At 43.2% G+C, this 72,089-nt stretch overlaps 4 protein-coding genes across 9 annotated transcripts in view; 1 reads left to right on the forward strand and 3 right to left on the reverse strand.

Moving 5' to 3' along the window:
* LOC115171829 (ena/VASP-like protein) overlaps positions 1–1,676 on the reverse strand; it is a 134,037-nt gene extending 132,361 nt beyond the window's left edge. For all 3 annotated transcript variants that reach the window (XM_029729195.1, XM_029729105.1, XM_029729034.1), the window contains exon 1: positions 1,295–1,676. In XM_029729195.1, coding sequence (XP_029585055.1) covers positions 1,295–1,299 — 5 coding nt within the window. In that variant the 5' untranslated portion in view covers positions 1,300–1,676. The remainder of the gene's footprint in view (positions 1–1,294) is intronic.
* A 1,527-nt stretch (positions 1,677–3,203) lies between these two features.
* On the reverse strand, positions 3,204–15,164 carry LOC115172082 (echinoderm microtubule-associated protein-like 1). Of its 2 annotated transcripts, none has more exons than XM_029729297.1 (7): positions 14,921–15,164; positions 11,702–11,887; positions 7,368–7,509; positions 7,060–7,176; positions 6,490–6,518; positions 5,578–5,604; positions 3,204–4,296 (listed from the first exon to the last, which is right to left on the reverse strand). In XM_029729297.1, the coding sequence occupies exons 1-7, from the start codon at positions 15,069–15,071 to the stop codon at positions 4,004–4,006; spliced, it is 945 nt and encodes a 314-aa protein (XP_029585157.1). In that variant the 5' UTR covers positions 15,072–15,164; the 3' UTR covers positions 3,204–4,003. The 2 variants fall into 2 exon arrangements, with proteins under 2 accessions (XP_029585157.1, XP_029585206.1); XM_029729346.1 differs by lacking the exon at positions 14,921–15,164 and adding an exon at positions 12,766–13,252.
* A 3,678-nt stretch (positions 15,165–18,842) lies between these two features.
* LOC115172226 (bromo adjacent homology domain-containing 1 protein) lies at positions 18,843–60,399 on the reverse strand. Of its 3 annotated transcripts, none has more exons than XM_029729661.1 (7): positions 59,961–60,399; positions 31,582–33,372; positions 30,761–31,050; positions 30,398–30,557; positions 28,893–28,972; positions 28,374–28,465; positions 18,843–24,825 (listed from the first exon to the last, which is right to left on the reverse strand). In XM_029729661.1, exons 2-7 carry the CDS (start codon positions 33,350–33,352, stop codon positions 24,636–24,638), a joined length of 2,583 nt encoding a protein of 860 aa, XP_029585521.1. In that variant the 5' UTR covers positions 33,353–33,372; positions 59,961–60,399; the 3' UTR covers positions 18,843–24,635. The 3 variants fall into 3 exon arrangements, with proteins under 3 accessions (XP_029585521.1, XP_029585339.1, XP_029585431.1); XM_029729479.1 differs by having other exon boundaries at positions 30,761–31,119; XM_029729571.1 differs by lacking the exon at positions 59,961–60,399 and adding an exon at positions 49,001–49,459 and having other exon boundaries at positions 30,761–31,119.
* Positions 60,400–69,377: 8,978 nt separating this feature from the next.
* Positions 69,378–71,096, forward strand: LOC115197289 (uncharacterized). The gene is given in 7 exon segments (XM_075074268.1): positions 69,378–69,412; positions 69,735–69,791; positions 69,793–69,844; positions 70,172–70,534; positions 70,809–70,850; positions 70,885–70,964; positions 70,966–71,096. Coding segments are annotated over 7 exon segments (759 nt in total). The 3' UTR covers position 71,096.
* Positions 71,097–72,089: the final 993 nt, after the last annotated feature.

The raw sequence follows: 72,089 nt of genomic DNA on the forward strand, positions 1-72,089 counted from the left end.
TACTGGAACTGGCTCAGTGAGATAATACTGGAACTGGCTCAGTGAGATAATACTGGAACTACACCTGCATTGCTTCTACACCTGCATGGCTTGCTGTTTGGGGTTTTAGGCTGGGTTTCTGTACAGCACTTTGAGATATCAGCTGATGTAAGAAGGGCTATATAAATACATTTGATTTGATTTGAACTGGCTCAGTGAGAAAGTACTGGAACTGGCTCAGTGAGATAATACTGGAACTGGCTCAGTGAGAAAGTACTGGAACTAGCTCAGTGAGAAAGTACTGGAACTAGCTCAGTGAGAAAGTACTGGAACTAGCTCAGTGAGAAAGTACTGGAACTAGCTCAGTGAGAAAGTACTGGAACATGGTAAATGCTTTTGAACCAGTAGGAGCTGCTGGTCACAAAACAGAGACCACAATCAGCACAAGACACAGAGGGGAAAGCATTCCCTCTATTGGAGGTAAACACTGATCACAGACCAGTTGACCTGGGTCTGTGTGTCTTGTGTGTGTGTTCACCTGAGCATGTTGCAGGATCTGATGGCCTGATAAAATTACATTTGTTGGTTGTTTTTGGTGATGAGAAATCCTATGAGTTAATGTTGTGATCAGACAACTGTGTACCCTACAATCCAAAAAGGCCCATAGAATCAAAATCATAGAATCAAAATTCCAATTCCATGGCATTCTGGAACCATTTATAACACAGAATAGAATTAGAATGGATTCAATTATATTTCTATGTTAGAGCCACCACTTATAACCATGTTACACATGACGCACGTGTAGTCTGGTTTCTATGACAACAGATCCATCTGCAGACTACTCCCTCGGTGTTGGTGACACATCAGAGATTGTATGGGAGCACGAGCAAGAGCTGGGTTGAGACGTTTGCTGCTTTTGTGTTTTATCAACGCTTTCTCTCCTGTGTCTATGGCCATGCTCGTTGCTTTTTGACACTGAAGCGGATTCCTTTTCCCCTATTCACATGGAGAATTCACAGCCCCACCTCATAGGCTCAAATAAAGGTAGAGTCGCCGGTCATCCTAAAAAACAAAATTTGACTATAATAAAAGCCTGGCTTTAAGAGCGGCATATTTGCTAAGTGCGTCCTCGACAGCACGAATAAAATGTTATACTATGAATTTGATATTTTCGGTTTATCCGACTCTATCCCTTACAATCCCATCAAATCCGTCCTCGGATCTGATCCAGCCTTGCAGTAGCAGCAGCGGCAGTCTGTGTGTGGTTCATTGTGCATTAATAACGCGGACGGCCAGAGCATGCTTTGCTTACCTCATCTTCTTCTCTCCACCGTAATGATAAATGACGAATGACCTGTATTCAATATGTCACCCTTTCTGGACGATTCTCTCAGTCCAGAATATAGTCGATGTAAATATTATAATATGTATTATGTAGCTATAGCCTAGGCTACGCCAATGCTACGAATCCTGCCGGCGATATGCAGAGCAAGGCAGGTGCTAGAAAGGCGACAGGGTGGGGTAAATGCCACAAAACGATGCCACAGTTTTAGTCTCTTTTAAAGTGAATCTCTAACCGGTCCCTCTCGAGGTCCTGCCGGTGTTTTCGGTGCCATTTCAGAACGCTACGGAGAACTGTCCTGGCGAGACACCGGTCTGTGCAGCTGACAGCGGCTTCTGGGGTGCCATCTTCCCTTCGTCCAGCACACGGAGAGTGGACGCGCGGGGGGGAGGGAGGGATATAGAGAGGGGGGGGGGGCAGTCACCGTGGCTTAGTTCGCTGAAGGTCTACAGCTGCTGTAGCTACTGTACGCTAAGTCTATACCACCCTTCTGTTTCCTCTCCAAACCAATGATATTCAATGGTCGTCGGGTTCTAACTCAGGTTTCTTTTTTGAAGTGTGACCACTAAGCCTGTGACCCTGACAACACCACCAGGTAATAATGTAACATGTCTAGCACTTAATGTAGGCATGGTTTTGGGTTAGGACACCTGAAACCTATTTTTATTTTATTTATTAATTTAACCTTTATTTTACACGACTAAGATCTTCTGACCTGCATGCAGACAAAGTACAGGGCCAAGGACATAACATCAAGGAATCACCGACGGAATCATTGAACATAGCCTGCAAGATGGCAGGTGTGAATGATCTGTACCCAACTAAGATCTTAGTGTGGTCACAGACTTTCACTTCCACTGTCTAGCCTTGATTTTCAAGCCACATATTCTTCAGATACCATTAAAGCAGAAATATCCTTGAAGTTGAGCCAACTTAAAGGGGCATTCCAGTTAAATTGTGATTTTACAGTTTTTTCTTAAATTATATTTCCACACTATGAGGTTGAAATAACACTGAAATTGTGAAAATTATGATAATGGCTATTTTGTTTAAGAGCCGAGATTTTCAGACTGCTCAGGTGGAATGGAACTTTTGGCCCACATCACGACATTCACAATGTGATCTGTTTATCTGGGAAAGGGGGTGGGCTCTAGACCATCCTATCAGCCAATCAGGTCTGTGTATGTAAATATTTTCTATTTTGTTTCCTAATGCCTACACCATCAGACCGAGCATTTCAAGGGCCAAGGAGGCTCAGGGAAATTAAGTCGTTTTATTAGACATACAGTGATGATTTAAAAATATAATTACAAAGATTGCATGGGGGCTTTAAAGTCTCTGGGAAAGGAAACAGAGGGGGGTGCATACACAGTAAACTAGCCTACCCAATGTCATGTTGTCACCGAGTTGGATAGCATACATCTAGCCTTCTGACCCTCACGTACGCTGAGGCCTACAGTTTCTGTGAGCCGACGGCAGAGATTTCTGCCCCACTATGCATCTCCATAGGAGGTTTCTAACAGAACTTATCCAAGATACTATGTACAAAACACACACACATTCACTCACTCACACACACAGAGTAGAACTCCAAACACCATGGACATATCTTGTAATAATTTGTTATTACATTGTTATTATTACAGCAGGCTGTAGGGGGCGCCAGGTAGCCTAACGGTTAAGAGTGTTGGGCCAGTAACTGAAAGGTCACTGGTTTGAATCCCTGAGCCGACTAGGTGAAAAATCTGACAACGTGCCCTTGAGCAAGGCACTTAAACCTAATTTCTCCTGTAAGTCGCTCTGGATAAGAGCGTCTGCTAAATTACTTTTAACATTTGTGTTGTAAGAGAAAGGAGAAAGAAAAAGTAGTCGAAGCAGGTGAGCACTGAAATGTTTATTAATGTCTGTCAACAGAGACAGAGATACACACTGAAATGTTTATTAATGTCTGTCAACAGAGACAGAGATACACACTGAAATGTTTATTAATGTCTGTCAACAGAGACAGAGATGCACACTGAAATGTTTATTAATGTCTGTCAACAGAGACAGAGATGCACACAGAAATCAAATAAGAGAATTCACTCATACTGTACATCCCCCCCAAAGTCAGGGAGATTTCAATGAAAACGCATACATCCATATTTTACTGACATAAAGCTACAAAACAAACAAAACTGGATATGAGTGTCTGCTAAATTACACAAATGTAAAACGTAAATGACATTAAGACAAAGAAACAGCAGAAAAAAATAGAGGCTTCCAGTTGACAGAGACAGAAATATGTAAGAAATTACAGAGAACAAAGTGAAGAGGACTATGGTCACTGATGGTGCTAGGAAATTCAACAAAAACAATCAAATAAACTCACTATTCTCTTTTCTGGTCAAACGAAAACCTCAAAGCCAAACTTCGTAACTATCAGTCCATCTCAAACATTACTAAAGACAACCTCCACTTCTACAGTAAATACCTCACATTGCTATACATTTTACAACATCTGGAAAACCGATTTCTCTTACAGGCCTACACTTGTAATAGCCCAAATATACGTTGCCCTTAACCACAGATCTAGGATCAGATTACCCAACCTCCAACCATAATGAGGATTAGAACAATATCTGACCCTAGACCTGTGTTTAGGAGCACCTTCTACATCCTCATAGCCTACTCTATTGCCTAGTAACAGATCTGGAAGTAATGGCTTGGTGATTTGAAGGGGCTTTTGTAATTGAACGTGTCCAGAGGAGAATACGTATTTTGATTGGTGCTTTTCTGCAGGGGGAGGGTGAAGGCAGGGGGTGTTTTGCGTGTCTTGGGCTTGGTCCGGTCGGAGGTCAGGGGGACTCCTTTGGTCTGAGAGGGGGTGCTGGTTCTGGTTGGTCTGGAGTTGGGGACCGTGGGGGCTGATTTGGCCACTTCAGAAGACCCAGTCCTTTTTGTTTGGGGGCTCAGATAGATCTGCATAGTCACTAAGTGAAGAGGTGAAATGAGGGGTTGAGGGTGAAAGTAGGGAATGAAGTGAGGTATGTTAGTGTGAGCAGATGGTGAGGGGTTGAGGGTGAAAGTAGGGAATGAAGTGAGGTATGTTAGTGTGAGCAGATGGTGAGGGGTTGAGGGTGAAAGTAGGGAATGAAGTGAGGTATGTTAGTGTGAGCAGATGGTGAGGGGTTGAAGTGTTGGGGTGTGAGGGAGCAGGTGGTGAGGGGTTGAAGTGTTGGGGTGTGAGGGAGCAGGTGGTGAGGGTTGAAGTGTTGGGGTGTGAGGAGGTGGACAGGGGTTGTAGTGTTGGGGTGTGAGGAGGTTGTGAGGGGTGGAAGCGTTGAGGTGGTGAGGGGTTGAAGTGTTGAGGTGCGAGGAGATGGTGGGGGGTTAAAGTGTTGAGGTGGTGAGGAGTTGAAGTGTTGAGGTGGTGAGGGGTTGAAGTGTTGAGGTGGTGAGGGGTTGAAGTGTTGAGGTGGTGAGGGATTGAAGTGTTGGGGTGCGAGGAGGTGGTGAGGGGTTGAAGTGTTGAGGTGGTGAAGTGTTGAAGTGGTGAGGGGTTGAGGTGTGAGGAGGTGGTGAGGGGTTGAGGTGGTGAGGAGGTGGTGAGGGGTTGAGGTGTGAGGAGGTGGTGAGGGGTTGAGGTGGTGAGGGGTTGAGGTGGTGAGGGGATGAGGGGTTGAGGTGGTGAGGGGTTGAGGTGTGAGGAGGTGAAGTGGTGAGGGGTTGAAGTGTTGAGGTGGTGAGGGGTTGAAGTGGTGAGGGGTTGAAGTGTTGAGGTGAGAGGGAAAGGTGTGGATGTGTCGTGGAGAGGGAATGGGAAGGGAAGAGAAGTCATGATGATACATGGTGAGAAAATGAGAGACAAGGATAAAACAAGTGTTCAAATACAGTGCTTACTTGTACTTTAGAAACCAGAAGATGTATATGCCACAGATTAGATTTGAGCTTTTAGTAGATATTATTCCATAAACTTGACAAACTTGACAGACGTTGTCTCTTCTGAGATAGATAATGCATGGGATCAGTAACAGGCGGTGGAGAATACAGTCATAGTATGTAGAACTCAGTGGAGGCTGCTGAGGGAGGACGGCTCAAAGTAATGGCTGGAATGAAGTCAATGGAACGGTATCAACAACATGGAAACCATGGAAACCAGATGTTTGATACCATTTCATTGGCTCCATTCCAGCCATTACTAGGAGAGCTAGACTAAGACATATCCAGTTGAGGTTAAGAATGTTATTCCAGAAGGTTGGACTGAGGTCTACCTTTACAGTGTGTCACACGCCTCGACCCTGTAGACAACAAACACAGAACAGAGAGAGCAGGTCACTATGTGGGAGTTATAGTAGCCACTCTAACCATTTGTCAGTGGTGTAAATTACTTAAGTAAAAATACTTTAAAGTACTACTTAAGTCGTTTTTGGGGGTATCTGTACTTTACTATTTATATATTTTTGTCAACTTTTACTTTTACTTCACTACATTCCTAAAGAAAATAATGTAGTTTTTCTCCATACATTTTCCCTGACACACAAAAGTACTCATTACATTTTCAATGCTTAGCAGGGCAGGAAAATGGTCCAATTCACACACTTATCAAGAGAACATCCCTGGTCATTCCTATTGCCTCTGATCTGGCAGACTCACTAAACACAAATGCTTCATTTGTAAATTATGTCTGACTGTTGGAGTGTGCCCCTGGCTATCCGTAAATAAAAAAACAAGAAAATTGTGCTGTCTGGTTTTCTTAGTATAAGGAATTTGAAATTATTTTTACTTTTAATACTTAAGTATATATTAGCATACATTTAGTATATGTATATATTTACATTTGATACTTAAGTATATTTAAAACCAAATACTTTTACTCAAGTACTATTTTACTGGGTGACTTTCACTTTTACTTAGTAATTACTTAGTCATTTTCTATGAAGTTATCTTTACCTTTACTCAAGTATGTACTTTTTACACCACTGCCATTTATCAATGGTATGTTACAGTAGGATCAATCTAACCAACAGCTTGTTTTCCATTTCATTAACCTTAAATAAAGGTTCAATCAAATTTTTTTAAATTCAACCTGGCCATTACTCTACCCAAGACCTGTTGTCCATCTTAGTGCTGCTCCCTGCTAGTGGGAAGAGCATACTACAGTAGACATTAAATAATTGTCTTACCTACACTGGCTGTAGGCTCCTTGGTTTTGCTGCAAGAAGAGAGTGAGAAAGGAGAAGTTAGGCCCCATCCCACAAGCATGGAAATTATTCTCAATCTCACGTCTATTCTCAATCTCCCGCTCGTCTATAACAAGGATGGACAACTCCAGTCCACGAGGGCCACAGTCCTGATGCTTTTAGTTTTTACACCAGGTTACCCAGACACAGATATAAACCAGTGTCTGATTGACGAACAAGGATGGAAACCAGCAGACCTTCAAGGACCAGAGTTGTGACTCCTGCTGTAGGGATGTATTTGAAACTACGTAAGAGCCTTATCGACAGAACAGTTCTAGCCACGGGAAGATGTTTGGGCATGGGGCTGCTGCTAATGCAGGACTTATAAAGGCCCAGTGCACTACTGTTGTGAGAAATCCCAACAAAAATGTCTTGTGATTTGTTTCAGGGCATGCTAGAGCCCTCTCATCACCCTTACTTTCCGTGGCTATGTTCAGAACACATTTAAACACCCCTTCTCTCTTACTGACACTGACGTCTAGGTTCCTGTGCAGTATCTGCCTACTAACCTACCTATCGGCTTTCTTACTGCCGGGGGCCGCTGTAGAGCCTGAGGGGCCAGGTCGGGGGCCAGGCCGAGCTGTCTTAGAGGTACAGTCCTTCAAACTGCCTGCTGAACTCTTCACACCACTGAGGGAGAAAGGGGGAGGGGGGGAGAAAAAAGAGAGAGGTGGGGGAGAGAGATGTTAGAGAGAGTGAAACAAAAGCAAGTGTATGATTCATTTGTTGAAATGTATCTAGCTAGAGTTACTGTAGAGGTTTAGTAATCATACTGTACCTCTCTGTGTTTGCAGGTGACTGTTAGTGATTGTGTACTGTACCTCTTGGCTGATGCTCCTGGTAAGGGGCTGTAGTTCCGTGCGGTGGAGGTAGAGGGCATTGTAGAGCTTGTGGAGCTTTTCTTCAGAGAGGCAAGGTTGTTCATTGATGGTCTGGACGGCAGGGCCAGAGACACAGGCCTAGCTGCTGGTGCATAGGGGAAATGTGGGTGAGGAGGGTGTGTGTGTGTATGTAGCATTGCCTCAGAGCCATAGAAAACATACTATACACATTTCTGAGCACCTCCAAGACATAGGATACTGATGTACTAATGATTTTGTTACTTTAGACAGAAACAAAAGTAGGGTGGTTGGTTGTGAAGGATGGGTGGGTGTAATCAACGACTGTCTATCAATCCAAAGGTTGTGTGTTCGAGTCGTGTTGGGGACAACTGTAGCATTTTAGCTAACCCCAATTCACTTAACCTTTCACGTAAATTCACCTAACCTTTGTCTTATTTTTTTAAATGAACCGTTATTTAACTAGGCCAGTCAGTTAAGAACAAATTCTTATTTTCAATGACGGCCTAGGAACAGTGGGTTAACTGCCTTGTTCAGGGGCAGAACGACAGATTTTTACCTTGTCAGCTCGGGGGTTTGATCTAATTCTCCCCATAATTCTCCTTTGTTGTCATGACGCAACAAGCAACTTGGTCTCAGAGAAAGACGCATAATACTATACATCCTCCAAGATCTATGTAAGTTACATCATCCAATTTGTGCTATTGTACGACTGGGTAAGAAGCATGATACTGTACTTCCTCTAATTCATATGATATTGTGTGACCCCTATTCCATTCATAATGTAACCTAACAATGTAACATACAGTATCATACTATTTATTTATTTATTTCACCTTTATTTAACCAGGTAGGCTAGTTGAGAACAAGTTCTCATTTACAACTGCGACCTGGCCAAGATAAAGCAAAGCAGTGCGACACATACAACAGAGTTACACATGGAGTAAACAAACATACAGTCAATAATACAGTATAAAAAAAATCTATATACAGTGTGCGCAAATGAGGTAAGATAAGGTAGGTAAGGCAATAAATAGGCCATGGTGGCAAAGTAATTACAATATAGCAATTAAACACTGGAATGGTAGATGTGCAGAAGATGAATGTGCAAGTAGAGATACTGGGGTGCAAAGGAGCAAGATAAATAAATACAGTATGGGGATGAGGTAGTTGGATGGGTTATTTACAGATGGGCTATGTACAGGTGCAGTGATCTGTGAGCTGCTCTGACAGCTGGTGCTTAAAGCTAGTGAGGGAGATTTGAGTCTCCAGCTTCAGTGATTTTTGCAGTTCATTCCAGTCATTGGCAGCAGAGAACTGGAAGGAAAGGCGGCCAAAGGAGGAATTGGCTTTGGGGGTGACCAGTGAGATATACCTGCTGGAGCGCGTGCTACGGGTGGGTGCTGCTATGGTGACCAGTGAGCTGAGATAAGGCGGGGCTTTACCTAGCAGAGACTTGTAGATGACCTGGAGCTAGTGGGTTTGACGACGAGTATGAAGCGAGGGCCAGCTAACGAGAGCGTACAGGTCGCAGTGGTGGGTAGTATATGGGGCTTTGGTGACAAAATGGATGGCACTGTGATAGACTGCATCCAGTTTGTTGAGTAGAGTGTTGGAGGCTGTTTTGTAAATGACAACGCCGAAGTCGAGGATCGGTAGGATGGTCAGTTTAAAGAGGGTATGTTTGGCAGCATGAGTGAAGGATGCTTTGTTGCGAAATAGAAAGCCGATTCTAGGTTTAATTTTGGATTGGAGATGCTTAATGTGAGTCTGGAAGGAGAGTTTACAGTCTAACCAGACACCTAGGTATTTGTAGTTGTCCACATATTCTAAGTCAGAACCGTCCAGAGTAGTGATGCTGGACGGGCAGGCAGGTGCGGGCAGCGATCGGTTGAAGAGTATGCATTTAGTTTTACTTGCATTTAAGAGCAGTTGGAGGCCACGGAAGGAGAGTTGTATGGCATTGAAGCTCGTCTGGAGGTTAGTTAACACAGTGTCCAAAGAAGGGCCAGAAGTATACAGAATGTTGTACAGAGAAGAGAGTCGGCCCGAGAATTGAACCCAGTGGCACCCCCATTGAGACTATATGGAGTGTCACAGAGTTACGTACAGAATAATAAAGATTCTCTGGTCTGATGAAACCAAGATTGAACTCTTTGGCGTGAATGCCAAGCGTCACGTCTGGAGGAAAACTGGCACCATCCCTACGGTGAAGCATAGTGGCAGATGTTGAAGTGTGGGAATGTTTTTCAGTGGCAGGGACTGGGAGACTAGTCAGGATCGAGGGAAAGATGAACTGAGCAAAGTACAGAGAGATCCCTGATGAAAACCTGCTCTAGAGCACTCGGGACCTCAGACTGGGACGAAGGACAACAACCCTAAGCACACAGCCAAAACAACACAGGATTGGCTTCGGGACAAGTCTCTGAATGTCCTTGAGTGGCCCAGCCAGAGCCCGGACTTGAACCCGATAAAACATCTCTGGGGAGACCTGAAAATAGCTGTGCAGAGACGCTCCTCATCTAGCCTGACAGAGCTTGAGAGGATCTGCAGAGAAGAATGGGAGAAACTCCCCAAATACAGGCTTGTCAAGCTTGTAGTGTCATACCCAAGAAGACTCAAGGCTGTAATCGCTGCCAAAGGCGGTTCAACAAAGTACTGAGTAAAGGGTCTGAATACTTATGTAAATGTGATATGTTTTTTATTTTAAATAAATGAGCAAAAATGTCTAAAAACCTGTTTTTGCTTTGTCATAATGGGGTATTGTGTGTAGATTGTTGAGGAAAAAAACAATTTGATACATTTTAGAATAAGGCTGTGGCCTAACAAAATGTGGAAAAAGTCAAGGGGTCTGAATAATTTCCGAAGGCACTGTATATACTGAACAAAAATATAAACGCAACATGTAAAGTGTTGGTCCCATGTTTCATGAGCTGAAAAAAAAGATCCCAGAAATGTTCCATATGCACAAAAAGCTTATTTCCCCAAATTTGGTGCAGAAATTTGGTTACATCCCTGTTAGTGAGCATTTCTCCTGTGCCAAGATAATCCACACCTAACAGGTGTGGCATATCAAGAAGCTGATTAAACAGCATGATCATTACACTGATGCACCTTGTGCTGTGGACAATAAAAGGCCACTCTAAAATGTGCAGTTTTATCACACAACACAATGCCACAGATGTCTCAAGTTTTGAGGGAGCGTGCAACTGGCATGCTGACTGCAGGAAGGTCCACCAGAGCTGTTTCCAGATAATTTTATGTTAATTTCTCTACTATAAGCCACCTCCAACGTTGTTTTAAAGAATTTGGCAGTATGCTCAACCATGTAGCATTTACAAAAATATAAACAAAACATTCAACAATTCAAATGATTTTACTGAGTTACAGTTCATATAAGGAAATCAGTAAATTGAAATAAATTCATTAGGCCCTAGTCTATGGATTTCACATGACCGGGCAGGGGCCATCCATTGGGGAGCCAGGCCCAACCAATCAGAATTTGTTTTTCCCCACAATATGGCTTTATTACAGACAGAAATACTCCTCCGTTTCATCAGCTGTCTGGGTGGCTGGTCTCAGACGATTGTAAATAAGAATAGAATATCTTTCTAAACACTTCTACATTAATGTGGATGCTAACATGATTATGGCTAATCATGAATTAATCAGAAATAATGATAAGTGAGAAAGTTACAGAGCGTCAAAGATCATACTCCCAGGACATGCTAACCTCTGTTATTGGTAATGGTGAAATGTTAACATGTCTTGGGGGTATGATCTTTGACCCTCTAACTTTCTCACTCATCCTTATTCCCGATTCATTAAGGATGACCTGTAATCATGGTAGCATCTACATTAATTTAGATGTCTTCAGAAACATATTCTATTCTTATTTATAGTAAAAGTGACTCCAAAATGACACAATACATGATTTAATAATTGGGCACAAAATAATCTGAAACACAACCAAAACAAACTGCAAATACATTCAACAAGTTTGTAGAGTCACAAGCTTGATGTAGTCATTGCTTGCTAGGAATATGGGACCAAATACAAACGTTTGACTACTTTATTTATAAAGAATCCTTAGGGGTGTCAATCATTTTGACTCCTACCATTTTGAGAAAAAAAAGATTACTAGTTAAACATAATCTCTTTCTCTGAGCAATTGTATTAGTATAAAATAATATATTTTCCCAAATTCTTTTTGCATACAATATAGCTCATTATTTCAATTGTTTATTTTATACAGTCATTATTGCTCATCTTTATCAAGGATGTCAATCATTTCGGACCCCACTATGTGTGTGTACCTTTCTCAGCAGGTCCTTTCTTGGCGTTGGTGGCCTGGTGTTCCTCTGAGATGTTGAGTCTCTTGAGGATGTCTGCCAGGGCCATCTTCAGAAGCTGGATCTCATCATCCTGCATCTGCATCCGCTGCTCCAGGTATGTCAGGCGGTCTGCTACATCTATCCCGCTCGCTGCAGAGCTGCGGTCATCTGGGGAGCACAACCACACACAGAGTTAGCCCACTGAGCTAAAGCCACTGCTTCAGGTACGTCAGATGGTCCACTATATCCATCCCGCATGCCACCAAGCTACGGTAACATAGACAGCTAAAGCCATTTGTACCCAACCAGCGCCACTAACACTGTCTTAGCCCAGTGAGCTAAAGCCACTGCCCATTGAGCAATTCAAGACCATGTTAGCACACACACACACACACACACACACACACACACACACACACACACACACACACACACACACACACACACACACACACACACACACTTCCAGGTGATTGATATAGACTCATCAAACAGACTCTGAATAGAGTCACAGATTCATTAAAACAGACTGAACAGAGTCACAGACTCATACAGACTGAATATTCACACAGATTCATCAAACAGACTGACCAGTCCCAGACTCATCAAACAGAATTCTTCACATATCACACAGACACCTTACACAGTAACATAAATACTGTAGACATAAAAGCTGAAACAAACAATAGCACGTGCACTATAATTCACACATAACAAACACCACACACACATGCCACAGACAACAGACACACATCATTCGGATAAAAACCAAGAGACAATATTCTATAAATTACATCAATAGGAAGAACACTCCTAATAAATTGCATAATTTTGTATATATATATATATATATATATATATAAAAAATGTTTACTAAACCATATGAAAGTACGACCACAGAGATCAAATGAAATACATCTGCTACCACAAAGACCAAGACAATAGGTGCCATCTGTGTCCTATTAGTAGACTGTAATCCCTATGAGAGTGGTGCTAGGAAGTGACTGGTGGAATGGTAAACAAAAAGAACCGAAGCTGTCGTATACCTTTAGAAACCCTGTGCAGTGAGGAGTTGTCATAAAGATTCCTCATACTGGGTAACCCTTCCTCCACTCCAGAACTCCTCCTCCTCCTCTCTTCCACTGTCTGACAGACAATATCTTCCTCCATCCTAGTGATTGCCAGTTCTCTCTCTCTCTTTGTGTTCCACTGGCTGGTGTTCTCATCTCCACTGTTCCATCCTCTGTTCCAGTTCTGTCACACAGTAGAACGTGCACGGAGCTCTTCTCCCTTCCTCTCCGCTCTAACCAGCCTCACACCAAGATCACTAAATGTATATCACAACAACTGTTCTCTCCTCTCTTCCTGTCCTGTTTTCCTCTGTAACAGCATCAAATCCAGGTCACAAAGACTGAGTCCATGGTGAGATTATGAAACATTATTAAGGGTTTTTTCTCTCGGTCTCTCCTTTATCACGTTCCCTCTCTCTCTGGGTGGTGTCTGCTGTTGTGGGGCATGCTGATGTTTACAACATTGCTTCAAGCCTTGATCTGAGATTGCGTGTGCATGTGTGTGTGTGTAGGGGTGTGTGCATGTGTGTGTGTGTGTAGGGGTGTGTGCGTGTGTAGGGGTGTGTGTGCGTGTGTGTGTGTGAGTGTGTGTGTGTGTGTGTTAGATCATGCCTATCCTCTCCAATTCGGCCTAAAGCGAGGGGTTTGGTGTGTGTGTGTGTGTGTGTTATACAATAGCACAATGATAATCCCTCAGACTGAGCCTCTCTGGCACGAGCAACCCCACCCCCACCCTGATTAACCTTCTGTCAGACTGACAGACAGAAAGAGGAAGAGATAGAGGGAGAGGTGGACAGAAAGATAGAGAGCTGATAAAGAGGGAAATAGAAAGGGAGGGAGAGAAGTGGAGAGAAAGAGAGAGAGAGAGATAGAAAGGAAGAGAGGAAGAGGCGGACAGAAAGAGAGAGAGAAGGAGAGGAAGAGAGAGGGAGAGGGGGACAGAAAGAGAGAGGAGGAGAGGAAGAGAGAGAGAGGCAGAAAAAAAGAGGAGGAGAGGAAGAGAGGGAGAGGCGGACAGAAAGAGAGAGAGAAAATAATACAGATGGAGAGAGAAAGATGACAGAGAGAGAGAGAGTTAGACACAAATAGAGATGTAAAGTAAGAACACACAGAGAGAGAGAGACAGGTTGCATGGCCTTGTATTGTTCTCCTGTAAGAAGCTTGTCCAGCTCATTGATCATCCGCTCTTCAGTCTTTTATTTACAATAGTACAGGCCACTCTGACTGATGGAGGCTGAACGTGACACACAACACATGCTAATACACCAGCAGTGACTGACAAACCATGCCAAGTGTCAACACATGTCATTTATTTAGGAGAGTGAATATGTGAGGATATACCATAGCACTAAGCGAATACAGGTTATTTTAGGCATAGTCTAGCCATATATGCAGATAAGTGTAGTCTTCTATATTTGGCATTGTGACCCGGTGTACTCTCTGACTTAGTGTTTCTCTTCCTGTTTTTGGCTGTGACATCAGGCCTGTGCCACCTCCAGAAACCTAATGTGGTATTGGGATTAGAATAGCCTGTAATCCCAGCCCTGGAAAAGGGAATTAGTAGCACCCAGCTCAAATCTCTATTGCTGCACTAACTCAGCTATACAAACCACAAACCCAGCCTTCACACACATACGCACAGCCTACACACACACACACACACACACACACACACACACACACACACACACACACACACACACACACACACACACACACACACACACACACAAGCTAACAGGAATATGTAATAGAATCCCACTACACAACATAGAAACAACCCAAAAACAAACATTTAGAAAACCATAGGCCTATGGCAATGATGTTGATGTAGAGGGCAGTCATTTGGTATTCTCCTTTCCAAGATGGTGTGCTTTGAGAATGGCAGAATGAACATGTCTATTCATATCCAAAATTCACCACCCTCTTTGCATACCCACACAAACCCTCTGACAGACACCAATACCCCCCCATCACACAATCAGGCCCCAAATTACTAGAAGTAAAGTGACACTGTAGTGATTGGAATTGCCCCCTCCCCCCCAAAAAAATAATATATGTTCAGAGGAATCTTCATTACTTTACCTATATGAATTGTACCCCACCCCGCCATCCCCCACACATACAGTACCGGTCATGAAGTCTGTGTCTGGAGCCAGCAGGGAGTCATGGTGGTAGGTCTCCCGAAGAGAGGGCCTCCTCAGTCCCGTCTCCTCCATCCCCAACCCCTGGTCCACCAACTCCTCCATGGGACTGTCCTCCATCGACGTCCCAGACGCCATGCCTACCCACCTCTGTGTGTGCGAGTGTGTGAGGGTGTGATCCTACAAAAGGGTTGCATACACTCCTCCTCTTCCACTGAGCTCAGTCAATCACCTTCCCTTATCCGCTCCCCTCCCTCCCTCCCTCTTTCATCCCTGGTTCCAGAGCCAGAGGAGTGTAGATGGAGCCTAGAGGGAGATGGGTGGGAAGATGATGTCATTAAGGAGAGATTAAAAGGCCCTGGTAAGCCATCTCAAGCCCTCAGCCAAGAACGACAGGATAGTGGAGTGATGGAAGAAGAGGGGGAGGAAGGTAGAGGAGTGGAGTGCAGGAAGGGAGAGAGGGGAGAGAGGGGAGAGAGGGGAGAGAGGGGAGAGAGGGGAGAGAGGGGAGAGAGGTGAGAGAGGGGAGAGAGGGCAGAGAGGTGAGAGAGGGGAGAGAGGGGAGAGAGGGGAGAGAGGGGAGAGAGGGGGAGAGAGGTGAGAGGGCACTTGGTCTCAAACAGGTTAACTTCAGCTTCCACCAGAGACGCGGGCAGGGGTTGCTATGACTACCTGGGTTTGTGTAACAACACTCTCAGAGCCAAAGTGAGAATAGTTAAACACACAATTCATATTCCTCAACAAAGATTTATTGGTATTGTACTGATACCGAACTGCTGATGTTTTCAAAAGATGTATCCATCCACCCACACTAAAGCAAAGTGCTTGCATCAGACTGCCAGCTGGTCAGGCTGCTGCATCGTAGGCCTAGTAGGGCTGATGAGCTACAGAAGATTAGGAGGAAAACTTTAATTCATTAATTAAAGGCATCACAGGGACAATAAGCTGACCATGTTAACTATAATTATGGGGAAGGCAGCTCCGGATAAATGTTACCCACTGATCTACGATCAGCTCTAACCCTCCCCAATCCTATCCTTAATCATCAGGGTGGAAACACTCAAACATACCTTATCAGTGTCTAGGGGTAAGTATATCCTACTGTGCAGTAAAGGAAGAGTTGAACAACAGATGAAAGGGCATTAGGGCACAGCAAGGGCCTCCCCAATAAGACCTAGAGTAAGCTTCTTCCTTTGTCTATTTTGCACTTTACTAGATTGGTATTCCAGCAGATGGTCTGCCATCCCAGTGTGCTGCACTGCACAGTATCAGTGTTTGTCCTGCCCACTGCTGATGTAGCGTAGTTAGTTCCAGATAGTATTGCACACACACACACACGTAGTGGCATCACCTTCCTTCCATAAGACCTGTGATACCGCCGGTACCGGTCACCCTCATAACTGTGTAACTGTCCCCCATAGAAGACACCCAGCCTTTCCTTTTCTAATAGCAGGCCTACAGTACTGATGGGAGTGGATTGTGGGTGCTGGAGGCCTACAGTACTGATGGGAGTGGATTGTGGGTGCTGGAGGCCTACAGTACTGATGGGAGTGGATTGTGGGTGCTGGAGGCCTACAGTACTGATGGGAGTGGATTGTGGGTGCTGGAGGCCTACAGTACTGATGGGAGTGGATTGTGGGTGCTGGAGGCCTACAGTACTGATGGGAGTGGATTGTGGGTGCTGGAGGCCTACAGTACTGATGGGAGTGGATTGTGGGTGCTCGAGGCCTACAGTACTGATGGGAGTGGATTGTGGGTGCTGGAGGCCTACAGTACTGATGGGAGTGGATTGTGGGTGCTCGAGGCCTACAGTACTGATGGGAGTGGATTGTGGGTGCTGGAGGCCTACAGTAGTGATGGGAGTGGATTGTGGGTGCTCGAGGCCTACAGTACTGATGGGAGTGGATTGTGGGTGCTGGAGGCCTACAGTACTGATGGGAGTGGATTGTGGGTGCTCGAGGCCTACAGTACTGATGGGAGTGGATTGTGGGTGCTGGAGGCCTACAGTAGTGATGGGAGTGCATTGTGGGTGCTGGAGGCCTACAGTACTGATGGGAGTGGATTGTGGGTGCTCGAGGCCTACAGTAGTGATGGGAGTGGATTGTGGGTGCTGGAGGCCTACAGTACTGATGGGAGTGCATTGTGGGTGCTCGAGGCCTACAGTAGTGATGGGAGTGGATTGTGGGTGCTGGAGGCCTACAGTACTGATGGGAGTGGATTGTGGGTGCTGGAGGCCTACAGTAGTGATGGGAGTGGATTGTGGGTGCTCGAGGCCTACAGTACTGATGGGAGTGGATTGTGGGTGCTGGAGGCCTACAGTACTGATGGGAGTGCATTGTGGGTGCTCGAGGCCTACAGTACTGATGGGAGTGGATTGTGGGTGCTGGAGGCCTACAGTACTGATGGGAGTGGACTGTGGGTGCTCGAGTCCTACAGTACTGATGGGAGTGGATTGTGGGTGCTGGAGGCCTACAGTACTGATGGGAGTGGATTGTGGGTGCTGGAGGCCTACAGTACTGATGGGAGTGGATTGTGGGTGCTCGAGGCCTACAGTACTGATGGGAGTGGATTGTGGGTGCTCGAGTCCTACAGTACTGATGGGAGTGGATTGTGGGTGCTGGAGGCCTACAGTACTGATGGGAGTGGATTGTGGGTGCTCGAGTCCTACAGTACTGATGGGAGTGGATTGTGGGTGCTCGAGGCCTACAGTACTGATGGGAGTGCATTGTGGGTGCTCGAGGCCTACAGTACTGATGGGAGTGGATTGTGGGTGCTGGAGGCCTACAGTACTGATGGGAGTGGATTGTGGGTGCTCGAGTCCTACAGTACTGATGGGAGTGGATTGTGGGTGCTGGAGGCCTACAGTACTGATGGGAGTGGATTGTGGGTGCTGGAGGCCTACAGTACTGATGGGAGTGGATTGTGGGTGCTGGAGGCCTACAGTAGTGATGGGAGTGGATTGTGGGTGCTGGAGGCCTACAGTACTGATGGGAGTGGATTGTGGGTGCTGGAGGCCTACAGTACTGATGGGAGTGAGGATTGCTGGTGTCTTATGCCAAGACTGATGGCTTGATGGGAATGGGTTTAAAGGTTTCAATAAAGGTTTATGAGCTGGGTGCTACTCAGAAACAGACTGGCCATAGGGCAGTTCAGGCAAATGCCCACTGGGCTGGTCCACCTTGAGGCCAGTGGGCTGAGCTCATGGGAGAAAAACATTTTGGTTGAAAAGAAAAAAGGCAGAAATGACATGTGCCCATGGGCCTGTTAAGAAATATTCTAATGATTTTGGAGCAGAATGATCATAATTTAGATAATTGGTTGCTGTCCCATTTCATAAACACTGGCCCAGAAAAAAGAAATGGGCCAATGTTTCAGAAATGCCCGGGCCGATTTCTGGTCCCAGTCAAGCCTTACTGCTACTAAATGTTTGAAATCAAATCGTGAAAGCCTGCTGGAGCTGTTGAGTTATCAGATCTTCCACTGTAGTGTTCAGTGATCCCGCTCTGTACTGTCTGTGTGTCTAAGTCCGTGGGATGGACATCAGTAGCTATGCTGTGCTAGTGTCTGGCCACATAGAGCACTGCGCATTCCTAATGCCCTGAGCCGGATTAAGCATTGTACAAAGATGGGCCGAGGGAAATATGTCTCTGAAGTGGAGGCCAAAGTCTGTGTCCTGAACCTGTAGTATATCTACTGACACCTTGTGGTCGTTGGTTGCAACTTACATACCAGTATACCTTCGAAAGCCATGATGACACACACACACACACACACACACACACACACACACACACACACACACACACACACACACACACACACACACACACACGGCCATCTGATTGTTACTTTTGCATTCAACTTTCAAAGCAACATATGGCAGAATCACAATAAAGAACACGCAAAAGATTTTTTCACAAAGGACTTAAACTTTATAAATAGTCTTTCAATGGAACATTAAATCAGCAGGGATTCTAGAATTCTTACCAAAAACCCAAGAGATTTTCAGAGAGCATGACAAAGTGACAGTTATCTGATACACACATCCTTTATCTACTCCAAAAATATCTAGACTTTTAGATCCCTCATTGTTAAATATATCAAAATATATGCTGACACTTAGCAGTAATACAGAAGACCACAAAAAGCAGAGTTTCAGGCATTGGTCAGGTGATTAGTTTAGATTGGTGCAGAGATAAAAACACTTCCTGGGTAAGTGAGAAGTGGAATGGTGGAGATCAGAGGTCAGGAACATTTGACCCATGTTACCATGGAAACCATACGTACACATGACATATCATGACCATGTCCCAATAGCCCAAACATAATATACCATCTCCTTTCCTCACTTTTCTTGCCATAGGACTTTAAATGTTTGACAGTTAAATATCACACAACACCTATACTATATCATTTCCCCGTCCTCTGTGACATAAATGAAAGGAGATGAGGAAAGTAAATGTTAAAGAGCTATGGGACATAGTCAGGGTGTTCTATTCTGAAGTTGTCAGTGGGACACCCAATTTCTGTTCATGTAGTGCCCTCTACGGGCTCAATACTGTAAATACACGTCTGGGAGTAAAGCCATGGTGGGTCTGTCTGTGTGCTGATGGTGCAGAACAGCTGATCAGGTCAAGTCTGTATCTTCAACTCTCTCATATGAATCTTCCCATGAAACAATGTGACTAAGTCAAAATCCAAAATAACAATATACGACGTCACAAAAAATATCAGCAGCAAAACCCCACTAGACAGAAAACTGCCGCAGAAAGATAAAGTTTATCGTCCTATAGTCAGGCCGTCTCAGGTATAGAGTGACTCTGTCCTCTAATTGGATAGATCGATGAGGGGAGGGCTCAGGTGACCCCTGTTACCATGGCAACCTCCCAGACGTCAAACCCTAAAGTCAGACATGTAGACACTTCACTCCCTAAACCACAGATCTAGGATCAGTTTAGATTCACCCTCCAACCACAGGGGGATGGGGACATATCTGACCCTGGATCAGTGGTTAGAGTGGAACTTCTACTGCCCCTAACTTTGTGTCAGAATGTGCTTTGGTCTTCTTTACCTCTGATGCCAAGTGGCACCTCTAGATAGAAACCAGCTCTGGTGCCAGTCTGTTTCTGCTGCAGCCAACCTGGCCTTGCCATTGTCTGGCTGGGCAGTAATATAGCATTGTTACAGAAACAACCTTCTACACCGCTAGCTATATAAGTACAAACTACTACAACCTCTGTGAATCTCCATTCAATAATTTAATCTCCAAACTCATAAATTACTAATAACAAGAAACCAATCGTTTTTCATTATTGACCACGAAAGTCTTAGCAAGAGGACTTTTTTCAATTAATTAAACACATTATCCAAATAAGTTAAATTGAAATCTTTATATATTGTATTGGTTTACTCCATTTAAATATTTATGTATTCATTTTTAAATATAATCATCAGCTACAGGTCTTGCAAAAAATACTACTACTGCACTGTGCAACTGCTGTCTACAGAGGGTCAGGGGTCACCGAGTCAGGGTTGAAATATGTACACTTAATCATTTCAGAAAACTATTTACAGTCCTCTTTTAGCTGGTATTTCTATAGTATTCAGAAAGATAGTGGTAACACCACAGCGGAGTACAGAGTAGGTCACATCTCAAATGGCACCTTCTGTCTTCTGCTTATTATTTCAAAGAATTCAACTCAGGTTGGTAACTACTTGGTACCAAGTTATACTTTTTCCAATGAATCCTTAAGAAACTAAAATGTAATTACTAAGTAAATATTAGGTAAATAACTGCCATTTAACCATGCAAATTCAAAGTAAATACCAGGGCCCAGATTCACAAAACCTTTTTAAAGAAGACATTTCTTCTTAACTGCCACTTTTTCCTGAACTATAGACTTAAGAAGAAAGTTAAGACAAGTTGCTATTCCTCAAAAAGGTTCTTGGAAATTTTGTTGCGCAATTTCTTATGTTTCTCCTTAAGTAAAGTTAAGAAGAAATTAGATTCTTAAATAAAGTTATTGGAAATGTTAATTCCAAGATAGCTAAACCGTTGTCTTAAACTCAGGGCAGTGAGAGAAGAAGCTCATGAAAGCAATTGAACATGTTTAATTCTCTCACAAACTTAATCTGAAAGTTTCAGTATTGATTATTTTAAACACAAAAACATGTTTTAGACAGTAATCTCAGGAAGAAATATGCTAACATGATTGGCATATGAGCTAGATAGCTAGTTAAAACAGTTGCCTTGCAACAAACATTTTAAGATGATTTGTAAGAAGATATTTGAGAAGTTTGTAAGAAAATCATTAAATCTTAAGATATTGTTGAGGAATTGCACTTATGACAATCTTATGAAGTGTTTTGTGAATCTGGGCCCAAGTGAATACTGGACTGTAAAATAAAGTGTAATCAACATCTTTTAGGTAGGGACCTCAGATCTTGCACCAACCCTTATAGTCAGAAATTAACCAAAACGTAACCTAACCCTTCCCATTTCTCGTCTTCCAGGTTTTTGGTCAAATCTCAATTTATGACTTGTGATTCAAATTCAAAACTAAGCTAAAATAAAATGAAAAAGTTTTACTTCCTCGATTTACACATACATTTGTCAAAAATAGTCCCTCTGAAAAATATATTGCATATGCCATCTTAAGAAATTGACATAATAAAATATTTTTGATAAGGAAAAATTGTAAAGTAGGAGAATATATATTATTTTTTTCAAAGAATCTGGGCACCACTAGCAACAAAATACCTATTGATAATATTTAAATTTAAACCTTTATATGATTTATCCGATACAAGCTTTGTTTAGTCGCTATTTTGGGGTATGATTCAAACTGTTAGAATGGAAAATGTTTCAGATGGCTTTTGGGTATTATTCAAAACTTTGCAGATTAGGCACAAAGTCCAGCAATAGAACATTTGCACAGTAAGAAAGCAATCCAAGGTAGTGTTTTAAGAAGTACTAACTCAGTCAGACACTGCCGCTTGTCTAGGACTACACGTGACGGACAGACACTTCTGCAGAAGGTTACAAGGCAATGTTGAATGATTGTGGTTAAAAACCAACACATCTCAATAACGCATATCAAAAGGACATTTTTCAGAGATTCCAAGCCAAACCTCTGGAACATCACATTACGTCATTCCGCACAGCGAGTTACACCAAGATGCCAACTCACCTGAACCCCCCTGGACAGCGTGGATGAATAACAATAATACCAGTGTGGATCCACAATCTACAGGAATGATTTTTCATTGTACATATTTCATTATATGATATGACAGGTTGGTTGGATAGCAGGTAACATATAAACCAGAGGTGGCTACCACTCCTCCTGGAGATCTACTGAATATGCAGGTTTTTGCCCCAGCCCTGCTCCAACTAACACACCTGATTTTACTAATCAGCTGTTAGAGCAGGGCTGGAGCAAAAGCCTGCATACACAGTAGCTCGCTAAGAGTAAGGTCGTCCACCCCTGAAGTAACACATAGATAGTATGCTGGCGGATGTCTCTAATAGTAAAACACATAAAGTAGTTATGCATTGATAAAAGTTGCCATGACACAGCCTTAGTTTCCATTCTCTACTAAGCGCACAGACAGTGATAATACACAGTATTGTCCCCAGTTATAATATAACATATTAGTAGCTTAACATAAATCAGAACACAATCATAGACGTTGTAATTAAGTAATGGATTAGTGCAATCTAACAAGGGAGGGAGGAGACGAGAGGAGGGAAGAGGACAAGAGAAGGAGAGGAGTGGTGGTGCTCTGCTTCGTGACATCCTTTGGTTTATCTTGGAGAGGGCGGAGCTTCGAAGGATGGAAAGGGATGGGGGATAGAAGTAGAATGAGTAGAATGGACAAAGATCCACAACATGTGGACCAGCAGCCATATTGGATGTACCATGATGTAATGTCGAATAAAACGCTTATCACTCGGAATCTCTGAGGAAACCAAGCCTTTCTCAGTGTTCTACTCAAACAACAAAAATGGCAAAGTGTTGACCGGGGTGAAATCTATGTGGATTTTGTCTGTGGTTTAGTACTTTTTCCATTCTACTCATCCAATTTCTAATTGGGTGGGACTAGCTGCCTAAAGCTCTACCTGCAAGTCATAAGGCAAGTCATGGGAACAACAGGGTCGCGTTCAGCAGAGTGCAACATTACAGAAAGTTAAGATAGACATGTATAGTAAGCAATGGTCTCTGCAATACGTTACATTTCCATTTGAACGTTCTGGAATGTTTCAGCCTTCTGAACACGCCAAAGGAGGTGGGCACTGACATCAACAACCCTCCTTCCGATAGGCCAACGCAGAGCATGGGAGAGGTTAGCCCTCCACAGTAAGGGGGCTCTCCATTGGACCGTTGGACAAAAGCATGACAACAGTCCTGTTCTTAGGAACAGAAAAAGGGGGTCGGGGGGGATTCCATCTCACATGACCCTATTCTTCATATAGTGCCCTGTCTTTGACCAAAGCCCTATACAGCAGGGGTTCTCAGTTACATTCAGCCGAGGACAATTTGTTCTTGAGCGGATGGTCGGGGAGCCGGAAGATGGTTCTAAATTATTTGGACCCTGCAAACTGATCACAAGAATCCCAAACAGATATAGTATTTCACAAAAACATAATTTCAAACCTTGATTACACTGGGAAATGACCATCTCCATTTATGCGTGGGAATACTTGAGGACAGATTTCCTAAATTAAAATCACTTTGAGCTGATTTCAGTTTTTTATGTCCCACAACAACCATTATTTAAAAATAAATAAATATAAATAATTTTGTTCAGAAAACTTGGGGGGGGGCTGCCTATTGGGGAGCCCTGCTATACAGTAACATTTATCTGCTAAGTAATGCACTTTATGAGGAATAGGGTATGATTAGAGACTCAGCCAGCACTGAGGGTACTTCAGAATAGTGTGTCGTGTTCTGTTCGGACAATGCAGGAGGGGAAGGTGAGACTTCCACTTCCTTTGTGAACCTGCACCTGTGGTTTCACTGTAGCCAACAGACTGAACACACACGTGGTCAGTCTGAACACACACACACACACACACACACACACACACACACACACACACACACACACACACACACACACACACACACACACACACACACACACACGCCAGGGACATAAAACCTCATTGTGTGTGTGTTCAAGCTGCAAGTGCCCTCTCGATCACAGCTGCCTCAGAGATGAACACAAATGAAGAAGAACGTTGTCATCACATCAGGCTCTAACATCAACGTCATGACGAGCCCTGTATGGCTCTGGTTGAGCAGTTCTTCCTCTTGTTAGGTCACCAACATGGCCGTCCATGCACATGGTGATGAGCCCTGGTATAGCAGGACATGGTTAACCAGGACAGCTAGCAGATCTCTCCCTTCTGTCCAAGCCGGTACAGTTCTAGTTCCAGTTGAGGGGGTCAAAACTTCACCTCCCTAGTAACAGTTGTAAAAGGGGGTAAGGTACTTCAGTACCCACTCCTTCAATGCCATTCTGGGGATTCAGATATCAGTGGTTCCCCTCCAATACTTGATCCTTCAACAGCCCTCCCTCCAGTTCAGGGGACCCCCAAAACCCTTCCGGGGTTCCCCCTCTCATCCTTCAGCCCCATGTGTAGGAGTGCGTGTGCTCCACTATGGGTGGCTCTGTCTGCCTGTCCTCTGCTGTCCCCTACTGCAGGTTCTTCAGGATGCGTCCATAGCGGAAGTCGTAGACGTGGCGGCAGAGGTACACCAGTTCAGGGTCTATGTCGGCGGGCACCTGGCGGTGGTCTGGGGGGTCGAAGTCTGAGGGGCAGGGGACCACTCTGGCAGCACCAGGGGGTACACCCTCTGCACGCCGCTTCACCAAGGCACAAAATCTATACATGGAAAATCAAAGTGAGTTTTGAATGCAGTCGCGCCTTTTCTTCTCCCTACTTTACTTTCCTACCTCCAGTCAAGTGAACATGCTCCAGTAAAGTCTCTCCTTAAGAGTGCTTCTAGTGTCAGTGATACTACCCACTAAAGAATGCCTTGACGATGAAAGGTGTCAATTCAGAGGAATCTTACCCTCTGCACTGCGCTAAAGCACACAGCAAGGAGTTTCAACTACAGTTGAAGTCGGAAGTTTACATACACCTTAGCCAAATACATTTAAACTCAGTTCCTCACAATTCCTGACATTTAATCAGAGTAAAAATTCCCTGTTTTAGGTCAGTTAGGATCACCACTTTATTTTAAGAATGTAAAATGTCAGAATAATAGCAAAGAGAAAGATTTATTTCAGTTTTAATTTCTTTCATCACATTCCCAGTGGGTCAGAAGTTTACATACACTCAATTAGTATTTGGTAGCATTGCCTTTAAATTGTTTAACTTGGGTCAAACGTTTCAGGTAGCCTTCCACAAGCTTCCCACAATAAGTTGGGTGAATTTTGGCCCATTCCTCCTGACAGAGCTGGTGTAACTGAGTCAGGTTTGTAGGCCTCTTTGCTCGCAAACGCTTTTTCAGTTCTGCCCATAAATCTTCTACAGGTTTGAGGTCAGGGCTTTGTGATGGCCACTCCAATACATTTATTTTGTTGTCCTTAAGCCATTTTGCAACAACTTTGGAAGTATGCTTGGGGTCATTGTCCATTTGTAGACCCATTTGCGACCAAGCTTTAACTTCCTGACTGATGTCTTGAGATGTTGCTTCAATATATCCACATAATTTTCTTTCCTCATGATGCCATCTATTTTGTGAAGTGCACCAGTCCCTCCTGCAGCAAAGCACCCCCCCCCCCCCCACATGATGCTGCCACCCCCGTGCTTCACGGTTGGGATGGTGTTCTTCGGCTTGCAAGCCTCCCCTGTTCTCTTCCAAACATAACGATGGTCATTATGTCCAAACAGTTCTATTTTTGTTTCATCAGACCAGAGGACATTTCTCCAAAAAGTATGATCTTTGTCCCCATGCGCAGTTGCAAACCGTAGTCTGGCTTTTTTATGGCGGTTTGGAGCAGTGGCTTCTTCCTTACTGAGCGGCCTTTCAGGTTATGTCAATAGAGGACTCGTTTTACTGTAGATATCGATACTTTTGTACCGGTTTCCTCCAGCATCTTCACAAGGTCCTTTGCTGTTGCTCTGGGATTGATTTGCACTTTTCGCACCAAAGTACGTTCATCTCTAGGAGACAGAACGCGTCTACTTCCTGAGCGGTATGACGGCTGCGTGGTCCCATGGTGTTTATACTTGCGTACTATTGTTTGTATAGATGAACGCGGTACGTTTGGAAATTGCTCCCAAGGATGAACCAGACTTGTGGAGGTCTACAATTTTTTTTCTGAGGTCTTGGCTGATTTCTTTTGGTTTTCCCACGATGTCAAGCAGAGGCACTGAGTTTGAAGGTAGGCCTTGAAATACATCCACAGATACACCTCCAATTGAATCAAATGATGTCAATTAGCCTATCTGAAGCTTCTAAAGCCATGACATAATTTTCTGGAATTATCCAAGCTGTTTAAAGGCACAGTCAACTTAGTGTATGTAAACTTCTGACCCCCTGGAATTGTGATACAGTGAATTATAAGTTAAATAATCTGTCTGTAAACAATTGTTGGAAAAAATACTTGTCATGCACAAAGTAGATGTCCTAAACGACTTGCCAAAATTCTAGTTTGTTAACAATAAATGTGTGGAGTGGTTGAAAAACAAGTTTTAAATGACTCCAACCTAAGTGCATGGAAACTTCCGACTTCAACTGTTCAATGTTGTGTGTTAACGATGGATATATGGTCTTTCTCAGTGTGTGTGTGTGTGTGTGTGTGTATATATATACACTGCTCAAAAAAATAAAGGGAACACTTAAACAACACAATGTAACTCCAAGTCAATCACACTTCTGTGAAATCAAACTGTCCACTTAGGAAGCAACACTGATTGACAATAAATTTCACATGCTGTTGTGCAAATGGAATAGACAACAGGTGGAAATTATAGGCAATAAGCAAGACACCCCCAATAAAGGAGTGGTTCTGCAGGTGGAGACCACAGACCACTTCTCAGTTCCTATGCTTCCTGGCTGATGTTTTGGTCACTTTTGAATGCTGGCGGTGCTTTCACTCTAGTGGTAGCATGAGACGGAGTCTACAACCCACACAAGTGGCTCAGGTAGTGCAGCTCATCCAGGATGGCACATCAATGCGAGCTGTGGCAAGAAGGTTTGCTGTGTCTGTCAGCGTAGTGTCCAGAGCATGGAGGCGCTACCAGGAGACAGGCCAGTACATCAGGAGACGTGGAGGAGGCCGTAGGAGGGCAACAACCCAGCAGCAGGACCGCTACCTCCGCCTTTGTGCAAGGAGGAGCAGGAGGAGCACTGACGGAGCCCTGCAACATTACCTCCAGCAGGCCACAAATGTGCATGTGTCTGCTCAAACGGTCAGAAACAGACTCCATGAGGGTGGTATGAGGGCCCGACGTCCACAGGTGGGGGTTGTGCTTACAGCCCAACACCGTGCAGGACGTTTGGCATTTGCCAGAGAACACCAAGATTGGCAAATTCGCCACTGGCGCCCTGTGCTCTTCACAGATGAAAGCAGGTTCACACTGAGCACGTGACAGACGTGACAGAGTCTGGAGACGCCGTGGAGAACGTTCTGCTGCCTGCAACATCCTCCAGCATGACCGGTTTGGCGGTGGGTCAGTCATGGTGTGGGGTGGCATTTCTTTGGGGGGGCCGCACAGCCCTCCATGTGCTCGCCAGAGGTAGCCTGACTGCCATTAGGTACCGAGATGAGATCCTCAGACCCCTTGAGACCATATGGTGGTGCGGTTGGCCCTGGGTTCCTCCTAATGCAAGACAATGCTAGACCTCATGTGGCTGGAGTGTGTCAGCAGTTCCTGCAAGAGGAAGGCATTGATGCTATGGACTGGCCCGCCCGTTCCCCAGACCTGAATCCAATTGAGCACATCTGGGACATCATGTCTCGCTCCATCCACCAACGCCACGTTGCACCACAGACTGTCCAGGAGTTGGCGGATGCTTTAGTCCAGGTCTGGGAGGAGATCCCTCAGGAGACCATCCACCACCTCATCAGGAGCATGCCCAGGCGTTGTAGGGAGGTCATACAGGCACGTGGAGGCCACACACACTACTGAGCCTCATTTTGACTTGTTTTAAGGACATTACATCAAAGTTGGATGAGCCTGTAGTGTGGTTTTCCACTTTAATTTTGAGTGTGACTCCAAATCCAGACCTCCATGGGTTGATAAATTGGATTTCCATTGATTATTTTTGTGTGGTTTTGTTGTCAGCACATTCAACTATGTAAAGAAAAAAGTATTTAATAAGATTATTTCTTTCATTCAGATCTAGGATGTTGTTTAAGTGTTCCCTTTATTTTTTTGAGCAGTGTATATATATATATATATATATTTTGGTTTCTTACCGACAGTACTGCGCTAGTGGGAGAACATAGCATCGGTCTTCGATGCAGGCCACACTGTTCTCGTCTTGATGCCGAGAGGCAAAAATCTCATTCTGAAAAGAGAGAAACAGACATAGAAATATCAAATCACCACACAATCAAAAGGTACAGAGACAAGATGGATGAGAGGCACGGAATCTCATTATTCTTCTCATGTCTTGCATCTGTACTGATGGAGAAACAGAAGACAGGTGAAAGCAATATTGTGGAAGCCTACTGGAAACCTGCTTCCACCAGTTATGTCAGCACACATCAGTGCAGATGAAGGAAAGGAGACAAGGAGAGGGCTCTAGACTATTGAAATTAAGGAAAGGAGATGAAGAACGGAGACAAAGAGAGCCCTCTAGACTATTGAGAGGAAGGAAAGGAGACGAAGAGAGAAGACAAGGGGAGGCCTCTTTAGACTACTGAGATGCAGCCAGAGTTGAGTTGAGTAGAGTTATCCTGAGTTGTTCTGTGGAGTCAGAGAGTTGTCCTCACCTCACAGTGCATGCTGGGGTCTCGGACTCCCTGTGTGTGTTCAGGTCGATAGTACCAGAACAGGCTCATCATCAGCTCTCCTGAGGAGGAGACACACACCCACACGGTCAAAACACCAGACAGGGTGACACGCATTCGCACGTGCACAAACACAAACAAACACTCACACCCACGTGCACATACAACAGACAGTGAAACAACTACAGAGGATCAAAGGACCAGCCCAGTCTTTAACCAGCCAGACATAAGCAGCATTTCAGACATAAACAAGCATTCACAGTATACACACACACACACACACACACCAGGGATTTCATTAGCCGGAAATAGTCGTTTTTTGGCCCACCAAAAAAATGAAAAGCTGATAAATAAAACTGTTGCAGGTCAAAATGACTGGTAGAAGGGAAACAAATCCCATTGCAAAATAATGCTTTTTATTAATTTATGGAAATACCAGTCGATGTAAATTAATTTGACCGTCATGCTTATCGGTCTACAGATTAATTTGCATAATTTAGTGGAATTAAATTGGCCTGTGTGTGTTTTCGTTAGTCATCATGTATCTTATTCATCCAACAAAACTATCACACACGCACAGCATACAGAGCCTATTCTGAGCAGGATTTCTCCTGCAGAGCCTCAGCTGGGTGCTGCTGGAGTAAAACTTAGGCTTTTACAAGCCCATTCATTGCACAACAGTTCTAAATGCAATCGCGTGTTAAAAACAGTTTTGGTGCACAATTAAAGAGCTACTATTTTTATTTCTGAAATGGTAATTGAGGCACGCCTCCCATTCCCAAATAGGCCTATGAGCTTGTGATTTGAAACAATCCACAGCTATTTATTTAAATAATCTAATGATTCCCAATTCCTCTGTGGCTAAGTCATGCTTTCTGGAGAACTATTCTGTATAGACAGGCTTAATTCTTCCCTGTGGCTCAGTTGGTAGAGCATGGTGTTTGCAACGCCAGCGTGGTGTGTGCAACGCCAGGGTTGTGGGTTCAATTCCCACGGGGGGTCAGTACAAAAAAAATAAAAAAATGCATGGAATGGTATGAAATCTATCTATTCACTACTTACTGTAAGTCGCTCTGGATAAGAGCGTCTGCTAAATGACGTAAATGTAATTATACAATTTACTTCCCTACTGGACCAACCACTCTGCCATTTCTCTCTTGTTGTATTTGTTTTCATATCAACTTTCTTTTGTTGCACAGAAGCCAAAGGCACAGTCCTAGTCATATTAGCAACCCATCCTGCTGCATCTTTAGAATCCCCCTCTTTCTAAGTTTCTAACAGAGATGTTCGTTTCTAACAGAGATGTTCGTTTCTAACAGAGATGTTCATCTCTGTCACATATGGAACCGCTATCAGGTGCGCTGTTTAGAATGGTGTTTAGAAAATATTCAATCTTCCCGGCCACGTTGTCCGGTGCCGGAAACCCTGACACGCACACAATTATTATACCCCAACAACAGGTTCAGACATCCTGCTGTCTCTCTCACCAGATTTGGGGTCCTCCCATAGCGCTGATATCTTGGCGACGTAGGGCAGGGACTTCTTCCGGGGACCGGCGCGCAGCAGCACTGTGTCTCGGACACGTATCACTTCGCCGTCTCTCTGTACTCCTTCATAACACTGCCGTAAGGCCGTCTCGTCCTCCCCCTGATACACACACAGTCAAAACACACTTATCTTTATTCTCCAGTCTCTGGCGATATCAGCAGTATTCTATCAGAAAGGTCTTGGAACACATTCTCATTAACAACAATGAGCCAATTGAAAGCTAGGGATGGTTAGGTTGCCATGGTAGTATGAGGGAAGTAAACTCTCAGTACCACAACACACACAAACTTGATCCCACATACCGCAATGAACACTTCTTTCTCTGTGGGCACTCCTACAGGCAGCCACCCGTTGGTGGCCCGTCGGTGGCTGACCCTCTTCTGCTTGGCGGGGGATAGGCTGGGTGTCGGAGCTGGCTGTTTCTGGGACAGCCTGGTTCTCCCCATGGACAGAGAGCCGTTAGGGGGCTTGGAGCCCTGAGGGCACTCCCTGGCCAGCTTCAGCCTGGCCTGGGGCACACTGCGGTCAGACAGGGGGGTGAGGAGACGGGGCTTGGCCTGGGTGGAGGACGGGGTGGTAGGGAGGGGACAGCCTGAGAGGGGGAGAGAGGGAGAAACCAGGAGGGAGGGGTTGTGGTCACCCTGGGGGGAGGAGTAACCCTCTGGAGAGAGAGCGAAGGGAGGAAGAATAGACTAGTGTTTACTCCATAAACAAAACTACATAGGCCTCACTAGATGTCATGCTACATAGGCCTAACTCGATTCCTATGTCATGCTTTTCTCTGATTCCCTGTAGATACTGTTTGCTTACTGCAATGTACTCAATGTCTGGGACAGAGAGACAAAGATATGTCTTCCTCTTGTAAGATAATAAACATAATTCAGTCACGATCACGCCAAATGGCGAGAACACACAGGTGATAATAACACATTCTCATTTGCAATCTGAGAAGCATGAACAATGGATGTGCCTTTGAGTGTGTGCTCAATGAGTTAGAATTCCCTTATAAAATATATTTACAGTACATGCACTACATAACTCCAAACTACCACTACTTTTTAAATCAGCATATAGGGGCCTAGTCAGTAGGCCTACATTCTCCGTGTCCTCCTCCTCCTCTTACCTGTCTTGATGCTGTGTGTACACCCGGAGCAGCCTGTGGAGAAAGAGCACCCCCTGCTGTTGACCGGCTGCATGGCTCTGTATGTGTAGCCGCTGACCCGGCAGGCCTCGCTGTAGCAGGGAGTGCCCACTGAGCCACAGAAGGCAGGATGGGCCAGCGTCGAGGAATGGGACACCGGAGGACCCAGCAGCTTGGACCCAGACACCCTGCCGGGACACAGCGTCGAGGAGCCAAAGTTCAGAGGTCGCGAGCTGAGGTTGGCTGACGGAGCTCCAGGGTGTGTAGGATGGGCGATGTGGACGTAGTAGCTGGAGAAGCAGGCGGGGTCGGCGGTGCAGAGGCAGGGGTGGGGGCTGAGGGTCAGGGCTGTGTGGGAGTGGGGATGGGAGGGTGACGTCACTAGGCACTCCCGTTTCACAGAGGTTAGGGCAGAGTTTAAAGGTCGTTCTTCAGAGTCGGCGTAGGCCTGCTGACCCAGGAACAAGGCCAGGCGGTGGCAGTACTCCACAGAGCCCTCTGGGGGGCAGCAGTAGTATGGGCTCAGCTCTGCCTCCACCTGCTCCTCTTTGACAACGGGCTTCAGCGGGTAGGCTAGCATGCTGCGCGACTGGTAGCCTGGTTTGGTTAGCCGGTGGGTGCACCCGCCAGACTCCCACTCCACTTTGGGCTCAAAGTTGGACTTCTTGCAGGCAGAACAGCCTACCTCTCCTGGAATCAATTGCCTTCCCTTCTGCTTAGGCTGGCGGCTGCACGGTTTAAGAGTTGGTCGCGGTTGCGGTTGCTTCTGCTTCACGTCAACTGATGCAGTGCTCGTAGCCTTGCAGTCCATCGTCGTAGTCGTTGATGTTGTTTTCACTCGCTGTTTGCTAGTCGCCGAGGTGCTCGTTAACTTTAGCAGCGCAGCAGCGTTGAGTCCAGCTAGCCGTCGGGGAGCAGGGGTGTGTAACATCTGTAAAGTCATCATCTCTTTCTTCTGTCCTCTGTCTGGTTTGGCCGGTTTCTTGGAGACCTTCTTAGTCTTCCTGGAGCTTTGGCACGGGTCAGGCTTGTGCGATGTGGAGGCCTTGCTGCTGGCTCTTGGAGCATTAGGATTTCCGGTCACCCCGCGCCTGGCCGGATCCGTCCCCAGGAACGACTCACCGCTGGTGGGCTCATCCTGTTGTCTCCTGGCCTGTTTAGAAGCCGGCTGGTTCTCGTTAGGTCTCTCCAACAGCAGACTGTTCACGGCCTCAGCGTTGAGAGAAGCTAGCCGTCGCTTACGCGGCTCTGGAAATGGCGACCCCTGCTCATCACTGGTGGTTTTTGATTTAGTTTTTGGTATCATCTTTGCCAGGAGTTTCCCCTTGGCTTTGCCTTTTCCTTTGTCCAGTTTCTTGCTCCGGGATTCAGGTTTGACGGGCGGGTGAGTTGGCGAATCATTCCCCCTCTCACTGGTGTCCTCCTGCTCCTGGATGTCCTTCTCCAGTCGGGTGAGCAAAACGTGACAGCTAAGTCCCTCCTCCTCCGGAGCACCTCCCCTTCCTCGTAAGGGATAAGATTTCCTGCTCCGCCTCCTATTCCGCTCCGGAGTCTTCTCCCTCCTGTCCATCATCTCTTTAACCCCGCCCCTTCCTCGCTTAGTCCCGCCCTTCTTCATGGTCCTGCCAAATCGCAGCGTGCGCTCAGGCCAGGCCCCGCCCATGGTCTCACCATGTGGCCTATCGGGGCAGTGTTCCCGCGTCACTGTGCTGCGACTCTGGCTAAGAGAACCTTTGTTCTGGGCGTGGGTCATCACATGCTGCACCACTAGGCCTGGGGAGGAGAGACGCACTGTTAATGTCACTCCTAAAAACAGGGTAATATGGCCCGGGTCGTATTCATTAGGCACCAAACGGAAGAAAAAAGAACAAGCAGGGAGGGACTACCTGAATTTGTCCAATAAAAAAAAGATTGTTTCTTTTCATATTTCTTATCGTTTCCGTTTTGCTACACTGTGTCCTAATGAATACAACCCTGGTATCTCTTTAATCCCTAGCCTATCACCTAAACCAGTGCCGAGATCTACCGCTCAATTTGTTTTTAAACAAGACTTAAAGAATGTACCATTAACCTAATAAAAAAACAGTTCTGTAACTGGCCTGCCAATATTGTTCTTCTCGACCATATTATATTTCAAAACTTGAGCTTTGATTACAAAATATATCAGTTGGTGTAGCACTTCCGAGGCACAGCTAGGGCTGTTGCGGTGACCGTATTACCGCCACACCAGCGGTCACGAGTCATGAAGGCAGTCAAATTCCACGTGACCGTTTGGTGACGATAATTAGGCTTCTCCAAGCTCTGATGCTGCTGCTGGTCATTAGTAACCTACCAAACATGCTAACGGCCTGGTACTCAGCATTCTATTTTCCCTCTAATCACTGACATCAATGCAAACATATTCAATAATCTAATCAAACACTTCATGAGAGCCCATGAGCTCATGTTGCGCAACATTTCTATAGGCTATGCAATTGCGGGAGAAAACAGAGTGATGGCTGCTAATAAAAAGACGAGGATCCCATCAGCTTTCTATAGGCTAGACCTACTGTATTTATTTCTCAACTCTCCTAATACTAAGCACATTGCTTATATTTACAACGGGAGTATATCCTACCTGGCTGGCATGAAAATAAACCACAGGGAAAAGCATCTTCTATTCGCTATTTAAGTGCATAGATGACATGTATTTTTCCCCCTGCCCCGAGACAGGTGCATAATGGTCCATTCTAAATCAAAACAAATGTCACACATATATTATTTAGTATATGTAAAGACAAGATTAAATGAAGAACAGTCTGATGGGTGACAATATTATCACTTGTGAATTATATATCATCACTTGGTAGTTACAGTCTTGTCCAATCGCTGCAACTCCGAAATACAACCCAGCCAAGCCGCACTGCTTCGCTTAACCCTGAAGCCAGCCGCACCAATGTGTCGGAGGAAACACCTGGCAACCGTGTCAGCGTGCATTCTGCCCGGCCCGCCACAGGAGTCGCTAGAGCGAGATGGGACAAGAACATCCCTGCCGGCCAAACCCGGACAACGCTGGGCCAATTATGCGCCGCCCCATGAGTCTCCCGGTCGTGGCTGGCTGTGACAGAGCCTGGACTCAAACCAGGATCTCTAGTGGCACAGCTAGCATTGCGATGCAGTGCCTTAGACCACTGCATCACTCGGGAGGCCAATAACTTCTTAAAATTAAGTACATTAATCCGCTTTACAAGGAGTGTAGAGTCTAACTGGCATATATAAGCAGTGCGTGAGTTTAATTTTCACCATAAAAATGCACCTTTATAATAAAATGCATAATTGCATTTGCGGTCACTGTTGATAATGGTGTTTTCCTCTAATGGGACATTTGCGCTTATAGCCTACTACCATGTGCGCATTGCTGCGCCTATAATGTGAAGAAATAGCCTATAGTTTATAAACATTTTAAGCTAAACATTCTGATCTGCTGCGTCAGCCACATTGCATAAAAATGTTTTTTGATGCTAGTGGTTTTATTAATTTGGGATCTAACGCATCCCACAACATGTTTGGAATATTTATTTATTGTACAGAATAGGTTGACTTTTGTACTATGGGGGATAGTAAATTGACATAGTCTAGTGCTTTTGCTGTTCGTTAGGCCTACTGATCTTGTTAGCTGGCGGAAAGTAAATGTGGACAGTTCTTCCAATATCTTCAATATGCACCTCGGAATTGGATAAGGATGCACGCAGTTGCGTCCCCGATGTGTCGGTCTTCACTTGTAGCCTGTGAGTGAGAGGCACTTTGGATTGCGCAGCACACTCAGGGATCTTTGACACTTCTGTTTTCTCAATGACATTCAAAATCAGATTTGAAAAAAGGCGCAAGTTTAAGTTTGTTCCACCTGAGCGAGTCTGACCACAAGTCAGAGACCACTATGATGACACACCAAATGTGTTTGATGGAGCGCGGGAAAAGGGCAGGAATAGACTTTTGTAGGCTACAGTCCACGCTATGTCATCAAATGGTGCGACTGCTGTCGGCATCTAAAGATTATCCAACTAGAATAAACGCTAGGAGGTAAGGACGAGAGCAGTAGTGTAGTCTACGGCGATACGCACATGACTTATTATTGATATCTACATAGCGCATTGATGTGAATCACACTGCTGCTCTCCCATTTATCTATTTGCGCCATACGGATTGTGGTTGTTGTGGATGGCTGTTCAGAAATATAAATGTGTATTTGAACCCAATAATGGTTGAATTTGAGAAGTTTAAGCTGCCTAGCAATCATTGTTTTTGAAACCAGTGGACAGCCAGTGAAAAATGCGCTCTTGCAACAGCTGCATAGTGCGGATCCCAGCCTATGGAATAAAAGCGGGGCTTATATTGCTCAGTCTAATTCCTGCTGATAAAAAAAATAAAAAATCTATCGATAGGACTAATGGACACATGCTCAAACTCGCACACATTTGATAGACTTAAAGGGGAAATCTGTAGTTGCCACATACATAACATTCATGTAATGTAACATAATATAACATTAATGTAATGTACATACAGTCGAAGTCAGAAGTTTACATACACCTTAATCAAATACATTTAAACTCAGTTTTTCTAAATTCCTGACATTTAATCCTCGTAAAAATTCCCTGTTTAAGGATCTCCACTTTATTTTAAGAATGTGAAATGTCAGAATAATAGTAGAGAGAATAATTTATTTCAGCTTTTATTTCTTTCATCACATTCCCAGTGGGTCAGAAGTTTACCTACACTCAATGAGTATTTGGTGGCATTGCCTTTAAATTCTTTAACTTGGGTCAAACGTTTCAGGTAGCCTTCCACAAGCTCCCCACAATAAGTTGGGTGAATTTTGGCCCATTCCTCCTGACAGAGCTGGTGTAACTGAGTCAGGTTTGTAGGCCTCCTTGCTCGCACACGCTTTTTCAGTTCTGCCCACAAATCTTCTATAGAATTGAGGTCAGGGCTTTGTGATGGCCACTCCAATACATTTTGCCACAACTTTGGAAGTATGCTTGGGGTCATTGTCCATTTGGAAGACCCATTTGCAACCAAGCTTTAACTTCCTGACTGATGTCTTGAGATGTTGCTTCAGTATATCCACGTAATTTTTTCCCCTCATTTTTCCACCATCTATTTTGTGAAGTGCACCAGTCCCTCCTGCAGCAAAGCACCCCCACAACATGATGCTGCCACCCCAGTGCTTCACGGTTGGGATGGTGTTCTTCGGCTTGCAAGCGTCCCCCTTTTTCCTCCAAACATTATGGCCAAACAGTTCTATTTTTGTTTCATCAGACCAAAGGACATTTCTCCAAAAAGTACAATCTTTGTACCTATGTGCAGTTGCAAACCGTAGTCTGGCTTTTTTATGACGGTTTTGGAGCAGTGGCTTCTTCCTTGCTAAGCGGCCTTTCAGGTTATGTCGCTATAGGACTTGTTTTACTGTGGATATAGATACTGTTGTACCTGTTTCCTCCAGCATCTTCACAAGGTCCTTTGCTGTTGTTCTGGGATTGATTTGCACTTTTCGCACCAAAGTACAGAACGTGTCTCCTTCCTGAGCGGTATGACGGCTGTGTGGTCCCATGGTGTTTATACTTGCGTACTATTGTTTGTACAGATAAACGTGGTACCTTCAGGCATTTGGAAATTGCTCCCAAGGATGAACCAGACTTGTGGAGGTCTACAATTTTTTTTCTGAGGTCTTGGCTGATTTCTTTTGATTTTCCCATAATGTCAAGCAAAGAGGCACTGAGTTTGAAGGTAGGCCTTGAAATACATCCACAGGCACTCCTCCAATTGACTCAAATGATGTCAATTAGCCTATCAGAAGCTTCTAAAGCCATTGCATCATTTTCTGGAATTTTCCAAGCTGTTTATAGGCACAGTCAAGTTAGTGTATGTAAACTTCTGACCCACTGGAATTGTCATACAGTGAATTGTAAGTGAAATAATCTGTCTGTAAACAATTGTTGGAAAAATTACTTGCGTCATGCACAAAGTAGATATCCTAAACGACTTGCCAAAACTATAGTTTGTTAACAACAAATTTGTGGAGTGGTTGAAAAACAACTTTTAATGACTCCAACCTAAGTGTTTGTAAACTTCCGACTTCAACTGTATAAATGCCTCATGAGCTTAGTTCAACTGTTACACTCCATGACAACCCAAAATATAAGCTTGTTAATCTCCAATGTTTGTAAACGTTGTAAATGTTAACAAACACTGTGTAACCTTATAACATGGTTAAAACTATCATTTTGATATCATTGATGGTCAATCCTTGCATCCATAGCTGTCTGTTAATCTGAGAGTGGTTACATTTCTCCAGGCCCATCCCTCAGCTTTTTACCAAAACAGAGGCAGGGCGGACCTTTTGTTATTATTTCATACGTAGATTTGCCCTTTAAATATCTGTATATTATCAAGATATCAAAGTGTCACCAACAAAAAGGTAAACAATAGGCCTATAGCAAAGGCAGCATATGGCATTCATTTTTCACATGTAAATAGCACTTTTCAGTAGTGCTCAAAGCATGCCATTCAATGAGCGCAGCATTTAATTTTTCATTTCAACTCGAATCAATGAGCCCAATCAGTCCTCCATGACAACAAAATCATAAACAACAGAGTAGGGCTGGCTAATAAGTCTTTAGTTTTGGGGTTATGCTCAGGTAAAACCATTTGGCTAATCTATACTTCCATATTTTCAAGTCCTATTCTTGAAGATCAGGGAGTATAACATTTATTGGAATAACTGGAATTCTGATACTTTGGGTTTTAATGTAAAGATATCATTTCATTGTATTAATATATGTAGCAGAAAGCGATGGGTTAGAAGAAGCCTACATAACCAACCCATAAAGTAAAATGTAACATCCATATGGCCAGCTATGTAAACTTTAACATTGATTTATCCTGCAATAGATGTCGTTCAATTGGTAACATACATTTTTGTCTTCATCTAATGCCTCTTAAGGGGAAAGTAATCTAAAAGTAACTGAATGTAATTAGTTTACGTTACTGAGTTTGGGTAATCCAAAAGTTACGTTACTGATTATAATTTTGGATAGGTAAATAGTAACTGTAATGGATTACATTTAGAAAGTAACCTACCCAAGCCTGAGCCTTACAATCTATTAAAAATCTAAACATATAGGCCAATGTTTGTAGAACAACTAAAGTTACATTAATTACTCTAAATTAAGCATATAGGAGTACGTATTTTTTTGTTACTCGTGCAACGCAGAATAGCCGCATGTGCGCAATCCCTCAAATCGTTTGGAGAAAATATATTTTATTCAGCTTTGTTCAATTGTATTCTTCATACTATAAAATAATACCACCAAATTATAAGCACATCTTGTCTGCTAAATGAACAAGTGTAGCCCACAGCCATTTGGCATAGCCACATCAGGACAACTCGGAGTACGCTATTATTTTCTTCTGAAATAGACTACATTTTCTTCATATCATGCTTCTTTAGACCTGTCTAAAATAAATAATGTACCGTAATTTCCGGACTATTAAGCGCACCTGAATATAAGCCGCACCCACTGAATTTAAACAAAATTATTATTATGAACATAAATAAGCCGCACATGTCTATAAGCCGCAGGTGCCTACCGGTACATTGAAACAAATGAACTTTACACAGGCTTTAACGAAGCACGGCTTGTAACAAAAATAAAAAATTAGCAGTAAACAGTAGCCTACCAAGAAAGTCATTGGTCACCATCTTCCTTCTCCTGTGCACTGAAACCATCTCCTTCGGTGTCGGAGTTGAATAGCCTCAGAATTGCTTCATCCGATATTGGATCGTTTTCATTGTCGCTCTCGTCACTTTCATTCGGAGGCAAATCCCCCGCTGAGCCCTCTTCAACACGCAGCAGTCCAGCCTTTCCAAACCCGTTGATGATAGTGGATTTTTTGACAATGCTCCACGCTGTCAGGACCCACTGGCAGACTTGACCATAAGTTGCTCTTCGCATGCGGCCCGTTTTAGTGAAGGATTTCTCCCCACTTGTCATCCAAGCCTTCCACTGAACACGGAGCGCCACCTTAAATGCACGATTTACACTGATGTCGAGTGGCTGCAAATACTTTGTTGTGCCCTCAGGAATCAGGGTGACAAAATGACTACTGCAATCAGAATGATGGGAAGTTTGAGAGCGCTCGATTTAATCTAAACAGTAAACAAAAATAGTTGTTTGACCTTAACCCGTTCGGCAATTTCATTGGTCTAATGAAAGCTTCATGCCGCCAAAAAACTGAGCACGTCACAGAATGTGTTTTTTTGGAAGAAAAAAAATTGAAAGCGGGAAAAATCCATATATTAGCCGTGTCATTGTTTAAGCCGCGACGTTCAAAGCCTGGGAAAAAAGTTGCGGCTTATAGTCCGGAAATTACGGTACTTATTGTGAAGGTGTAGGCTATATTACATGGATTTATTGTGAAGGTGTAGGCTATATTACATGGATTTATTGTGAAGGTGTAGGCTATATTACATGGATTTATTGTGAAGGTGTAGGCTATATTACATGGATTTATTGTGAAGGTGTAGGCTATATTACATGCATTTACTAGACTTTTTAAAATGGCTTGTAGGCTGTGTGGAAGCCAGGAGATGCTAAATATGTTTGTGTTAGTTAACGGTCAATTACCGTGAGACCGACAGTTATTTGCTTAACAATCACCGGCAGAAGACATTTTGTGACCGCCACAGCCCTAGGCACAGCTGAGCATAAACTGAAATAATTCGCTTTTTTATTATTTTTACTGGACTGATGATACCTGATGGTCATGGTGCTTTCAAGACAACTGGGAACTCTGAAAAAAACGAGATCAAATCATGTCGTCAGTGATCTTCAGGTCGGAAAGTCGGAGCTCTAGAAAGATAGAATTCTGAGTTGGATGACCATTCAAAACTATTTTTCCCCAGTCGGATCTCGCGCCCCCCCAGAGTTCCCAGTTGTCTTGAACGTGGCATTAGTCTCAGTGGAGGGAGGGAGAGAGCAGCAGAGGGTATGCCTCTCATTGCTGAATATTTTTTGGTTGTTACATTAACTCACTCATAAGAACAGCAGCTCTTTGCTGTATTCTTTGACAGTCTCTCTCTGTTGATGGTTGTAAAAGTTATTCGATCTCACATAGGACAGAATCAAACTTTGCTGTGGCGGGGTTCAAGGAAGCGCTGTAGGAGCGGGTTTTGAGCTATCCGATTGGCCAGTGCAGTAAGCCTCAATTTAGCCACAGATTTCCCGGTCCGCCAGGTTGGCAGAGTTTGTCTTTTCAGACAAATGAAATGGTTCAAATGGGAAAACTTTGCTTACCTGGTGCACAAGGCTTCTGAATCAAATGCACCTAACGTCAACAACATTTTCAAGGCATTCCTAGTTGATTGACCGGTTGGTGACCACTGGCATAAACCCTTCCACATATATTGTGTATACACATATACTTTCAGTTTTCACTGATATAAAAAGTACTGCCCAGTTCCATTTTGCTCTCTAGTCCCTTTTCCTAGCCCTCCTCCTACCCATTTGAAAAGACTGGACAGATGAAAGCCCTATAGAAGCTCCACTTATGGAGCTAAGGGTCTTGAAGAGCTAGATGGAACATCATTACAGTGTATTCGGAAAGTATTCAGACCCCTTCACTTTTTCCACATTTTGTTACATTACAGACTTATTCTAAAATAGATTAAATTCATTGTTTTGCTCATCAATCTAAAACACAATACCCCATAATGACAAAGTGAAAACAGGTTTTTAGAAAATACCTTATTTACATAATTATTCAGACCCTTTGCTATGAGACTCGAAATTGAGCTCAGGTGCATCCTGTTTCCATTGATAATCCTTGAGATATTTCAACAACTTGATTGGAGTCCACCTGTGGTAAATTGTTGATTGGACATGATTTGGAAAGGCACACACATCTGTCTATATAAGGTCTCACAGTTGACAGTGCATGTCAGAGTAAAAACCAAGCCATGAGGTTGAAGGAACTGTCCGTAGAGCTCCGGGACAGGATTGTGTCGAGGCACAGATCTAGGGAAGGGTACCAAAACATGTATGCCGCATTGAAGGTCCCCAAGAACACAGTGGCCTCCATCATTCTTAAAGGGAAGAAGTTTGGAACCACCAAGACTCTTCCTAGAGCTGGCCGCCCGGCCAAACTGAGCAATCGGTTAGAAGGGCATTGGTCAGGGAGGTGACCAAGAACCCAATGGTCACTCTGAGAGAGCTCTAGAGTTCCTCTGTGGAGATGGGAGAACCTTCCAGAAGGACAACCATCTCTGCAGCACTCCACCAATAAGAACTTTATGGTAGAGTGGCTAGACAGAAGCCACTCCTCAGTAAAAGGCACATGACAGCCCACTTGGAGTTTGCCAAAAGGCACCTAAAGGACTCAGACCATGAGAATCAAGATTCTCTAGTCTGATGAAACCAAGATTGAACACTTTGGCCTGAATGCCAAGCGACACGTCTGGAGGAAACCTGGCATCATCCCAACGGTTAAGCATGGTGGTGGCTGCATCAAGCTGTGGGGATGTTTTTCAGGGCCAGGAACAGGGAGACTAGTCAGGATTAGAGGTCGACCGATTAATCGGAATGGCCGATTAATTAGGGCCGATTTCAAGTTTTCATAACAATCGGAAATCGGTATTTTTGGACACTGATTGTGGCCGCTAATAGATATTATTTTTATTTTTATTTTTTTTACACCTTTATTTAACTAGGCAAGTCAGTTAAGAACACATTCTTATTTTCAATGACGGCCTAGGAACGGTGGGTTAACTGCCTTGTTCAGGGGCAGAACGACAGATTTTTACCTTGTCAGCTCGGGGATTAATTTTTGCAACCTTCTGGTTACTAGTCCAACGCTCTGACAACCTGCCTTACATTGCACTCCACGAGGAGCCTGCATGGCAGGCTGACTACCTGTCACGCGAGGGCAGCAAGAAGCCAAGGTAAGTTGCTAGCTAGCATTAAACTTATAAAAAAGAATCAATCTTCACATAATCACTAGTTAACTACACATGGTTGATGATATTACAGGTTTATCTAACGTGTCCTGCGTTGCATATAATCGATGCGGTGCCTGTTAATTTCTCATCGAAATACTTAAATAAATACCTACTTCGCCAAACGGGTGATGATTTAGCACTGTCGTTGCACCAATGTACCTAACCATAAACATCAATGCCTTTCTTTAAAATCAATACACAAGTATATATTTTTAAACCTGCATATTTAGTTAATATTGCCTGCTAACATGAATTTCTTATAATTAGGGAAATTGTGTCACTTCTCTTGCGTTCTGTGCAAGCAGTCGGGGTATATGCTGCAGTTTGGGCCGCCTGGCTCGTTGCGAACTGTGTGAAGACCATTTATTCCTAACAAAGACCGTAATTAATTTGCCAGAATTGTACATAATTATGACATAACATTGAAGGTTGTACAATGTAACAGCAATATTTAGACTTAGGGATGCCACCCGTTAGATAAAATATGGAACGGTTCCGTATTTCACTGAAAGAATAAACGTTTTGTTTTCTAAATGATAGTTTCCGGATTTGACCATATTAATGACCTAAGGCTCGTATTTCTGTGTGTTATTATGTTATAATTAAGTCTTTGATTTGATATTTGATAGAGCAGTCTGACTGAGCAATGGTAGGCAGCAGCAGGCTTGTAAGCATTAATTCAAACAGCACTTTCGTGCGTTTGCCAGCAGCTCTTCGCTGTGCTTCAAGCATTGAGCTGTTTATGACTTCAAGCCTATCAAATCCCGAGATTAGGCTGGTGTAACCCATGTGAAATGGCTAGCTAGTTAGCAGGGTGCGCGCTAATTGTGTTTCAATTGGTGACGTCACTCGCTCTGAGACTTGGAGTAGTTGTTCCCCTTGCTCTGCAAGGGCCGCGGCTTTTGTGGAGCGATGGGTAACGATGCTTCGAGGGTGGTTGTTGTCGATGTGTTCCTGGTTCGAGCCCAGGTAGGGGCGAGGAGAGGGACGGAAGCTATACTGTTACACTGGCAATACTAAAGTGCCTATAAGAACATCCAATAGTCAAAGGTATATGAAATACAAATGGTATAGAGAGAAATAGTCCTATAATTCCTATAATAACTACAACCTAAAACTTCTTACCTGGGACTATTGAAGACTCCTGTTAAAAGGAACCACCAGCTTTCATATGTTCTCATGTTCTGAGCAAGGAACTTAAACGTTAGCTTTTTTACATGGCACATATTGCACTTTTACTTTCTTCTCCAACACTTTGTTTTTGCATTATTTAAACCAAATTGAACATGTTTCATTATTTATTTGAGGCTTTGATTTTATTGATGTATTATATTAAGTTAAAATAAGTGTTCATTCAGTATTGTTGTAATTGTCATTATTACAAATAAATTTACAAAACATTTTAAAAAATAACACTTTTTTATTTATTTATTATTTTTTTATTTTTTTAAATTCGGCCGATTAATCGGTATCGGCTTTTTTTGGTCCTCCAATAATCAGCACGGCGTTGAAAAATCATAGTCGTTCGACCTCTAGTCAGAATCGAGGGAAAGAAAAACAGAGCAAAGTACAGAGAGATCCTTGATGAAAACCTGCTCCAGAGCGCTCAGGAATGGGGCGAAGGTTCACCTTCCAACCGGACACCGACCCTAAGCGCACACAGCCAAGACAACGCAGGAGTGGCTTCGGGACAAGTCTCAATGTCCTTGAGTGGCCAAGCCAGAGCCCGGACTTGAACCAGATCTAACATCTCTGGAGAGACCTGAAAATAGCTGTACAGCGACGCTCCCCATCCAACCTGACAGTGCTTGAGAGGATCTGCAGAGGAGAATGTGAGAAACTCCCCAAATACGGGTGTGCAAAGCTTGTAGCGTCATACCCAAGACTCAAGGCTGTAATCGCTGCCAAAAGGTGCTTCAACAAAGGGTCTGAAAACTTATGAAAATGTGATATTTCAGTTTAAGTTTTTATGAATATGCAAAAATTCCTAAAAACCTGTTTTTGCTTTGTCATTATTGGGTATTGCGTGTAGATTGATGTTGGGGAAAAAAGATTTAATCCATTTTAGAATGAGGCTGTAACGTAACAAAATGTATAAAAAGTGAAGTGGTCTGGATACTTTCCGAATGTACTGTATACTGATTACTCATTCTCTGCTATCCATTTCTTACAGTGAAGTGGTAGGGCCCCTAGGGGAAGGGCTTAGGGGCCGAAATGAAACCATGCCAACAGGAGCCACATACCACAAAGAAGGTGGGTATCTATATCCACAACAAGACATTTCTCACAGAAATAACTGTATTCAAAAGTTGCCAAAAATGAATTCTACCATCTTATCCATTACCTTCACTTAAAGTCAAACATGATCATATGTATCAATCAATAGTCTGGTAGAATCAGGAGTATTTTTTTTAAGCAAACTCACTAAAAGGGATGAATAAAATGCAATGTGCTTTACGAAGAATCCAAACAGCCATTACAAGAGACATTTTATTCTTAACATCCAACATTAAGACTATTGATGGTTAATGACACTGTCTTAAGTGTTTGGAATTTTATACTGAAGCTGAAATAAGTAGTCATTATGAACAACACAATTAAATACCCTATAATTTGTAGGGATGCACAATATATATCGGTGTGCATATCGGAATCGGACGATATTAGCTAAAAATGCCAACATCAGCATGATGTCTAGTTTAACGCTGATGTGCAAAACCAATGTCAAAGCTGACGTGCATACCTATATAACGTAGGCAGATGACGTAATGATGCCACAAAAAATACAGCGTTACACAGAACAAAAGCAGAAAAATACTAAGTGCACACTTCCAACAACTAAACAAGTTCAAGTCGAGCAGTCATTTGAAAGAGTAAGAACATTTCAGCGAGACAACTCAAAAGGTGAAATCCATTGACACAAAGATAATGAAATTCATTGCCCTTGACAATCAACCGTTCTCTGTCGTGGATGATGTTGGCTTTCGTCAACCAATTAGGCGCTATTTTTCGGATGTTGCCCTACCGGAGTTACACAGTATTGTTGAAACACATCCATGGGCTACTTGCTATAGGGGTCCCTGCTATTAGCTCACGACTGACATTTGGACCAACGATGTCAGCCCCATGAGCATGCTGTCTGACAGCACAGTGGGTCAACAAGGATTTCGTACTGAGGAAAGCCGTGTTGCATGCTCAAGAATGGGCCGGTTCTCATACCACTGCTTCCATTTCAATGGCACTTGAGAACATGCTTGAAACTTGGAAACATGAACACACTCCTAGGGCCATTCTCTCTGAGCCTCTATACTGTGTCGACACCATGCTCGATACTAGGTACAAGGACCGCTACTTCGATGCAGACAAGAAACAGGGTTTGCATGAAATGTTACATACACAGCTGGACAAGATGGAAACGGACACAGTGACAGTGCGCTCCGAGGAAGAGAGGCCACGGACAAACAGAGCTGAAACTTCACTGCTTGACATGTATGATGAAATCCTGGTTGAGAATGAAACGACTGAACAAATTAACAATGAAACAGCACAGAAAGTAAATGAAAAATAGGTTCTGATTATATTTTACTGGTAATGGGGACATGCATAAATGCCAACAAAATAACTTTTTGGTCAGTGTGAGTGTAACCTTTATTTAACTAGGCAAGTCAGTTAAGAACAAATTCTTATTTACAATGACAGCCAACCCCGGCCAAACCCGGATGACGCTGGGCCAATTGTGCGCCGCCCAATTGTGCGCCGCCCAATTGTGCGCCGCCCTATGGGACTCCCAATCACAGCTGGATGTGATACAGCCTGGATTCAAACCAGAGACTGTAGTGACGCCTCTTGCACTGAGATGCAGTGCCTCAGACCGCTGCGTCCGTGTGTGTGTTAACTATTTAACTGTAAGGAAAATATTGGATATCGGTATCGGCCATAAATGTCATATCAGTGCATCACTAATAATTAGGGTTGGCACAATTACAATATAACCCTGTATCTGACAGTTATGGATGAAGACTGTCATGAAAATAAAATAACCGTAAAAAAAATATAGAACGTGCTTGGAACATCGAACCCTTGCAATATGACTGGTAAACTCAATACATCAGTACACTTGCAATGGCTGCCTGGTATTGTGATGCAATAATTTCCATGTACATTTTTTATTTATATATATTTTTTTAACTAGGCAAGTCAGTTAAGAACAAATACTTATTTACAATGACAGCCTAGGAACAGTGGGTTTACTGCCTTGTTCAGGGGCAGAAGAACAGATTTTCACCTTGTCAGCTCGGGGATTCGAACTAGCAACCTTTCGGTTACTGGCCCAACGCTCTAACCACTAGGCTAGCTGCTGCCATAATGTAGAATGTTCATTTAAATTATGTTAACTGATGTGGCTCATGCAATGGAATGTTTTTTTTAATGCCAATTGAGCTGAATCAACAAATCACAGCCCATATTAATGGGTACACTTCCTGCTTTTACTTTCTGCTTTTACTTCCGACTTTGCTCCTATGGGTACACTCGCAATGGCCGCCACCCATTATGCCATCATTCATTTGAATGAGGATTCCTGTTCTATTCATTGTATTTCTATGGCAGTACATGCAGTCAGGACACATTTTTTTGTATATCTTTTTTTTTTTTTTTAAACGTGTTCATTTAAAAAAAATATAGATAACCAATGCGATTCAAAACGGTTATGACTGAGACCACGGTCATTTGGCTGGCCATTTTACAGTCATCCAAAAATTCCATGACTGTCACAGCTCTACCTTTTAATACACAAATGTATATTTTAGTCAATAACATCAACACTAATCTACGAAATAATCCAATAAATCATGAAAATAGAGGTGTCAAAATATGACTAATCTATTTATGTTGAGCTGTGAATGATATCAATTTGGCCTTCTTAAGTAGTCATAAAAAAGGGATTCCTTGAAATTCACTTTCCATCTTCAGCAGAGATCATTGACCCTTCCACAGCACGATCCTGTATAATTGGGTCGAACTGCACTTCACACCGCTTGAGAAAATGTTGCTCCTGGTGGGTTTCTTTTTCATTTACCACCAAGAAGCAGTAAACTTTCCACAATGTAGTCTATTCCATATGCTTCTTCTGAAAGAACGTTCTAGAATTTCTGATTCTATGCGGAGATGCTAAACAATACTTAACAAAAGGAATGCAGCAAAACTGAAGCCATGCCGACGCACTCAAAACAAACAATATTGAAGAGATGAAAATAGTCAAAACATGATGGACCGTTATCGAGTACGTGAGAGGTCGGGGAGATTTCCATATGCATAGGGACAATCTGACACATTTTGGCATTTTAAACAGTCAATCAAATTCACCAAACATTCTAATCCAGCAGACATTACATTTCAGCAAACATTCTAAATCAGCAGAAACCAATTAGACAATTACATATTATTTGTATGAAATAATTGCTATATGACTGTAGAGCCCACTGCCACTGGTTTCATTCGGTAAACAAGTTACAAAACAAACAGTTATGTCCTGTGTTGCCTAGCCTACAGGCTACACAGACACCTAATAAGTATGTATCTATCTTGCCTACCATTTCTCAGTGCAAGCTACTCCACATTTAGACACAATTACTTCCATAACCAGGCATTCACCCTGACATTAATCTATGTAATTACATCTTAACACCGTGTGAGATATAGGGGCAATGACAAGGGGACCGACAACTTCCCCAAAATAACCCACAGGGTAAGGTGTTTTGAACTGATGCAGGGGGTATTCTGAACACTTTCGATGCCAGAACAAAAACAATAAACACGAGGCGTCGGCTTGCTTGTCGTGAAATGCTTTTCAGAGGGTCTACTCTACAGTCCATCTACATCGATTCACGCGCTACGTGTAACACCTGAGTTTCGCCCTGGTGACCTATTTGACTTGCACAAACATACACAACGTCCTATAGCCTACTTGAGGACATCGGGGCCGACATAACGTTACAGTAGGCAGGCTGCGCCTCGCTCGCTAGACGTCTGTGAGTAGCCTGCCATCTGAAGTAACTGCTATCTACGGGGCTGTGGGCGACCTGAACACAAACCGCAGCCAAAATAATGGTGCCACAAACACTTTTTCCCTGCTATTTATGAAAATAACATCGAAATAAATCGCTATTATACCACTACTTAGTCTAAAACCCCAAGGATATCGTATGCTAGCAAGCTACAGCTATCGATTTTGCATGGTAGAAGGGGTTTCGTTCTCCGAAGCGAAAATAGGTTCTGCACTCCTTTTTGGACGGGCTCCGAACGCAACTTCAACACTCCGCACTCGAAAATCGTTACGGAAGAAATATTTGAGAGATATTAACTTACACACTCCGACGACTCCGTCATACTATGCCTGGAGAAGCGTCGAAATAGTGGTGGACTGGTGTGATGGCTGAACTGATCTCTGTACTGACTGGGGGAGAGCTGGGGAGTGGAGAGAGAGAGAGAGGACGGTGGCTGCCTGCGCGATGTGCTTTGCTCTTCCTGGTTTGGCTTCACGGATTTGCAGAAACTTCATTTTAACCAATTGCTATACAGACAAGCCTCGCTGACATCCCAGTCTTCCAATAGCGAAAAGGCCTGGCGGTTAATTTCAAGACTAAAACCCAAAATATTTGTCGAATATGCGTCCCCCTGCGAAGTGGCTCGAATTAACTTGATTCAACTCGGTTAATTGCACCGGCTATGGAGCGATGTTGTCCGCCCTCATCGCCAGCCTCACCCTGGCATTTTGTCGTGACCAGACCACATTGAGTAAACCACTAGCTATATTTCCACACGTCTCCTGGTGTGTACAGCTATCACAACATTGTAATGTACACCCAAGAGAATGTAAAACATGCAGGGAAACACCAGTTCATTCTCATTGCCTGTGGTGGAATAAAATGAGAATGCTTTTCAAATAATAACCCTCCATTTTATTGGCCTAATTGATTTCTTAGCGTGCCCAAACAGTTAATTGGATATGGAAATAATTATAATTTCAATCAATATATTTCAAAGCCTAACACTCACTAGTATAGGGTCCACATGATTGACCCTTTGGACCAGGCATAAGCTGCTTCATGTGCATTAGGCTACCGCTATTACCAGTTTTATTAATCGCTTTATTACAGTATCTATTGCTATATTATAGGTACATGCAAACACCATCCAGTCATATTGCAGAGGAAATTAATCGAGCGTATTAATAATATGCGGGCCTCCACACTCCGTGTAATAACGGCAAATGAATATGATAAATTATAGTGATCAGGTCCTAGTTTTGTGTAGGTGTCAGGTGATTACAATGTAATAATGCATAGGCAGCAATTCTCAATAGTCTGGAGTTGCTTCCTCTCATTGTCTCCTTTCCTTCAGCAGCACAGATATGAAGGAACTGGACAGCTGAAAGCAAATCCCCAGTGGGTATCCACCATATTGCTTTTCCTTGGTATGGGTTTTCAGATATAAGCAGATGAATGAGAGGAAGCTCTTTTAGACTATCGAGATTAAGGAGAGGAGACAAGTAGAGGAAGCTCTTTTAGACTATCGAGATTAAGGAGAGGAGACAAGTAGAGGAAGCTCTTTTAGACTATCGAGATTAAGGAGAGGAGACAAGTAGAGGAAGCTGTTGAAGACTGTTAAGATTAACCCTATACGATTTTAAATCCCCCACAACACCATGTGCATTAAGGTGAAAAATGTGTGATTTCAAGGCCGAGACATCTGGCCACGCGACCACCAATCGTCGCTCTTTCAGATGTAGACTGTGTTTCCAGAGTATCCCTATTGAAGCCACGGTAATCTTTGTTAAAAAAATGTAGTGGAATGTCTGTCAATTGCATCATTTCGGTCAGAAAATTGGTTGAGGAAAAGGATTTGGGCTGCAAACTGAACAGAATGTAAATTATCAGACGACTTGAAGGCTTCAACTGAGACAACTGACATTGCTGCTGTATGGGATTTGTATAGATAGAGCCATCTCGATATGTGTAACATCTGTCCTATATACAAGTTAAACATTTCACTTTAAATCACACCGCAGCCATACATTGGATAATAATAACCAGTTAATAAACATTTTACACAGCCGCTCATATGACTGACAATTTGAAATATTTCATTGATATGTCAATAACTGAGGGCACAATCAGTAGTCAACTCCTGAAAAGTGCACTTCAGCTAAGCTAAATGCACTACCGTTTTCAGTTTCACACTGCACTGTCACAACAGTCCCAAGCCAGTAGCCTATCAGGAGTCCACTGCATTATAGGCTGATGAGACCTCTGTGATACAACCAAATTAAGCAGAATGCAAACAAGAACAAATATCTTATTGTCACATAGACAGATAGGTGCAGTGAAATGTGTTGTTTTACAGGGTCAGCCATAGTAGTACTGTGCCCCTGGAGCAAATTAGGGTTATTTGATTTTTCACCTTGACGGCTCGGGTATTCGCCTTAACCACTAGGCTACCGGCTGCTTCCCTACAAAACTACAGCTAGTGACTGAATAACTTTTATATACTATAGCCAACTACAGTACCCTCTACCCCAGAGATTAATGTCTAATCAGCAATAAACCAGGGCATCAAAGAGTAACCATTTATCTGTTTATAATCCTGCAAATGGAGACAAAAATCACTTTAATAATATTAAAACAAAAACAAGGAACCAAAAATCCTTGCATTGACAAGATTTAAACTACACTGTTTTAAGGTGATATATTAATCACAAACTCTATCCGTGGGCTGTTCACGAACAACATAAAGTAATGGAATTGTTTTTCAGCTCCGGTAATATGTAGCAGGAAGGAGAGAAAGAGCAGAGTGACTAATACAAAGTGGTAATTTCCCAAACCATTTATCTGATGACACTTCCATGCTGTACCCTCTTCCCCACCTAATGGCAAGGGAACATTTCTGTGCTGTTGTTTCCAGGGGACTTTTATCACAGTCAGTGACACCCTTACGTTTACAATGACACATACTTCCCATTCCCCTGTCCTCCATACAGGTGTGACTGGACTTGCTGTAATGATGTTGCACCCCAAACTTCATCTACACCTGTGAGAGATGGGCTATACTGTGTGAGGGGAACATCTGTAGAAGGGCGGTTTTGTGTAAAAGTCGACCTGAGCATGTGTAGCTCATGGGGATGTGTGAAACTTATTCCTCAGCCCAAGTGTCCCCACTTGAGCCAGCAAAAAGCTAGCTTTTTTGCGTGGCGCCGACTGGTAAGATGCTTCAGGAGGGCAGCCACGTGTGCTAGCAAGGCAGAGGTCCTGAGTCCGAGCCTCGTTGTGAGCCGAATCAGGAGGAAGCTGTACTGACTAAGCAAGAAGTGTGACGTCTTTTACACATGCACATTAAAGTTAGTCATTTCCATAATTATCCTTAAGGTCTACAGTATATGTTGGAGTTCAGGCTTCATTTGAAAAGTAGGAAATTGACTAAATTTGAAACATTACAGAGTAGGTGTCCAAGGCTATTAGAATGGGCTCAAATAGCTTGTTTTTCCACTCACAGCTGTCCCCCAGTGTTAGTTATGAAGATGAGATGTTAATGAAGCAATACAAACCAAATTGAAGTGTCTTGAGTTTTGTTTGCACGTTCTACAGTCTTATAAAGATAGCAGGTGATTGGGACAGGCAATGTTACAAAACATTTGTATGATTCTTTTGGGGCAAAACATGCACCTTACATCAGATCTTGAAATGTTCTCTGTGAAGCTAACTTTCATCAAGGTTGTATTTGGTCTATAATTGGTTTCTCCCTTTTCATTGTCAGTATCCTTTTTCACCGTGTTGATATCTGTAACATCCGTAACAGCTGTGGATGTGATGGCTATCGAGATTTACACATATCACACACACAGTGCATTCGGAAAGTATTCAGACCCCTTGACTTTTTCCACATTTTGTTACGTTACAGCCCTCTTCTATAATTGATTAAATTGCTTTTTTCCCCCATCAATCTACACACAATACCCCATAATGACATAGCAAAAACAGGGTTTGAATTTTTTGCTAATTTATTAAAAATAAAAAACATAAGTATTCAGACCCTTTACTCAGTACTTTGTTGAAACACCTTTGGCAGGGATTACAGCCTTGAGTCTTCTTGGGTATGACGCTGCAAGCTTGGCACACCTGTATTTGGTGAGTTTCTCCCATTCTTCTTTGCAGATCCTCTCAAACTCTGTCAGGTTGGATGGGGCGCGTCGCTGCACAGCTATTTCCAGGTTGGATGAGGAGCTTCGCTGCACAGCTATTTTCAGGTCTCTCCAGATATGTTAGATCGAGTTCAAGTCCGGGCTCTGGCTTGGCCACTGAAGGACATCCAGAGACTTGTCCCGAAGCCACTCCTGCGTTGTCTTGGCTGTGTGCTTAGTGTCATTGTCCTGTTGGAAGGTGAACCTTTACCCCATTCTGAGGTCCTGAGCGCTCTGGAGCAGGTTTTCATCAAGGATCTCTGTATTTAGCTATGTTCATCTTTCCCTTGATCCTGATTAGTAACCCAGTCCCTGCCACTGAAAAACATCCCCACAGCATGATGCTACCACCACCATGCTTCACCGTAGGGATGGTGCCAGATTTCCTCCAGACGTGACACTTGGCATTCAGGCCAAATAGTTCAATATTGTTTCTCAATGGTCTGAGAGTCCTTTAGGTGCCTTTTGGAAGGAAGGACAACCATCTCTGCAGCACTCCACCATTCAAGTCTTTATGGTAGAGCGGCCAGACGGAAGCCACTCCTCAGTAAATAGCACGACAGCCCGCTTGGATTTTACCAAAAGGCACCTAAAGACTCAGACCATGAGAATCAAGATTATCTGGTCTGATGAAACCAAGATCGAACTATTTGGCCTGAATGCCAAGCATCACGTCTGGAGGAAAACTGGCACCATCCCTACGGTGAAGCATAGTGGTGGCAGCATCATGCTGTGGGGATGTTTTTCAGTGGCAGGGACTGGGAGACTAGTCAGGATCGAGGGAAAGATGAACTGAGCAAAGTACAGAGAGTTCCTTGATGAAAACCTGCTCCAGAGCACTCAGGACCTCAGAATGGGGCGAAGGTTCACCTTCCAACAGGACAACAACCCTAAGCACCCAGCCAAAACAACGCAGGAGTGGCTTCAGGACAAGTGTCTGAATGTCCTTGAGTGGCCCAGTCAGAGCCCGGATTTGAACCCAATCAAACATCTCTGGAGACCTGAAAATAGCTGTGCAGAGACGCTCCTCGTCTAACCTGACAGAGCTTGAGAGGATCTGCAGAGAAGAATGGGAGAAACTCCCCAAATACAGGTGTGCTAAGCTTGTAGCATCATACCCAAGAAGACTCAAGGCTGTAATCGCTTGCAAAAGTGCTTCAACAAAGTACTGAGTAAAGGGTCTGAATACTTGTGTAAATGTAATATTTCGTTTTTTAAATTTTTTTATATACACACTACCGTTCAAAAGTTGGGGTCACTTAGAAATTTCTTTGTTTTCCATGAAAAACATGCATGAAATGAGTTGCAAAATGAATAGGAAATAGTCAAAATGTTGACAAGGTTATAAATAATGATTTTTCATTTAAATGATAATTGTGTCCTTCAAACTTTGCTTACGTCAAAGAATCCTCCATTTGCAACAATTTCAGCCTTGCAGACCTTTAGCATTCTAGTTGTCAATTTGTTGAGGTAATATGAAGAGATTTCACCCTATGCTTCCTGAAGCACCTCCCACAAGTTGGATTTGCTTGATGGGCACTTCTTACGTACCATACGGTCAAGCTGCTCCCGCAACACCTCAATAGGGTTGAGATCAGGTGACTGTGCTGGCCACTCCATTATAGACAGAATACCAGCTGACTGCTTCTTACCTAAATAGTTCTTGCATAGTTTAAAGCTGTGCTTTCGGTCATTGTCCTGTTGTTGGAGGAAATTGGCTTCAATTAAGTGCCGTCCACAGGGTATGGCATGGAGTTGCAAAATTGAGTGATAGCCTTCCTTCTTCAGGATCCCTTTTTCCCTGTACAAATCTTCCACTTTACCACCACCAAAGCACCCCCAGACCATCACATTGCCTCCACCATGCTTGACAGATGGCGTCAAGCACTCCTCCAGCATCTTTTCATTTTTCTGCATCTCACGAATGTTCTTCTTTGTGATCCAAACACCTCAAACTTAGATTTGTCTGTCCATAGCACTTTTTTCCAATCTTCCTCTGTCCAGCATCTGTGTTCTTTTGCCCATCTTAATCTTTTCTTTTTACTGGCCAGTCTGAGATATCGCTTTTTCTTTGCAACTCTGCCTAGAAGGCCAGCATCCCGGAGTCGCCTCTTCACTGTTGACATTGAGACTGGTGTTTTGCGGGTACTATTTAATGAAGCTGCTAGTTGAGGACTTGTGAAGCTTCTGTTTCTATGGACAGTTTGCGCTGTTCTGTGAAGGGAGTAGTACACAGCATTGTACGAGATCTTCAGTTTCTTGGCAATTTATCGCATGGAATAGCCTTCATTTCTCAGAACAAGAATAACAAGTTTCAGAAAGTTTAATGTTTCTGGCCATTTTGAGCCTGAATCGAACTCACAAAAGTTGATGCTCCAGATACTCAACTTGTCTAAAGGCCAGTTTTATTGCTTCTTTAATCAGAACAAGTTTTCAGCTGTGCTAACATAACTGCAAAAGGGTTTTACTAATGATCAATAATTAGCCTTTTAAAATGATAAACTTAGATTAGCTAACACAACGTGCATTTGGAACACATGAGTGATTGTTGCTGATAAATGGGCCTCTGTACACCTATGCCGTTTCCAGCTACACTAGTCATTTACAACATTAACAATGTCTACACTGCATTTCTGATCAATTTTATTTTAATGGACAAGAAAAAAAAATATTTCAAAAACAAGGACATTTCTAAGTGACCACAAACGTTTGAATGGTAGTGTATACATTTGCAAAAATGTCTACAAATCTGTTTTTGCTTTGTCATTATGGGGTATTGTGTTTAAATTGATGAGGGGGGGAAACAATTTAATCCATTTTAGAATAAGTCTAATGTAACAAAATGTGGAAAAAGTCAATGGGTCTGAATACTTTCTGAATGCACTGTAAATACTGTAGGCCTCATCTTCAGAAGCTTGTGCAGTCACCACTTTGTGTGCTTATATTCTTCAGACTTTTACTGAAGCAATTGCCCATATCTTGAAAATTGTGTTCTAGCTAAGATTCTCTTGTCAAATGTATACAGAAATGCATTTCTGACACATGGCAATACTGTTTATTTTTTTTCAATCTGTGAGGAGTCCTGGGGGCTCATTTATCAAAGGTGCATGCGCACCCAAAAGTGTGCGTATCTCAAAGTACAGCTCAGACCACACGTACACAATTTCTGGCAGTTGATCAGTTGTATTGCAAGCAAATATTGTTCTTACAGGGAATTTGAAGTGTTTGATGCACAGGAATTATAATAATGGTAGGCTAACAAAAACTTTGAAACGTGGGCCTAATGATAAAACAGATGCATTTGCGGTTGGTTAGGAGATCGCATAGCAGCATGTAGCCTAATGTGTTTATTTGACTTTATAGGCCTAAATCATATACTGCAGGACATGTCTCTCCATTTCTGACATTAATGGGTTATTCCAGTTAACAACAAATATTAGGCTACTATTTATCCATTGCTCATTCAATAGCCAAGTATGTGCGAAAGTAAATAAACCGGTAGCCTTTTGACAGTATAGGCTAGTATTGCTGTGTGGTAGGAGCATGAAACCATAGCCTATTTAATCTCAGAGACTATTTTTATTTTACCTTTATTTAACTGGGCAAGTCAGTTAAGAGCAAATTCTTATTTTCAATGACGGCCTAGGAACAGTGTGTTAACTGCCTTGTTCAGGGGCAGAACGACAGATTTTTACCTTGTCAGCTCAGGGATTCGATTCTGCAACCTTTCGGTTACTAGTCCAACGCTCTAACCACTAGGCTACCTGCCGCCCAAAGACAGGAGATAGAAACACAATCATGTCCTGAAACAAAATATTGAACAACAATTTGTCTTTTGCATAGAAGTGTGGGATGAAGCATTAACTTTTAAATTGTTGAAAAGACAATCTTGCAGAATGCGAGGCCAGTGTTTAGCACTCGCTATAGGTGGCATGCATTTAAAGTTGGAAGAAAGTCACTGCAAAAGATTACCACATTCTGCCAATACCGCTACAGAACTGTAATACATTTTGCCATTGCGCTTTAGAAACCATCATGGCCCAGTTCCAACATCTCAAAATCATACAGCAAATGAGAGCGTTGTTGTTAGCATACAAGGTGAATAGAGGGCGTTTTCAGGCAGGGTTGTAACCAATGATTTAAATATACACTAGATCACTGACAGGGGCTCTTTATTATGAATATCTACATTTGTTTTTGCCACGTTTATTCTATTACAGAAACCTTAAATGCATACTTTTAAATTGTGAGCTAAACATACAATGAAAAAATAAACGTAGAAAACATTTTCCTTAAAGTGAACTTTTTTAAAGTTCTAATGTTACCTTCCCCCACCACCACAACAACAAAAATACATGTCATTTTGTTCTTGAAACATTTAATTGAAATACTGTAGAATTCCATTAATTTCTGTGGAGGACTGCTCCTTCTGGGGAGTGCCAGTAAGGCTGACCGGTGGCTTCAAAGCCTCTCACTGGCCAATACACAGCATCAACCATCCAGGGTTTACATCATTGGTTGTTACGCTTGTTCACGAGCGTAGAAAAATAGTATGGCTCTGATCTATTAATGAACACATGCACATGTGTTGCGTGTGACAGTTTGATAAATCCCAATAATTTATTGCGCACGCAAATCCTAGAATCTCCACGTATGCAAGAATTTTGTGAGAAATTTAAACAGTTGATAAATTAGGCCCCTGGAGTCTTTTTCAAATGAAAGGCCCCCAAAATATACTGACTTTATCCAGTGTCTTCTAAAGTAGATTGGCAGTATAGGCACATGTAAGGCCTATATGGTCTCATTTGCATATTTTGAGACACTATATATACACACAAAGGTATGCGGACAACCCTTCAAATTAGTGGATTCAGCTATTTCAGCCACACCCATTGCTGACAGGTGCAATCTCCATAGACAAACATAGGCAGTAGAATGGTCTTACTGAAGAGCTCAGTCACTTTCAACATTGCACCGTCATAGGATGCCACCTTTCTAACAAGTCAGTTCGTCAAATTTCTGCCCTGCTAGAGCTGCCCTGGTCAACTGTAAGTGCTGTTATTGTGAAGTGGAAATGTCTAGGAGCAACAACGGCTCAGCCACGAAGTGGTAGGCCACACAAGTTCACAGAACGGGACCGCCGAGTGTTGAAACACATAGCGCTTAAAAATCGTCTGTCCTTGGTTGCAACACTCACTACCAAGTTCCAAACTGGCTCTGGAAGCAACGTCAGCACAAGAACTGTTCGTCAGGATCTTCATGAAATGGGTTTCCACGGCCGAGCAGCCGCACACAAGCCTAAGATCACAATGTGCAATGCCAAGTGTCGGCTGGAGTGGTATAAAGCTCACCGCCTTTGGGGCAGTGGAAACGCATTCTCTGGAGTGATGAATCACACTTCACCATCTGGCAGTCCGACGGATGAATGTGGGTTTGGCTGATGTCAGGAGAACACTACCTGCCCAAATGCATAGTGCCAACTGTAAAGTTTGGTGGAGGAGGAATAATGGTCTGGAGCTGTTTTTCATGGATCGGGCTAGGCCCCTTAGTTCCAGTGAACGGAAATCTTAACGCTACAACATACAATGACATTGTAGACGATTCTGTGCTTCCAACTTTGTGGCAACAGTTTGGGGAAGGCGCTTCCCTGTTTCAGTATGACAATGCTCCCATGAACAAAGCGAGGTCCATACAGAAATGGTTTGTTGAGATCAGTGTGGAGGAACTTGACTGGCCTGCACAGAGCACTGACCTCAACACCATTGAACACCTTTGGGATGAATTGGAACACCGACTGTGAGCCAGGCCTAATCACCCAACATCAGTGCCCTCCCTCACTAATGCTCTTGTGGCTGAATGGAAGTAATTCCCCTGCAACAATGTTCCAACATCTAGTGGAAAGCCTTCCCAGAAGAGTGGAGGCTGTTATAGCAGCAAAGAAGGGACCAACTCCATATTAATGCCCATGGTTTTGAAATGAGATGTTCTGTGTCGTATGTACACACACCATGATACTGACTCAGAGAAACATGCGACAAAGAACATAATAACAATATACGTTAAAGAAGCACAAAGCTTAATACATGTGTTATAAGGGATCATAAGAAGGATAAAGTTTTAAACTAAACTAAATGTTATGCTCGTTGTTGAGTCATGCATCCAGGTGGGTTAACAAGCTAATAATAATTGGATGTGTGAAATAGGACAAATAAGCACATATGTGCATGTTTGTATTCACAAGCATGTGATGAATTTGAAATATGTTTTTGTACATATCCCACTCTCCCTAGGCTGAGTGGGGTCACGGCCAGGTTCTATCAATGACGACCCTGGAGCAATTAGGGTTGAGTGCCTTGCTCAAGCGCACGTCAACATTTTTCACCTTGTCGGATCGGGGATTCGAACTAGCGACATTTCGTTTACTGGCCCAACGCTCTAACTGCTAGTCTACCTGCCACCATATAAAATAATATATTTAGCTGTAACATTGCCTAATTGTTGTATTTATTGAAGACTAAAAATACATTTATTGGTAACTACACCAGATTTCAAAACTAATTGCACGCTTTTGAATCACAACATCGACTCTATTGCTCCGAATGCTCACTTCTTGGCTAGCACGAGTAGCAGTGACACAGTGGTTTCCAACCAGGGGTACTAGGACTCCTGGGGGTACTTGGCCTATCCACAGGGGGTACTTGAGAAGACTCATGAGACCATAGGCTTACTGGTAAAATGCACATGAGTGGTTACTACAGGGGTACTCCGAGCAGAGCAAAGTTCAGATGGTGGTACAGTAACCACTGCAGTAGCATACACGGGCTGGAGTGTATGACCACTATACATCGCGCACGCTTTTAGGCTAGCAGCACAGCCAAGTACCACTCCCCGAAACAATTTCCTTTTTTCATGGCTACTTGACTCATTAATGCACACACACGACTCGAAACAAACATAGCAAACGCAATCGCCATCACTGGAAGAACAGCGAAATAGTATGGGCCAGTTTAGTGGCATTATCTAGCTAGCTAGCTACCTAGCTACTCCACGAACGAACCCATGAGAAAAGAGGCAGCAACGCCAGCTACTCACCCGTATGGGTCTCCGTGGCACTCCTGTCCTAATTGGCACGCTAACAATCTGCAATCTTGGTATAATACTCTCCAGGACACCTTGTTGTTTAACAGAGGTGGATAGCTAACAACTACGAACTATCTAGCTAGCTAGTTGTCCGATGCTGGGGCTGCTGGATTCTGCTCTTTACTTGAAGTGCTTGTCTCAGCGAACGTCAATGTCGCCGAATTAGATGTGGCTTCCTCTAGCCTTTCCACACTCTTTTCGAGGAACCCCCCAAAAACAATCGACGAAAGAAGTAAACAACTCCAAGCATCATCCTATTTGCCGAAAGGTACTCCCTAGCGTTAGCTACATCAACTCAAACACGGACCTATTTCCACACACGAGTTGATACCGTTGACTGGGGCGGGCTAAAGTGTAGAGATACACGTCGCTTTATCCGTTATGGCACTGTGCAACCTAGCTGCACTGTGTGGCAGTTTTCAGTTGCGCACCAGTGACAAATAAGGCTGCTCGCCAGAAACCCAAGTGCTGTAGCTAAGCTACTCTGTTGCACTGGCTGTGAAAAGTGTACCAATCCTCAGCAGACCCGGGCTTCAAGGCAGGTAAAACATCTCAGAAATGTTTTCTTCGCATTTTTTTGGCAGTGTAGCGTATTTTACATAACAGCATCACCCAAGAGGGGTGTGTGTCCGATCACATTTGAGGGCAACATGGAGATACTTTTGAAAGGGGCACCAGCGCTTGGTCGGCAATCGTTCAACAGCAATATAGGGGGTATTGAGCCTTTACGGGTCCGTCCCCCAGGATGAAACTTTTTATATAGCATAGCCTAAACTTGGGTTAATGAACATGCATCCATTTTAGACAAGGCTACCACAAAATTAACAGGTGGAGGCACTCAAACACAGGCTATCCTCCTGCAAATGTTTCTATTATTTAGCATATTTGAGGAATCACCGACCTAAACAACCATGGATCTGAGTATCTTTGTATATGAGATCTGGAGACTACCACTGCAGACGACATACTAAATGGCCTAACAGCATTTCAATTAGTTCATTCATGCACGGCTACCTACTCAATTGTCTTCACAATCCTTTTGGGGCAAGTAGAGGCTGGACTTCGCTCTAATATTGCCTTTGATATTGGGTGCGTTCGTAAATTCAATCTGGAGTGCCAAGAGCGCTCAGTGAGCTCTGGGCGTTCGTAAATTCAATCTGGAGTGCCAGAGAGCGCTCAGTGAGATCTGGGCGTTCGTAAATTCAATCTGGAGTGCCAGAGAGCGCTCAGTGAGCTCTGGGCGTTCGTAAATTCAGAGCGTTGTCAGATTGTCTGTTCGTAAATTCAGAGCGTTGTCAGATTGTCTGTTCGTAAATTCAGAGCGTTGTCAGATTGTCTGTTCGTAAATTCAGAGCGTTGTCAGATTGTCTGTTGGTAAATTCAGAGCGTTGTCAGATTGTCTGTTCGTAAATTCAGAGCGTTGTCAGATTGTCTGTTCGTAAATTCAGAGCGTTGTCAGATTGTCTGTTCGTAAATTCAGAGCGTTGTCAGATTGTCTGTTCGTAAATTCAGAGCGTTGCGCGGAGCGTTCTGACCTCACAATGGCAGTCAAGCACCCAAGCTAACTGGCTAAAGTTAGCTAGCTAGCTAGCTTGCTAGATATTTCCAGATATTAATGAGAGAACTCCTCACTCTGACCATTTTACTTGCCATAACAGAGCTGTTTAGGCTGTTTTCATGTTATCCAGAGCGTTGGTGACTGTAACTGTGCTGCCGGCAACAATTTAATTAAGCTTTTTTGCCGATTTTTACAACACCGGCCATATTCAACTGGGTGTTGAGCGCCCTTAGTCAGCAACTGTTGTTGCAAAATGTGATAATGTGAAATACATTGGTTGCCATGGTTTTCAACCAACCCTAATCACCTAAATCAAGATTGGGTATTGAAAAATCATTAGTGACCCTTAACTCAGCAAAGTGGCACAAACCTCCCTGAATACTAGAAATTGCTTTCTTGCCTAGCAGTAAGGAGCGTGAGACTGTGGCCTAAATGTGTTACTCTCCAGCAGTATTTGATTTAATAGCTGGAGTTATGATGCATTCTATATTATTGTTGTGATCCTCTCTATATGAGCCACGTTACAATTCCCAAGAGGGTTAACCCTATTGGTGCGATGCGTAGGGTGTTTGCCTTTCACGCCTGGGACCCGTTCACTACGTTGGTGTCAGAAGTAAGATGGCAGCCGTGAGGGGGCAACCGGACGTGTGAGGGGTCCGTGGCAGGTCGAAGCATGAGGAATTGCCTTCCCGTTCGGAGGGTGCAGTGTAGCAATCCTCTCGCTATATGAGCCACACTACAATTCCCACCAAATGGGTTAACCCTATTGGCGCAATGCATATGTTGATTGCCTTTTACACCAGCAACTTTGGTTCGCATCCTTGTCCCTCCGTTCGCTACATTATAATACCAAAGCCACAAAACTGCAGTGGGATCTGCTTCTACAATATAGCCCAAATTTTCTTCATTTTACCCTTTAAAGAAGTTCGGTGTCTGGGTGAAATCGATATCAGTGTGCTAGCTTAGCAGTATTAGCTTCCTCCTTCTCTGAATACAACTCGGGGTAAACTGTCTGTACCACAGTTCAAACCCAGTGCCCTCTGCCTCACTAACACAGGTGACTGCCCTCCTTGACAACATGCTAACCAGTTGAGCTATAGAAAAGGCTCCAATTCAGCAACTACATTGGCGACATTTCCAACTAGCTGTGGAGTAGAGCTTTTCACGGGTCCTGGTGGGATCTAATTACCCGGGACCCGACCTGGACCCCATTGGGTTTGAGTCCAAAATTCAAACTTTTCCCTCAGGTCTGGGTTGGGTCCTGTTTTATTGTCATCAGGTCTCGGGTCTATGTGTAACCGGTGTGAAATAGCTAGCTAGTTAGCGGGGTGCGCGCTAGTAGCGTTTCAATCGGTGACGTCACTCGCTCTGAGACCTTGAAGTAGTTGTTCCCCTTGCTCTGCAAGAGCCGCAGCTTTTGTGGCGCGATGGGTAACAATGCTTTGTGGGTGTCAGTTGTTGATGTGTGCCGAGGGTCCCTGGTTCGAGCCCAGGTGGGGCGAGGAGAGGGACGGACGCTATATTGTTACATTGGTGCCGTGACCCGGATCACTGGTTGCTGCGGAAAAGGAGGAGGTCAAAAGGGGGGTGAGTGTAACTGATGTGAAATGGCTAGCTAGTTAGCGGGGTGCACGCTAATAGCATTTCAATTGGTAACGTCACTCGTTCTGAGACCTTGAAGGTGTTGTTCCCCTTGCTCTGCAAGGGCTGCGGCTTTTGTGGCGCGATGGGTAACGATGCTTCGAGGGTGACTGTTGTCTGTGTGCAGAGGGTCCCTGATTCGGGGAGAGGAGAGGGACGGAAGCTATACTGTTACATATGTAACTAAAGTCGATAGACCTGAGTGGACTCGAATGGACCTGACCACGGCTCTGCATAGCCTATAGCATATTTATTTTCTAATAAGGTGAATTTACTGACATATAGAAGGCCTAGCACACATATACAGACCTATTTGTTTATCAGAAGAGCAACTCAGCTGATAAACATAATTTTTTTGTTACTCGGGTCCAATCGGTTTTGATCTAGACCCGGACCCATTAGGGTACGGGTTGGGTCTAGGTCTGGTTGTCCTCGGGTCCATTCGGGTTCGGGTCCCCCTTTAATACAAAATATCGGGTCCATTCCTATCCGGGTCTGATTGTCCTCGGGTCTGTTCGGACCAACTTTTTGGACCCGAGAAGACCTCTACTGTAGAGTGAGCTTACGGCACGTTCACTCACCACCTATAAACTCGCTTCACAGCGACCCCAGCTGTTGAGCTGAGCACTACGCTTACGGCACGTTCTTGTTTCCGTTACACAGTGACATGCCCCTGGTCACTCTATATTCCGCTTTGTTTTTCATGTTAGTTTATTTTCCATTTTTTCATGTTTTCGGTATCCTCTTTACCCGGAGCAACAACAATGTCACAATGCATATGATGTAGGCCAATCTGGAAACTGTAGAATGTCTACATTACACACAATTCCATCTGCTTCCATGCCATTATGTGATGTCATTTAAATGCATCATAGTGGATGCATCATAATGCTTTGGTAAAAATCTCAATGACCAAACTGTATGACTCTGCAAAACAGGTGTTGGAGGGAAAAGGTTTCCACTCCTATATCAACAACTGCATATCCCATGGCTCTGTAGCTGCCCTGTTTTCCCCAAGATTTTATATCAATATCAAATAATTTCTGGGTAACAAATAAGTACCTTATTGTAATAGTTTTCTATTGAAATGATAAAAAATAAACAAAAATAGCTTTTTAGCAAAAAACTATTTCTCAAGGAAGAATTTAGCTAGGACTGTCTGGGGGTGGTCTGAGTGGGGAGGAGAAAACTAGCTGTTATTGCCAGAGATGTTTGGAACTCTTTTTGTTATTGCACTGTTAACTAATTTACCGCCTTGTGAATCAAATTATACATTTCCAATTATTTACCACCTGCAATGGTTGATTTTCTATATTTTAGGCTCATAAGAAGTACGTTGTCCGGATACATGCCATAGGCCACTTTATATTCTACTGTGTTTTGTATTTTTGTTTATTTGTCCGTTTTTATTTTTTTATCTTGGTAACCAGAGCAACAACAATGTCACAATGCATATGATGGAAAATTACTTTATTACCCATAATGCTTATTGATTTAACATTCCATTGTAATTCCAATTACCATGGCAATTATATGTCACAATACTAATTATATTTATATGCTGTATGGCAGGCCAGTGACTTTTGCAACCAAATTATATTACTTTGTCCAATCGCACACAGGCTTTTATGGTCACACAAGGTGCCACCTGTGGATTCAAAATGAGTAGCCTTACAATTATTTACATGGCCCCAGTTCAATTTGCAACCAAATGGGTTTTTATAAAAATAACCATAACATTTCAAAAATATACGAAATTGTAGTTCTCAAAGATGCAATTGAAAATTAATTAATCAAATCCAATGATTTACCAACAAGTATAGACAACCTAGATGGGAAACTATTGAGAATGGTAGCAGACTGTATTGCCACCCCTATTTGCCATGTCTTTGACCAAAGACTAAAGGAGTGTGTATGTCCACAGGTGTGGAAGGAAGCTAAAGTAATTCCACTTCCTAAAAATAGTAAAGCACCCTTTCCTGGCTCTAACAGCCACCCAATCAGTTTGCTGCCTGTTCTTCGTCAACTGATGGTGTAAAATGTGTTTGCGGTATCCCTCAGGGAAGTTGCCTTGGGCCAATGTTTTTATCAGTTTTTTTTTAAAGCTAAACTTGCTTTTTGCCTTAGTAACCTCTGGTGGCATAGCATTCCACGATGACTTTATACGTACAGTGCCTTCAGAAAGCATTCACACCAAATGTTGTTCTGTCACAGCCTGAATTTAAATTTGATTAAATTGAGATGTTTGTCACTGGCCTACACACAATACCCCATAATGTCAAAGTTATTTTTTATTTTACAAATTAATAAAAAATGTAAAGCTGAAATGTCTTGAGTCAATAAGTATTCAACCCCTTTGTTATGGCAAGCCTAAATAAGTTCAGGAGTAAACATTTACTTAACAAGTCAGACAATAAGTTGCATTGACTCACTCTGTGTGCAATAATAATGTTTAACATGATTTTTCAATGACTACCTCATCTCTGTATCCCTAACATACAATTATCTGGAAGATCCCTCAGTCGAGCAGTGAATTTCAAACACCAAGGAGGTTTTCCAATGCCTCGCAAAGAAGGGCACCTATTGGTAGATGGATAAAAATGTAAAAGCAGACATTGAATATCCCTTTGAGCATGGTGAAGTTATTAATTACACTTTGGATGGTGTATCAATACACCCAGTCACTAAAAAGATACAGGTGTCCTTCCTAACTCAGTTGCTGGAGAGGAAGGAAACAGCTCAGGGATTTCACCATGAGGCCAATTGTGACTTTAAAACAGTTACTGAATTTAATTGCTGTGATAGGAGAAAATGTAGGATGGATAAACAACATTGTAATGAATCTACAATACTAACCTAATTGACAGAGTGAAAAGAAGGAAGCCTTTACAGAATAAAAATATTCCAAATCATGCATCCTGTTTGCAACAAGGCACTGAAGTAATACTGAAAAAAAAGGTGGCAAAGCAATTAACTTTTTGGCCTGAATACAAAGTGTTATGTTTGGGGTAAATCCAATACAACACAGTACTGAGTACCACTCTCCATATTTTCAAGCATAGTGGTAGCTGCATCATGTTATAGGTATGCTTGTAATCATTAAGGACTGGGGAGCTTTTCAGGATAAAAAAAATAAAGTAAATGAAACTAAGCACAGGCAAAATCCTAGAGCAAAACCTGGTTCAGTCTGCTTTCCACCAGACACTGGGAGATGAATTCACCCTTTCAGCAGGACAATAACCTAAAACACAAGGCTAAATCTACACTGGAGTTGCTTAGCAAGAAGACAGTAAATGTTCCTGAGTGGCAGAGTTACAGTTTTTCTTGAAAATCTATGGCAAGACCTGAAAATGGTTGTTTAGCAATGATCATCAACCAATTTGACAGAGCTTGAAGACATTTTAAAATAATCATGGGCAAATGTTGCACAATCCAGGTGTAGAAAGCTCTTAGAGGCTTACCCAGAAAGACTCACAGCTGTGATCTCTGCCAAAGGTGATTCTAACGTATTGACGGAGTGAATACTTATCTAATCAAGATATGTTATGTTTTATGATATGTTGTATTTTTCATACATTTTGCACAAATGTAATACTTTTTCTTCCACTTTGACATCACAGTATTTGTGTAGATTGTTGACAAAAAGTGACAATTAAATCCATTTTAATCCCACTTTGTAACACAACAAAATGTGGGAAAAGTCAAGGGGTTAGAATACTCTGTGAAGGCACTGTAAAAAGCTAGCCAAAGTCCCTTGTAGAATTTGTATGAAGCCATATCATATCTCTATTAAAACATTCAGTTCTAACAGCAGCATTAGGTAAAACCACTGGAGCATGTTCAGATTTTTGGCCCATGCAGTCTAGCGTGGTACTGTTAGAACACTTACTATATGTGGCGGTCAGTCAAGTGGCCATTTTGTCCTGTTTAGGTCAAAAGAGATAATGGCAAATGGCCAACAGCGAGGGCACAAGGAGCATAGCCTAGTAGTCTCTACTATGCAACAAATGACTCGTCTTTATGATTCTTGTTTGAGGTACTGTATTTGAAGGCATTAAAAGCTCCTTGGAAGCACCCAACTTTATTCAGATAAAATAAAAGCACACAATTGGAGGACGAAGGGGGAATTCAATGTTCCAAAGCGTTATTGTCCATTTCAGGGTAAACATTTCTATTCCTTTTCGACATGGTTTCCACAGTAGACACATAATACAATTGATGATTAAAAGCTGATGCAGGAGGGAAGTGGGTCTGTTTGTAAGAGAGTAGAGGAGAAGTAACGGGTTTAAACAAGGCTGTGTGGTGGTAGCTGGAGACCTCGTTTGGAGACTGTTGGAACAAACAGACAAGATGGGACATGATCTAATGTGCTATGGTGTTAGAACAGCAGGGCTGAGGACATTTTATCTCTTCACTCACGCACCAGCAGACACTCACTTGCCCATTCTGGGTTGCTGGGGATACATCTCAATAGTCTAAAGTGGTTTCCTTTCCTTGTTTTCTTTTCCTCAGTTACGCTTTAAGGCCACTTAAGGGAAAACTTCACCAAAAAACTATCTTTTGGTATTTGTTTGGTATTAGTCCATTGTTGATATAGTCCCAAAATGCTTTGCATGACAGAAATCAACTATTCAAGATACAGTATATAACTTTCAAAATGCAGAAATACAGCAGGTATGATGCATTCCTCCCATCGTCTCCTGTCCTCACCACCAGGCACTCACTCACTCACTCTCTGTATGTATCTCAATCCACTAATTGTTTCCTCTCCTTGTCCCTTGTCCACACTCATACACCACTGGGCACTCTCTCTCTCTCTTTCTCTCTTTTTCTCTCTCTCTGGTCTGACTGCATCTCAATCTCGTTCTAGTAAGTTGACCCTTCCCTTCTGCTCTCGTTCACTCCCCTTTACAGATCTCAAATGAGACCGGGTAAATGTTAAAGACAGAACTGTCAGTGCTGATGGAGGAAAAGAGATGTGCCGTGAAATAACACTGTCTACCTGTGAATCATAGACTGCCTGCTGAAATTGGCAAAAGCTTTTCATCACGATTTTACACTCCTCCCTCACAATTCACCAGTGTAGTGATATTGTGTTATTACAGATTTCCGCACTCTGTACTATCCACTGAGAATCAATCCCCACATCTTTACTCGCTGTCATATTTTGATGAGTGTGTCTTGCTTCATGAAGGCTTCCTTACAACCAAGAGAAATGAGGGAGGGGGGTGAAGAGATGAAATGGTGAGGGGGTAGAGGAGTGAAAGATGGAGAGAGTATTACAGTAAGAGAGTGAAAGTAAGGGAATGAGAATTAGGACAGAGAGATGGAATGAAGGGATGAGAGATTGAGGACAAAGAAGCGAGGGAGTGAACATGAGGTATTAAAGGAAAGAATAAAGAGAGATGGTGAGATAGAAAGGGTGAGAGTCTGAGGGATTGAAAGATTGATGAGAGGAACGAGGAAGAGTGTGAAAGGATGAGTGAACGTTCAGTGATTTTGAAATAGGTGTGTTTTACGTGCATCAAATCCAAATACCTGTATGCTGTACTAATTATAATTGTGCCTACATTTTATGCTCTCGCTCCATTTCCTGTTAATCTCTCTATTAATCCACACTGTGTAACCGCTGACAACCTAGAAATGTAACCCATTTTCTATTTGTTGTCCTTACAGGAAGGGCCTTATATGGAACTTGTCTGACTTCGGAGTAATTCTAAGTGGGAGGAGAGGTTTTGTTTAGGCACTTTTACATCCTATGTCTGAATTAAACCCATATTATGATCATCAGAATTGAATGAAATTAAATTCTTAGAGGTACTGATTTTTTGCTTCCATATGATTTTAGGTGAGACATGTTTGCAATGGAAGTAATAACTCAGAGGAAGATTGTGTGAGTTGAGTTGAATGGGTAAAAATCAACCTCTACCTCCTTACGCAACAACCCAATTTAATTATGCCAGCTAATTTATTTGTGCCATGCAGTGGTATAAATGTTGAAAGTTAGACTCAGTGTTCTCATCTCAGAGTTGAGGCTGTCCAAACGAAGCTCCAAGGTGCAATTTAAGGGACTCCCAGTCCCAGGCCTCTGCTTTTCCAGCATCCTCTGCTTCCTTGTCACCTAATGAGCTCAACCAATCAGCAGTCTGGGTTCAGATGCCTTTGAAGGCATGACAACAGAGCTTGAGGTCACTGAGGCGGAAAAGTAGAAAGAAATGGAGAAAATATCAACTATAAGCTCACACATACACACACAAGAAGTGTATTGGTGTGTGGAGAAGGACAGAACAACGGTTCTTCAATCAATCAAATTTGATGTGTATATTTATTTTTGCAAATAATCTGAGCCTATAGATTCCCAACAAGCAAGCAGAGGCGACAGTGGCAAGGAAAAACCTGCAGAGGCACAAGGCTCAACAGAGGCAGTCCATCTTCTTCTGGCTTGCCAGGCAAGGAGTTCTTACACGCACATTGGCCAAGTTTCCAACCGATCTTAATTTCCATCGTGGGCATTATGGGTAATGTAGCCTTGCTGCCTCCAACCTGGAAGAGCTCCTTGTCGTAAACATCTGCAATGTCATCAGGTTCCATGTCTGTCCTCACCCCCTGGTCCTGCCGGACGCTCAAGTTCCTCATGGTGAGAGTAAAGTAGAGTACAGTATATGTGGGAGGAGAGGTTTTGTTTAGGCACTTTTACATCCTATGTCTGAATTAAACGGATGGCTAAAGTGCTACTGCCTTCCCAAGACCTAGAAGTACTGTCACCCTGGATCTCAAAATTGCTTTTCTGGCTCAGTGGTAGGCTATTGACAGTGCTTTTTGTTGTGTTACAGTGTGGAGGGTTATATGAGTTTGTGCTCTGGTCGGGCGGAACAAATGTACTTATAAATCATTCCTGTCAGAAACAAGTTGACAGCAGCTGAGATAATTGTATAATGTATTGATCTATTCATTTGGAATGTAGGTGTTCGGCGAAATCGGCAGCATCCTCTTCACATTCCTCATCAGCATCTTCTGGTACCAGAAGCTCCGAGATGCTGAGAATGGGGGCATCTTGCCCGTCTTTCTGGACAACATCTGGTTGGCCTTGGCTGTGAGTGGGCTATGTGTGATGCTAGCCATGTTCCTGGGAACTCCTACCTATCTCATGAACGTGGATGGTCATATGGATAACTATACGCAAGACGGAGGCTGCCCTCCAGACTTCATCCAGTGTCCCAAGGAGAACTGCCCGACCATTAACTGGGTCTTCAAGTATATTTTCATCCTGCTCTGCAACCTGCTGCCTCTATTCATCATCATCGTCACCTGCTGTCTCATTGTAAAGGTCTGTAACCACCTTGGAGTCGGTAGAGGTTGCCCCTAACCACATCCCTCTAATAGTTAATAAGGTTAGTTTTGAGGGTAGAGTGATCGGATTCTAGATCTTTGGATAGTGGCAATGCTCTGTCTGTGAACACTTGTTTGCTTAGGGTTGTCCAGTTGACAGACACATTGCCTTGGTATGTTTTGTCTCCCCTTCTTTAGTTGAACACACGTACCGTATTATAACTCATTATGTATAGAAGTTTTACTGAATGACTAAAATGTTGGTACACCAGGTGCTGCTGGTTCAGAGGAAGGTGGTGGTGCCAGCGCTGAGAGTGCAGCAGGGGCGCCAGTGGAGCAGCCTCCCAGGAAGAAGGTCGCTACCTGGGGATTGATAGGAACACAGTGGACATCCTGGCTGCCATGGGGGTGGTCCAGGTAAAATGGATCCTTCAGTCTCTACGACTTCCCCTTTTGGACCGAGGTGGAGTTCTTCATCACAACGTCCTATACCACAATCAGCCCTTATGTGTATGGGATAGGGAGTAACCTGTTTTCTGTGAAACACTTTAAGAAGTAATGGAAGAAAGAATTTTTAGGCCTTAGGTGTCAGGTGTAAGCCATTTTCTGTGCAGTATGATTATGGGATAAGGAAATAACCTCTTCTCTGAAACATGTAACGAAGTAATTGTGGTATATTTATAAACCCTCTGTGTTAGATGTAGGTGATTCTCTATTTTCTTGGAAGTAATTTTAAGAAGTCAAAGCCCGGTTTTTAGATGTAAACTACCGGTCAAAAGTTTTAGAAAACCTACTCATTCCAGGGTTTTTCTTTATTTTTACTGTTTTCTACATTGTGGAATAATAGTGAAGACATCAAAACTATGAAATAAAACATATGGAATCATTGTAGTAACCAAAAGTGTTAAACAAATCAAAATATGTTTGAGATTCGTCAAATAGCCACCGTTTGCCTTGATGACAGCTTTGCACACTCTTGGCATTCTCTCAACCAGCTTCATGAGGTAGTTACCTGGAATGTATTTCAATTAACAGGTGTGCCTTCTTAAAAGTGAATTTGTGAAATGTAATTCCTTCTTAATGCATTTTGAGCCAATCAGTTGTGTTGTGACAAGGTAGGGGTGGTATACAGAAGATAGCCCTATCTGGTAAAAGACCAAGTCCATCATGAACAGCTCAACTAAGCAAAGAGAAACGACAGTCCATCATTACTTAAAGACATGAAGATCAGTCAATCTGGAAACTTTCAAGAACTTTTAAAATGTCTTAAAGTGCATTCGCAAAAATCATCAAGCGCTATGATGAAACTGGCTGTCACGAGGACTGCCACAGGAAAGAAAGACCCAGAGTCTGCTGCAGAGGATAAGTTTATTAGAGTTACCAGCCTCAGAAATGGCAGCCCAAATAAATGCTTCACAGAGTTCAAGTAACAGACACATCTCAACATCCAACTGTTCAGAGGAGACTGCATGAATCAGGCCTCCATGGTCGAATTGCTGCAAAGACTTGCTTGGGTCAAGAAACACGAGCAATGGACATTAGACCAGTGGAAA

This window comes from Salmo trutta, chromosome 1 (genome assembly GCF_901001165.1).
Source record: "Salmo trutta chromosome 1, fSalTru1.1, whole genome shotgun sequence".
NCBI lineage: Eukaryota > Metazoa > Chordata > Actinopteri > Salmoniformes > Salmonidae > Salmo > Salmo trutta.

Coding starts and splice junctions, on each gene's coding strand:
- LOC115172226 (XM_029729479.1), bottom strand. CDS start 33,352: ATGACCCACGCCCAGAACAAAGGTTCTCTTAGCCAGAGTCGCAGCACA. Junction 31,120..31,581: donor TACACACAGCATCAAGACAG/GTAAGAGGAGGA, acceptor CTCTCTCTCCAG/AGGGTTACTCCTCCCCCCAG. Junction 24,826..28,373: donor CCACTAGCGCAGTACTGTCG/GTAAGAAACCAA, acceptor TTCCATGTATAG/ATTTTGTGCCTTGGTGAAGC.
- LOC115172082 (XM_029729297.1), bottom strand. CDS start 15,071: ATGGCGTCTGGGACGTCGATGGAGGACAGTCCCATGGAGGAGTTGGTG. Junction 7,177..7,367: donor CCAGGAGCATCAGCCAAGAG/GTACAGTACACA, acceptor TTTCTCCCTCAG/TGGTGTGAAGAGTTCAGCAG. Junction 6,519..7,059: donor GGCAGTAAGAAAGCCGATAG/GTAGGTTAGTAG, acceptor CTCTTCTTGCAG/CAAAACCAAGGAGCCTACAG.